A 58,907-nucleotide genomic window follows, 5' to 3' on the forward strand; every position below is an offset into this window, starting at 1 on the left:
ATTTGAAAAGCCCTAACTTGTAGAAATCTGCTGTACGAGTTCCTTGAAAGCAAGAACCTCTATGTATGGATATGTCTTCATGCCTTAGGTTGTGCCTCGAATATAGTGTACACATCAACCCAGGAAAGGAAAGAATTGACTCGCCAAATATACAAAGAGATCAAAAGGGCCGAGCCAAGTGACCCCTTGAGGCTTCCAAGAGCTTTTCTGTCGTTCACACACTAAGTAAATACTGAGCACCTACGATGAGCTAGGAGGCATGTAATAAGTTTCAGGAAATAGAAGGCGGAGAGAAGAAGACACAGAGTTCCTGCTTTCACTGAGACGACTCTAATGATACATCACAGGCAGATCCTTTGAGAACCTATAGAGGGGCCTCTTCCCTCACCACAAAACCTGGGTGTCAGGGAAGGCTTTGCAGAGGCCCCATTTCGTGGAGGTCCATAGGTTGAACCTAGGTAAACCAGGGTTGAGTTGCAGGAAGAATTTCAGGCAGGGAAAATAGCATCTTGGAAGGCTATGTGACCAGGGAAACTTAGGACATTCAAGAAACGAAAAATGCCCTATGGGATGGAAGCCAAAGAGTGCAGAGGGCATTCCAGGCAAAAGACATCAGAGAAGAACGTGAGGAGCAAGCCTGAAGGGAAGTGGTCGTATCTTCAATAGGCTGGGAAAATACGAGAGCCGTTGGAGCAGGGAGGTGACAGCATTGCATCTGCATTTCCAAAAGGTCGTCTTGCTCCACATCACTAATGATTGGAGAGGCTCAACTCCAAACTCCAAGGAGGGACCACTTCACATGAGCCCGATTGGGCCTCACTGCGATGTCTGTCAATAACCAATGCTGGAGAAGATGTGGAGCAAAGGGAACTCTCCTCCACGGTGAGTAGGAATGGGCGTGGGTAGAGCCGGTATGGAAAAGAATATGGAGGTTCCCGAAGGAACTAAAAGTGGAAGTAGCGTATGGTTCAGCAGTCCGACTCCCAGGCATAGATCCACCCAAGGTATAAGTGAACAAGATAGATGCCCCGTTTGGGCACATCTATCTGTGCCTGCGCGCGCACATGCGCATGCGCGATGGCCTGCGAGGCAGGGGGTGGGGCGGGGGCTGGGGCTCTGGCTGGAGTCGGTGCAAGCCCAGGGATTGCCTGAGGCAAGCCAAAGGAGCCCCAGATGGAGACGGGACTGCCGGTCGTCGGGTGTCCTGGAAGCCGAATGCGAATGCGGAGGGGCTCGCGGGCCGCGCGGAGGCAACCCAGGTCTGCAGCGGGAGTCGGGGCCCCGGCCACTCGCTCCCCGCGGCCCGGGAGGGGCTGGGGCTGCGGGGGGGATCCAAGAATCGGGACGCGCGGCGGGGGCTGAAGGACCTCTTCTGGTAGGCAAAAAGCCTCGAGCACCCGGGATTCCCAGGTGGTCTCCCATCCAAGATACTAACCAGGCCCGACCCTGCTTAGCTTCCGAGATCAGACGAGATCGGGCGCCTTCAGGCTGATAGGGCCTGAGACGGTGGCGGTTGGCTCGGGGCGCCCTAAGAGCCTTGCGCTTCGCGTCCCTTTCGCTCTGCCCTGCAGGTAGGGCCAACGGGCCGCACCTCTCGTCGGGGGGCGTGCTGTACTTGAGCCGCACGACCCGCGACCGGACTCCAGCCTGCTGACGCCGGCCCGCCCCCCCGAACACCGGCAACACCAGATCAGCAAGCGCCTGGCCGGGCCCGGGGGCCCGAGGGGCTTCCAGGACCCCCCATTGACCGGGAGGGCGTGCGTGCGTGCGTGCGTGCGCGCGGGGCCTGGGGGCTGGGCTGAGGGGTGCGGAGGTCTCGGCGCCCTCCCACCCGCGGCCACTCCAGACCCGGCCGCGCTCGCTGAGCGGGGCCTCCCCCCCGATCCCATTCGCTGCTCCGGCCCGCGCGGCCCCGGAGGTGTCGGTCTTCGGCGCCCGCCGCCTCCCATCCCCCGCGGCCCAGGGGCCTCTGAACCTCCTGCGGGCCTAGGCGCAGCGAAACTTGAGCGCCCAACTTGCCCGGCACCTGTCCGGTGCCCAAACCCACCAGAAGCCAGGGAGGCGCGGTCGACCGGAGCGCCTCAGCCCCTCCCCTTCGCACTACCGAGGCCCCCCCCCTTTGCCCCCACGCCAAGCCCTCGACCTTCCTGAGAGAGCAGACGAGCCACAGGCAGGCACACAGACAGACACACAGACACTCGCACACACCGACGCCAAGGGAAACAGCTGGCCTACGCAAGCTCCTCAGCCAGAGCCAGAGCGCCTGGGAGAGGCGGGGGCCAGACGAACGGGCCGGCAGCTGGCTGTCAGGAGATACAGAGGCAGAAATACATGAAGATTCCGAGACAGACCCCAAGACGGCAAGAGGAGATACACACACACACACACACACACACACACACACACACACACACACTTGAGTGTGGTCTTTGGAAATACTTGTGTTCGTAGTTGCTGGGTTGAGCCCAACTTGAATACAACCCATGGACTGCGGCCCATCAGGCTCCTCTGTCCGTAGCATTTCCCAGGCGAGGATACTGGGAGTGGGTTGCCATTTCCTTCTCCGGCGGGATCTTCCCGACCCAGGGATCAAACCCCAGTCTCCTGCGCGCAGATGCCTTGCCATCTGAACCAGGACATTGCTAATTCCCTAGGCAAAATACAAAGAATAGAGCTCGTGTTCTACTAAATGGAAAGATGATTTCCAAAACAGAAGCTGTCCTTTGTTGGTATCTTTGAATCTTTATGTAGTTTTCGTTGATTTTTACTGTTAAGGCTAACTGAACAAGGCAAGAGAGAAACCCCAGAATTGAAAAGCAATTGACGGTTTTGGAAGAAACATGTGCAGGTGAAGCTCTCTTCCTTTTTGAGAGATGGTTAAATGCAAAATCTTGATTCAACACATATGACTTTTGTGCACTTTCTTTCAAATCTCCATGACAAAACCCTAAGGCGTCCAGGAAGAAAGGAGTAGAGGGGCAGACAAAAAGAGCAACCTTTCCCCTTGGTGCCATCTCAACCAGCTGCTTAGTTCCTTCATCTCAAGGACTATCATCTGGGCTTCTCTGGTTTGTCTGATTCTTGTTTCGGGGACCGTTTCTAGTCACAAGGCTGTCAACAGTGGGGGTGGGGTGTGTGTGTGTGTGGGGGGGGGAGCCCTTCTTTCCATTCCACATGAGACCCAGTGGACAATCCAGGCCCTGCCCACTGCATTGAGTGTGCAGCAACAATATCAACGGTAATGTCGGTGAACAATGCGTATTCCTGGAATCCACTCCGTTGGCTACTGACTGTGTGTGGTGGTGGTCTGGAACCTAGACCTGGAAGCTTTCTGGATGACTGCAAATGACACCAAAGTCTGAGGACGATGGAAGATCTTCACATTTCTGCAAGAGCCACACACCTCCAGAAGGAACCACAAGACTTGCCTGAAATGGTCAAGGTATAAGTATTGGCCTCAACGTTGGAAGGTCTCCACCTTTGCTATGGAAGTCAAACCATCTTTCTCTGAAATGAAAATGGAGCATACTGAACGTTCACATGCTTCTAGAGCATTTGAAAAGCCCTAACTTGTAGAAATCTGCTGTACGAGTTCCTTGAAAGCAAGAACCTCTATGTATGGATATGTCTTCATGCCTTAGGTTGTGCCTCGAATATAGTGTACACATCAACCCAGGAAAGGAAAGAATTGACTCGCCAAATATACAAAGAGATCAAAAGGGCCGAGCCAAGTGACCCCTTGAGGCTTCCAAGAGCTTTTCTGTCGTTCACACACTAAGTAAATACTGAGCACCTACGATGAGCTAGGAGGCATGTAATAAGTTTCAGGAAATAGAAGGCGGAGAGAAGAAGACACAGAGTTCCTGCTTTCACTGAGACGACTCTAATGATACATCACAGGCAGATCCTTTGAGAACCTATAGAGGGGCCTCTTCCCTCACCACAAAACCTGGGTGTCAGGGAAGGCTTTGCAGAGGCCCCATTTCGTGGAGGTCCATAGGTTGAACCTAGGTAAACCAGGGTTGAGTTGCAGGAAGAATTTCAGGCAGGGAAAATAGCATCTTGGAAGGCTATGTGACCAGGGAAACTTAGGACATTCAAGAAACGAAAAATGCCCTATGGGATGGAAGCCAAAGAGTGCAGAGGGCATTCCAGGCAAAAGACATCAGAGAAGAACGTGAGGAGCAAGCCTGAAGGGAAGTGGTCGTATCTTCAATAGGCTGGGAAAATACGAGAGCCGTTGGAGCAGGGAGGTGACAGCATTGCATCTGCATTTCCAAAAGGTCGTCTTGCTCCACATCACTAATGATTGGAGAGGCTCAACTCCAAACTCCAAGGAGGGACCACTTCACATGAGCCCGATTGGGCCTCACTGCGATGTCTGTCAATAACCAATGCTGGAGAAGATGTGGAGCAAAGGGAACTCTCCTCCACGGTGAGTAGGAATGGGCGTGGGTAGAGCCGGTATGGAAAAGAATATGGAGGTTCCCGAAGGAACTAAAAGTGGAAGTAGCGTATGGTTCAGCAGTCCGACTCCCAGGCATAGATCCACCCAAGGTATAAGTGAACAAGATAGATGCCCCGTTTGGGCACATCTATCTGTGCCTGCGCGCGCACATGCGCATGCGCGATGGCCTGCGAGGCAGGGGGTGGGGCGGGGGCTGGGGCTCTGGCTGGAGTCGGTGCAAGCCCAGGGATTGCCTGAGGCAAGCCAAAGGAGCCCCAGATGGAGACGGGACTGCCGGTCGTCGGGTGTCCTGGAAGCCGAATGCGAATGCGGAGGGGCTCGCGGGCCGCGCGGAGGCAACCCAGGTCTGCAGCGGGAGTCGGGGCCCCGGCCACTCGCTCCCCGCGGCCCGGGAGGGGCTGGGGCTGCGGGGGGGATCCAAGAATCGGGACGCGCGGCGGGGGCTGAAGGACCTCTTCTGGTAGGCAAAAAGCCTCGAGCACCCGGGATTCCCAGGTGGTCTCCCATCCAAGATACTAACCAGGCCCGACCCTGCTTAGCTTCCGAGATCAGACGAGATCGGGCGCCTTCAGGCTGATAGGGCCTGAGACGGTGGCGGTTGGCTCGGGGCGCCCTAAGAGCCTTGCGCTTCGCGTCCCTTTCGCTCTGCCCTGCAGGTAGGGCCAACGGGCCGCACCTCTCGTCGGGGGGCGTGCTGTACTTGAGCCGCACGACCCGCGACCGGACTCCAGCCTGCTGACGCCGGCCCGCCCCCCCGAACACCGGCAACACCAGATCAGCAAGCGCCTGGCCGGGCCCGGGGGCCCGAGGGGCTTCCAGGACCCCCCATTGACCGGGAGGGCGTGCGTGCGTGCGTGCGTGCGCGCGGGGCCTGGGGGCTGGGCTGAGGGGTGCGGAGGTCTCGGCGCCCTCCCACCCGCGGCCACTCCAGACCCGGCCGCGCTCGCTGAGCGGGGCCTCCCCCCCCGATCCCATTCGCTGCTCCGGCCCGCGCGGCCCCGGAGGTGTCGGTCTTCGGCGCCCGCCGCCTCCCATCCCCCGCGGCCCAGGGGCCTCTGAACCTCCTGCGGGCCTAGGCGCAGCGAAACTTGAGCGCCCAACTTGCCCGGCACCTGTCCGGTGCCCAAACCCACCAGAAGCCAGGGAGGCGCGGTCGACCGGAGCGCCTCAGCCCCTCCCCTTCGCACTACCGAGGCCCCCCCCCTTTGCCCCCACGCCAAGCCCTCGACCTTCCTGAGAGAGCAGACGAGCCACAGGCAGGCACACAGACAGACACACAGACACTCGCACACACCGACGCCAAGGGAAACAGCTGGCCTACGCAAGCTCCTCAGCCAGAGCCAGAGCGCCTGGGAGAGGCGGGGGCCAGACGAACGGGCCGGCAGCTGGCTGTCAGGAGATACAGAGGCAGAAATACATGAAGATTCCGAGACAGACCCCAAGACGGCAAGAGGAGATACACACACACACACACACACACACACACACACACACACACACACACACACTTGAGTGTGGTCTTTGGAAATACTTGTGTTCGTAGTTGCTGGGTTGAGCCCAACTTGAATACAACCCATGGACTGCGGCCCATCAGGCTCCTCTGTCCGTAGCATTTCCCAGGCGAGGATACTGGGAGTGGGTTGCCATTTCCTTCTCCGGCGGGATCTTCCCGACCCAGGGATCAAACCCCAGTCTCCTGCGCGCAGATGCCTTGCCATCTGAACCAGGACATTGCTAATTCCCTAGGCAAAATACAAAGAATAGAGCTCGTGTTCTACTAAATGGAAAGATGATTTCCAAAACAGAAGCTGTCCTTTGTTGGTATCTTTGAATCTTTATGTAGTTTTCGTTGATTTTTACTGTTAAGGCTAACTGAACAAGGCAAGAGAGAAACCCCAGAATTGAAAAGCAATTGACGGTTTTGGAAGAAACATGTGCAGGTGAAGCTCTCTTCCTTTTTGAGAGATGGTTAAATGCAAAATCTTGATTCAACACATATGACTTTTGTGCACTTTCTTTCAAATCTCCATGACAAAACCCTAAGGCGTCCAGGAAGAAAGGAGTAGAGGGGCAGACAAAAAGAGCAACCTTTCCCCTTGGTGCCATCTCAACCAGCTGCTTAGTTCCTTCATCTCAAGGACTATCATCTGGGCTTCTCTGGTTTGTCTGATTCTTGTTTCGGGGACCGTTTCTAGTCACAAGGCTGTCAACAGTGGGGGTGGGGTGTGTGTGTGTGTGTGGGGGGGAGCCCTTCTTTCCATTCCACATGAGACCCAGTGGACAATCCAGGCCCTGCCCACTGCATTGAGTGTGCAGCAACAATATCAACGGTAATGTCGGTGAACAATGCGTATTCCTGGAATCCACTCCGTTGGCTACTGACTGTGTGTGGTGGTGGTCTGGAACCTAGACCTGGAAGCTTTCTGGATGACTGCAAATGACACCAAAGTCTGAGGACGATGGAAGATCTTCACATTTCTGCAAGAGCCACACACCTCCAGAAGGAACCACAAGACTTGCCTGAAATGGTCAAGGTATAAGTATTGGCCTCAACGTTGGAAGGTCTCCACCTTTGCTATGGAAGTCAAACCATCTTTCTCTGAAATGAAAATGGAGCATACTGAACGTTCACATGCTTCTAGAGCATTTGAAAAGCCCTAACTTGTAGAAATCTGCTGTACGAGTTCCTTGAAAGCAAGAACCTCTATGTATGGATATGTCTTCATGCCTTAGGTTGTGCCTCGAATATAGTGTACACATCAACCCAGGAAAGGAAAGAATTGACTCGCCAAATATACAAAGAGATCAAAAGGGCCGAGCCAAGTGACCCCTTGAGGCTTCCAAGAGCTTTTCTGTCGTTCACACACTAAGTAAATACTGAGCACCTACGATGAGCTAGGAGGCATGTAATAAGTTTCAGGAAATAGAAGGCGGAGAGAAGAAGACACAGAGTTCCTGCTTTCACTGAGACGACTCTAATGATACATCACAGGCAGATCCTTTGAGAACCTATAGAGGGGCCTCTTCCCTCACCACAAAACCTGGGTGTCAGGGAAGGCTTTGCAGAGGCCCCATTTCGTGGAGGTCCATAGGTTGAACCTAGGTAAACCAGGGTTGAGTTGCAGGAAGAATTTCAGGCAGGGAAAATAGCATCTTGGAAGGCTATGTGACCAGGGAAACTTAGGACATTCAAGAAACGAAAAATGCCCTATGGGATGGAAGCCAAAGAGTGCAGAGGGCATTCCAGGCAAAAGACATCAGAGAAGAACGTGAGGAGCAAGCCTGAAGGGAAGTGGTCGTATCTTCAATAGGCTGGGAAAATACGAGAGCCGTTGGAGCAGGGAGGTGACAGCATTGCATCTGCATTTCCAAAAGGTCGTCTTGCTCCACATCACTAATGATTGGAGAGGCTCAACTCCAAACTCCAAGGAGGGACCACTTCACATGAGCCCGATTGGGCCTCACTGCGATGTCTGTCAATAACCAATGCTGGAGAAGATGTGGAGCAAAGGGAACTCTCCTCCACGGTGAGTAGGAATGGGCGTGGGTAGAGCCGGTATGGAAAAGAATATGGAGGTTCCCGAAGGAACTAAAAGTGGAAGTAGCGTATGGTTCAGCAGTCCGACTCCCAGGCATAGATCCACCCAAGGTATAAGTGAACAAGATAGATGCCCCGTTTGGGCACATCTATCTGTGCCTGCGCGCGCACATGCGCATGCGCGATGGCCTGCGAGGCAGGGGGTGGGGCGGGGGCTGGGGCTCTGGCTGGAGTCGGTGCAAGCCCAGGGATTGCCTGAGGCAAGCCAAAGGAGCCCCAGATGGAGACGGGACTGCCGGTCGTCGGGTGTCCTGGAAGCCGAATGCGAATGCGGAGGGGCTCGCGGGCCGCGCGGAGGCAACCCAGGTCTGCAGCGGGAGTCGGGGCCCCGGCCACTCGCTCCCCGCGGCCCGGGAGGGGCTGGGGCTGCGGGGGGGATCCAAGAATCGGGACGCGCGGCGGGGGCTGAAGGACCTCTTCTGGTAGGCAAAAAGCCTCGAGCACCCGGGATTCCCAGGTGGTCTCCCATCCAAGATACTAACCAGGCCCGACCCTGCTTAGCTTCCGAGATCAGACGAGATCGGGCGCCTTCAGGCTGATAGGGCCTGAGACGGTGGCGGTTGGCTCGGGGCGCCCTAAGAGCCTTGCGCTTCGCGTCCCTTTCGCTCTGCCCTGCAGGTAGGGCCAACGGGCCGCACCTCTCGTCGGGGGGCGTGCTGTACTTGAGCCGCACGACCCGCGACCGGACTCCAGCCTGCTGACGCCGGCCCGCCCCCCCGAACACCGGCAACACCAGATCAGCAAGCGCCTGGCCGGGCCCGGGGGCCCGAGGGGCTTCCAGGACCCCCCATTGACCGGGAGGGCGTGCGTGCGTGCGTGCGTGCGCGCGGGGCCTGGGGGCTGGGCTGAGGGGTGCGGAGGTCTCGGCGCCCTCCCACCCGCGGCCACTCCAGACCCGGCCGCGCTCGCTGAGCGGGGCCTCCCCCCCGATCCCATTCGCTGCTCCGGCCCGCGCGGCCCCGGAGGTGTCGGTCTTCGGCGCCCGCCGCCTCCCATCCCCCGCGGCCCAGGGGCCTCTGAACCTCCTGCGGGCCTAGGCGCAGCGAAACTTGAGCGCCCAACTTGCCCGGCACCTGTCCGGTGCCCAAACCCACCAGAAGCCAGGGAGGCGCGGTCGACCGGAGCGCCTCAGCCCCTCCCCTTCGCACTACCGAGGCCCCCCCCCTTTGCCCCCACGCCAAGCCCTCGACCTTCCTGAGAGAGCAGACGAGCCACAGGCAGGCACACAGACAGACACACAGACACTCGCACACACCGACGCCAAGGGAAACAGCTGGCCTACGCAAGCTCCTCAGCCAGAGCCAGAGCGCCTGGGAGAGGCGGGGGCCAGACGAACGGGCCGGCAGCTGGCTGTCAGGAGATACAGAGGCAGAAATACATGAAGATTCCGAGACAGACCCCAAGACGGCAAGAGGAGATACACACACACACACACACACACACACACACACACACACACACACACTTGAGTGTGGTCTTTGGAAATACTTGTGTTCGTAGTTGCTGGGTTGAGCCCAACTTGAATACAACCCATGGACTGCGGCCCATCAGGCTCCTCTGTCCGTAGCATTTCCCAGGCGAGGATACTGGGAGTGGGTTGCCATTTCCTTCTCCGGCGGGATCTTCCCGACCCAGGGATCAAACCCCAGTCTCCTGCGCGCAGATGCCTTGCCATCTGAACCAGGACATTGCTAATTCCCTAGGCAAAATACAAAGAATAGAGCTCGTGTTCTACTAAATGGAAAGATGATTTCCAAAACAGAAGCTGTCCTTTGTTGGTATCTTTGAATCTTTATGTAGTTTTCGTTGATTTTTACTGTTAAGGCTAACTGAACAAGGCAAGAGAGAAACCCCAGAATTGAAAAGCAATTGACGGTTTTGGAAGAAACATGTGCAGGTGAAGCTCTCTTCCTTTTTGAGAGATGGTTAAATGCAAAATCTTGATTCAACACATATGACTTTTGTGCACTTTCTTTCAAATCTCCATGACAAAACCCTAAGGCGTCCAGGAAGAAAGGAGTAGAGGGGCAGACAAAAAGAGCAACCTTTCCCCTTGGTGCCATCTCAACCAGCTGCTTAGTTCCTTCATCTCAAGGACTATCATCTGGGCTTCTCTGGTTTGTCTGATTCTTGTTTCGGGGACCGTTTCTAGTCACAAGGCTGTCAACAGTGGGGGTGGGGTGTGTGTGTGTGTGTGGGGGGGAGCCCTTCTTTCCATTCCACATGAGACCCAGTGGACAATCCAGGCCCTGCCCACTGCATTGAGTGTGCAGCAACAATATCAACGGTAATGTCGGTGAACAATGCGTATTCCTGGAATCCACTCCGTTGGCTACTGACTGTGTGTGGTGGTGGTCTGGAACCTAGACCTGGAAGCTTTCTGGATGACTGCAAATGACACCAAAGTCTGAGGACGATGGAAGATCTTCACATTTCTGCAAGAGCCACACACCTCCAGAAGGAACCACAAGACTTGCCTGAAATGGTCAAGGTATAAGTATTGTCCTCAACGTTGGAAGGTCTCCACCTTTGCTATGGAAGTCAAACCATCTTTCTCTGAAATGAAAATGGAGCATACTGAACGTTCACATGCTTCTAGAGCATTTGAAAAGCCCTAACTTGTAGAAATCTGCTGTACGAGTTCCTTGAAAGCAAGAACCTCTATGTATGGATATGTCTTCATGCCTTAGGTTGTGCCTCGAATATAGTGTACACATCAACCCAGGAAAGGAAAGAATTGACTCGCCAAATATACAAAGAGATCAAAAGGGCCGAGCCAAGTGACCCCTTGAGGCTTCCAAGAGCTTTTCTGTCGTTCACACACTAAGTAAATACTGAGCACCTACGATGAGCTAGGAGGCATGTAATAAGTTTCAGGAAATAGAAGGCGGAGAGAAGAAGACACAGAGTTCCTGCTTTCACTGAGACGACTCTAATGATACATCACAGGCAGATCCTTTGAGAACCTATAGAGGGGCCTCTTCCCTCACCACAAAACCTGGGTGTCAGGGAAGGCTTTGCAGAGGCCCCATTTCGTGGAGGTCCATAGGTTGAACCTAGGTAAACCAGGGTTGAGTTGCAGGAAGAATTTCAGGCAGGGAAAATAGCATCTTGGAAGGCTATGTGACCAGGGAAACTTAGGACATTCAAGAAACGAAAAATGCCCTATGGGATGGAAGCCAAAGAGTGCAGAGGGCATTCCAGGCAAAAGACATCAGAGAAGAACGTGAGGAGCAAGCCTGAAGGGAAGTGGTCGTATCTTCAATAGGCTGGGAAAATACGAGAGCCGTTGGAGCAGGGAGGTGACAGCATTGCATCTGCATTTCCAAAAGGTCGTCTTGCTCCACATCACTAATGATTGGAGAGGCTCAACTCCAAACTCCAAGGAGGGACCACTTCACATGAGCCCGATTGGGCCTCACTGCGATGTCTGTCAATAACCAATGCTGGAGAAGATGTGGAGCAAAGGGAACTCTCCTCCACGGTGAGTAGGAATGGGCGTGGGTAGAGCCGGTATGGAAAAGAATATGGAGGTTCCCGAAGGAACTAAAAGTGGAAGTAGCGTATGGTTCAGCAGTCCGACTCCCAGGCATAGATCCACCCAAGGTATAAGTGAACAAGATAGATGCCCCGTTTGGGCACATCTATCTGTGCCTGCGCGCGCACATGCGCATGCGCGATGGCCTGCGAGGCAGGGGGTGGGGCGGGGGCTGGGGCTCTGGCTGGAGTCGGTGCAAGCCCAGGGATTGCCTGAGGCAAGCCAAAGGAGCCCCAGATGGAGACGGGACTGCCGGTCGTCGGGTGTCCTGGAAGCCGAATGCGAATGCGGAGGGGCTCGCGGGCCGCGCGGAGGCAACCCAGGTCTGCAGCGGGAGTCGGGGCCCCGGCCACTCGCTCCCCGCGGCCCGGGAGGGGCTGGGGCTGCGGGGGGGATCCAAGAATCGGGACGCGCGGCGGGGGCTGAAGGACCTCTTCTGGTAGGCAAAAAGCCTCGAGCACCCGGGATTCCCAGGTGGTCTCCCATCCAAGATACTAACCAGGCCCGACCCTGCTTAGCTTCCGAGATCAGACGAGATCGGGCGCCTTCAGGCTGATAGGGCCTGAGACGGTGGCGGTTGGCTCGGGGCGCCCTAAGAGCCTTGCGCTTCGCGTCCCTTTCGCTCTGCCCTGCAGGTAGGGCCAACGGGCCGCACCTCTCGTCGGGGGGCGTGCTGTACTTGAGCCGCACGACCCGCGACCGGACTCCAGCCTGCTGACGCCGGCCCGCCCCCCCGAACACCGGCAACACCAGATCAGCAAGCGCCTGGCCGGGCCCGGGGGCCCGAGGGGCTTCCAGGACCCCCCATTGACCGGGAGGGCGTGCGTGCGTGCGTGCGTGCGCGCGGGGCCTGGGGGCTGGGCTGAGGGGTGCGGAGGTCTCGGCGCCCTCCCACCCGCGGCCACTCCAGACCCGGCCGCGCTCGCTGAGCGGGGCCTCCCCCCCGATCCCATTCGCTGCTCCGGCCCGCGCGGCCCCGGAGGTGTCGGTCTTCGGCGCCCGCCGCCTCCCATCCCCCGCGGCCCAGGGGCCTCTGAACCTCCTGCGGGCCTAGGCGCAGCGAAACTTGAGCGCCCAACTTGCCCGGCACCTGTCCGGTGCCCAAACCCACCAGAAGCCAGGGAGGCGCGGTCGACCGGAGCGCCTCAGCCCCTCCCCTTCGCACTACCGAGGCCCCCCCCCTTTGCCCCCACGCCAAGCCCTCGACCTTCCTGAGAGAGCAGACGAGCCACAGGCAGGCACACAGACAGACACACAGACACTCGCACACACCGACGCCAAGGGAAACAGCTGGCCTACGCAAGCTCCTCAGCCAGAGCCAGAGCGCCTGGGAGAGGCGGGGGCCAGACGAACGGGCCGGCAGCTGGCTGTCAGGAGATACAGAGGCAGAAATACATGAAGATTCCGAGACAGACCCCAAGACGGCAAGAGGAGATACACACACACACACACACACACACACTTGAGTGTGGTCTTTGGAAATACTTGTGTTCGTAGTTGCTGGGTTGAGCCCAACTTGAATACAACCCATGGACTGCGGCCCATCAGGCTCCTCTGTCCGTAGCATTTCCCAGGCGAGGATACTGGGAGTGGGTTGCCATTTCCTTCTCCGGCGGGATCTTCCCGACCCAGGGATCAAACCCCAGTCTCCTGCGCGCAGATGCCTTGCCATCTGAACCAGGACATTGCTAATTCCCTAGGCAAAATACAAAGAATAGAGCTCGTGTTCTACTAAATGGAAAGATGATTTCCAAAACAGAAGCTGTCCTTTGTTGGTATCTTTGAATCTTTATGTAGTTTTCGTTGATTTTTACTGTTAAGGCTAACTGAACAAGGCAAGAGAGAAACCCCAGAATTGAAAAGCAATTGACGGTTTTGGAAGAAACATGTGCAGGTGAAGCTCTCTTCCTTTTTGAGAGATGGTTAAATGCAAAATCTTGATTCAACACATATGACTTTTGTGCACTTTCTTTCAAATCTCCATGACAAAACCCTAAGGCGTCCAGGAAGAAAGGAGTAGAGGGGCAGACAAAAAGAGCAACCTTTCCCCTTGGTGCCATCTCAACCAGCTGCTTAGTTCCTTCATCTCAAGGACTATCATCTGGGCTTCTCTGGTTTGTCTGATTCTTGTTTCGGGGACCGTTTCTAGTCACAAGGCTGTCAACAGTGGGGGTGGGGTGTGTGTGTGTGTGGGGGGGGGAGCCCTTCTTTCCATTCCACATGAGACCCAGTGGACAATCCAGGCCCTGCCCACTGCATTGAGTGTGCAGCAACAATATCAACGGTAATGTCGGTGAACAATGCGTATTCCTGGAATCCACTCCGTTGGCTACTGACTGTGTGTGGTGGTGGTCTGGAACCTAGACCTGGAAGCTTTCTGGATGACTGCAAATGACACCAAAGTCTGAGGACGATGGAAGATCTTCACATTTCTGCAAGAGCCACACACCTCCAGAAGGAACCACAAGACTTGCCTGAAATGGTCAAGGTATAAGTATTGGCCTCAACGTTGGAAGGTCTCCACCTTTGCTATGGAAGTCAAACCATCTTTCTCTGAAATGAAAATGGAGCATACTGAACGTTCACATGCTTCTAGAGCATTTGAAAAGCCCTAACTTGTAGAAATCTGCTGTACGAGTTCCTTGAAAGCAAGAACCTCTATGTATGGATATGTCTTCATGCCTTAGGTTGTGCCTCGAATATAGTGTACACATCAACCCAGGAAAGGAAAGAATTGACTCGCCAAATATACAAAGAGATCAAAAGGGCCGAGCCAAGTGACCCCTTGAGGCTTCCAAGAGCTTTTCTGTCGTTCACACACTAAGTAAATACTGAGCACCTACGATGAGCTAGGAGGCATGTAATAAGTTTCAGGAAATAGAAGGCGGAGAGAAGAAGACACAGAGTTCCTGCTTTCACTGAGACGACTCTAATGATACATCACAGGCAGATCCTTTGAGAACCTATAGAGGGGCCTCTTCCCTCACCACAAAACCTGGGTGTCAGGGAAGGCTTTGCAGAGGCCCCATTTCGTGGAGGTCCATAGGTTGAACCTAGGTAAACCAGGGTTGAGTTGCAGGAAGAATTTCAGGCAGGGAAAATAGCATCTTGGAAGGCTATGTGACCAGGGAAACTTAGGACATTCAAGAAACGAAAAATGCCCTATGGGATGGAAGCCAAAGAGTGCAGAGGGCATTCCAGGCAAAAGACATCAGAGAAGAACGTGAGGAGCAAGCCTGAAGGGAAGTGGTCGTATCTTCAATAGGCTGGGAAAATACGAGAGCCGTTGGAGCAGGGAGGTGACAGCATTGCATCTGCATTTCCAAAAGGTCGTCTTGCTCCACATCACTAATGATTGGAGAGGCTCAACTCCAAACTCCAAGGAGGGACCACTTCACATGAGCCCGATTGGGCCTCACTGCGATGTCTGTCAATAACCAATGCTGGAGAAGATGTGGAGCAAAGGGAACTCTCCTCCACGGTGAGTAGGAATGGGCGTGGGTAGAGCCGGTATGGAAAAGAATATGGAGGTTCCCGAAGGAACTAAAAGTGGAAGTAGCGTATGGTTCAGCAGTCCGACTCCCAGGCATAGATCCACCCAAGGTATAAGTGAACAAGATAGATGCCCCGTTTGGGCACATCTATCTGTGCCTGCGCGCGCACATGCGCATGCGCGATGGCCTGCGAGGCAGGGGGTGGGGCGGGGGCTGGGGCTCTGGCTGGAGTCGGTGCAAGCCCAGGGATTGCCTGAGGCAAGCCAAAGGAGCCCCAGATGGAGACGGGACTGCCGGTCGTCGGGTGTCCTGGAAGCCGAATGCGAATGCGGAGGGGCTCGCGGGCCGCGCGGAGGCAACCCAGGTCTGCAGCGGGAGTCGGGGCCCCGGCCACTCGCTCCCCGCGGCCCGGGAGGGGCTGGGGCTGCGGGGGGGATCCAAGAATCGGGACGCGCGGCGGGGGCTGAAGGACCTCTTCTGGTAGGCAAAAAGCCTCGAGCACCCGGGATTCCCAGGTGGTCTCCCATCCAAGATACTAACCAGGCCCGACCCTGCTTAGCTTCCGAGATCAGACGAGATCGGGCGCCTTCAGGCTGATAGGGCCTGAGACGGTGGCGGTTGGCTCGGGGCGCCCTAAGAGCCTTGCGCTTCGCGTCCCTTTCGCTCTGCCCTGCAGGTAGGGCCAACGGGCCGCACCTCTCGTCGGGGGGCGTGCTGTACTTGAGCCGCACGACCCGCGACCGGACTCCAGCCTGCTGACGCCGGCCCGCCCCCCCGAACACCGGCAACACCAGATCAGCAAGCGCCTGGCCGGGCCCGGGGGCCCGAGGGGCTTCCAGGACCCCCCATTGACCGGGAGGGCGTGCGTGCGTGCGTGCGTGCGCGCGGGGCCTGGGGGCTGGGCTGAGGGGTGCGGAGGTCTCGGCGCCCTCCCACCCGCGGCCACTCCAGACCCGGCCGCGCTCGCTGAGCGGGGCCTCCCCCCGGATCCCATTCGCTGCTCCGGCCCGCGCGGCCCCGGAGGTGTCGGTCTTCGGCGCCCGCCGCCTCCCATCCCCCGCGGCCCAGGGGCCTCTGAACCTCCTGCGGGCCTAGGCGCAGCGAAACTTGAGCGCCCAACTTGCCCGGCACCTGTCCGGTGCCCAAACCCACCAGAAGCCAGGGAGGCGCGGTCGACCGGAGCGCCTCAGCCCCTCCCCTTCGCACTACCGAGGCCCCCCCCCCTTTGCCCCCACGCCAAGCCCTCGACCTTCCTGAGAGAGCAGACGAGCCACAGGCAGGCACACAGACAGACACACAGACACTCGCACACACCGACGCCAAGGGAAACAGCTGGCCTACGCAAGCTCCTCAGCCAGAGCCAGAGCGCCTGGGAGAGGCGGGGGCCAGACGAACGGGCCGGCAGCTGGCTGTCAGGAGATACAGAGGCAGAAATACATGAAGATTCCGAGACAGACCCCAAGACGGCAAGAGGAGATACACACACACACACACACACACACACTTGAGTGTGGTCTTTGGAAATACTTGTGTTCGTAGTTGCTGGGTTGAGCCCAACTTGAATACAACCCATGGACTGCGGCCCATCGGGCTCCTCTGTCCGTAGCATTTCCCAGGCGAGGATACTGGGAGTGGGTTGCCATTTCCTTCTCCGGCGGGATCTTCCCGACCCAGGGATCAAACCCCAGTCTCCTGCGCGCAGATGCCTTGCCATCTGAACCAGGACATTGCTAATTCCCTAGGCAAAATACAAAGAATAGAGCTCGTGTTCTACTAAATGGAAAGATGATTTCCAAAACAGAAGCTGTCCTTTGTTGGTATCTTTGAATCTTTATGTAGTTTTCGTTGATTTTTACTGTTAAGGCTAACTGAACAAGGCAAGAGAGAAACCCCAGAATTGAAAAGCAATTGACGGTTTTGGAAGAAACATGTGCAGGTGAAGCTCTCTTCCTTTTTGAGAGATGGTTAAATGCAAAATCTTGATTCAACACATATGACTTTTGTGCACTTTCTTTCAAATCTCCATGACAAAACCCTAAGGCGTCCAGGAAGAAAGGAGTAGAGGGGCAGACAAAAAGAGCAACCTTTCCCCTTGGTGCCATCTCAACCAGCTGCTTAGTTCCTTCATCTCAAGGACTATCATCTGGGCTTCTCTGGTTTGTCTGATTCTTGTTTCGGGGACCGTTTCTAGTCACAAGGCTGTCAACAGTGGGGGTGGGGTGTGTGTGTGTGGGGGGGGGGGAGCCCTTCTTTCCATTCCACATGAGACCCAGTGGACAATCCAGGCCCTGCCCACTGCATTGAGTGTGCAGCAACAATATCAACGGTAATGTCGGTGAACAATGCGTATTCCTGGAATCCACTCCGTTGGCTACTGACTGTGTGTGGTGGTGGTCTGGAACCTAGACCTGGAAGCTTTCTGGATGACTGCAAATGACACCAAAGTCTGAGGACGATGGAAGATCTTCACATTTCTGCAAGAGCCACACACCTCCAGAAGGAACCACAAGACTTGCCTGAAATGGTCAAGGTATAAGTATTGGCCTCAACGTTGGAAGGTCTCCACCTTTGCTATGGAAGTCAAACCATCTTTCTCTGAAATGAAAATGGAGCATACTGAACGTTCACATGCTTCTAGAGCATTTGAAAAGCCCTAACTTGTAGAAATCTGCTGTACGAGTTCCTTGAAAGCAAGAACCTCTATGTATGGATATGTCTTCATGCCTTAGGTTGTGCCTCGAATATAGTGTACACATCAACCCAGGAAAGGAAAGAATTGACTCGCCAAATATACAAAGAGATCAAAAGGGCCGAGCCAAGTGACCCCTTGAGGCTTCCAAGAGCTTTTCTGTCGTTCACACACTAAGTAAATACTGAGCACCTACGATGAGCTAGGAGGCATGTAATAAGTTTCAGGAAATAGAAGGCGGAGAGAAGAAGACACAGAGTTCCTGCTTTCACTGAGACGACTCTAATGATACATCACAGGCAGATCCTTTGAGAACCTATAGAGGGGCCTCTTCCCTCACCACAAAACCTGGGTGTCAGGGAAGGCTTTGCAGAGGCCCCATTTCGTGGAGGTCCATAGGTTGAACCTAGGTAAACCAGGGTTGAGTTGCAGGAAGAACTTCAGGCAGGGAAAATAGCATCTTGGAAGGCTATGTGACCAGGGAAACTTAGGACATTCAAGAAACGAAAAATGCCCTATGGGATGGAAGCCAAAGAGTGCAGAGGGCATTCCAGGCAAAAGACATCAGAGAAGAACGTGAGGAGCAAGCCTGAAGGGAAGTGGTCGTATCTTCAATAGGCTGGGACAATACGAGAGCCGTTGGAGCAGGGAGGTGACAGCATTGCATCTGCATTTCCAAAAGGTCGTCTTGCTCCACATCACTAATGATTGGAGAGGCTCAACTCCAAACTCCAAGGAGGGACCACTTCACATGAGCCCGATTGGGCCTCACTGCGATGTCTGTCAATAACCAATGCTGGAGAAGATGTGGAGCAAAGGGAACTCTCCTCCACGGTGAGTAGGAATGGGCGTGGGTAGAGCCGGTATGGAAAAGAATATGGAGGTTCCCGAAGGAACTAAAAGTGGAAGTAGCGTATGGTTCAGCAGTCCGACTCCCAGGCATAGATCCACCCAAGGTATAAGTGAACAAGATAGATGCCCCGTTTGGGCACATCTATCTGTGCCTGCGCGCGCACATGCGCATGCGCGATGGCCTGCGAGGCAGGGGGTGGGGCGGGGGCTGGGGCTCTGGCTGGAGTCGGTGCAAGCCCAGGGATTGCCTGAGGCAAGCCAAAGGAGCCCCAGATGGAGACGGGACTGCCGGTCGTCGGGTGTCCTGGAAGCCGAATGCGAATGCGGAGGGGCTCGCGGGCCGCGCGGAGGCAACCCAGGTCTGCAGCGGGAGTCGGGGCCCCGGCCACTCGCTCCCCGCGGCCCGGGAGGGGCTGGGGCTGCGGGGGGGATCCAAGAATCGGGACGCGCGGCGGGGGCTGAAGGACCTCTTCTGGTAGGCAAAAAGCCTCGAGCACCCGGGATTCCCAGGTGGTCTCCCATCCAAGATACTAACCAGGCCCGACCCTGCTTAGCTTCCGAGATCAGACGAGATCGGGCGCCTTCAGGCTGATAGGGCCTGAGACGGTGGCGGTTGGCTCGGGGCGCCCTAAGAGCCTTGCGCTTCGCGTTCCTTTCGCTCTGCCCTGCAGGTAGGGCCAACGGGCCGCACCTCTCGTCGGGGGGCGTGCTGTACTTGAGCCGCACGACCCGCGACCGGACTCCAGCCTGCTGACGCCGGCCCGCCCCCCCGAACACCGGCAACACCAGATCAGCAAGCGCCTGGCCGGGCCCGGGGGCCCGAGGGGCTTCCAGGACCCCCCATTGACCGGGAGGGCGTGCGTGCGTGCGTGCGTGCGCGCGGGGCCTGGGGGCTGGGCTGAGGGGTGCGGAGGTCTCGGCGCCCTCCCACCCGCGGCCACTCCAGACCCGGCCGCGCTCGCTGAGCGGGGCCTCCCCCCCCGATCCCATTCGCTGCTCCGGCCCGCGCGGCCCCGGAGGTGTCGGTCTTCGGCGCCCGCCGCCTCCCATCCCCCGCGGCCCAGGGGCCTCTGAACCTCCTGCGGGCCTAGGCGCAGCGAAACTTGAGCGCCCAACTTGCCCGGCACCTGTCCGGTGCCCAAACCCACCAGAAGCCAGGGAGGCGCGGTCGACCGGAGCGCCTCAGCCCCTCCCCTTCGCACTACCGAGGCCCCCCCCCTTTGCCCCCACGCCAAGCCCTCGACCTTCCTGAGAGAGCAGACGAGCCACAGGCAGGCACACAGACAGACACACAGACACTCGCACACACCGACGCCAAGGGAAACAGCTGGCCTACGCAAGCTCCTCAGCCAGAGCCAGAGCGCCTGGGAGAGGCGGGGGCCAGACGAACGGGCCGGCAGCTGGCTGTCAGGAGATACAGAGGCAGAAATACATGAAGATTCCGAGACAGACCCCAAGACGGCAAGAGGAGATACACACACACACACACACACACACACACACACACACACACACACATACACTTGAGTGTGGCCTTTGGAAATACTTGTGTTCGTAGTTGCTGGGTTGAGCCCAACTTGAATACAACCCATGGACTGCGGCCCATCGGGCTCCTCTGTCCGTAGCATTTCCCAGGCGAGGATACTGGGAGTGGGTTGCCATTTCCTTCTCCGGCGGGATCTTCCCGACCCAGGGATCAAACCCCAGTCTCCTGCGCGCAGATGCCTTGCCATCTGAACCAGGACATTGCTAATTCCCTAGGCAAAATACAAAGAATAGAGCTCGTGTTCTACTAAATGGAAAGATGATTTCCAAAACAGAAGCTGTCCTTTGTTGGTATCTTTGAATCTTTATGTAGTTTTCGTTGATTTTTACTGTTAAGGCTAACTGAACAAGGCAAGAGAGAAACCCCAGAATTGAAAAGCAATTGACGGTTTTGGAAGAAACATGTGCAGGTGAAGCTCTCTTCCTTTTTGAGAGATGGTTAAATGCAAAATCTTGATTCAACACATATGACTTTTGTGCACTTTCTTTCAAATCTCCATGACAAAACCCTAAGGCGTCCAGGAAGAAAGGAGTAGAGGGGCAGACAAAAAGAGCAACCTTTCCCCTTGGTGCCATCTCAACCAGCTGCTTAGTTCCTTCATCTCAAGGACTATCATCTGGGCTTCTCTGGTTTGTCTGATTCTTGTTTCGGGGACCGTTTCTAGTCACAAGGCTGTCAACAGTGGGGGTGGGGTGTGTGTGTGTGTGTGGGGGGGAGCCCTTCTTTCCATTCCACATGAGACCCAGTGGACAATCCAGGCCCTGCCCACTGCATTGAGTGTGCAGCAACAATATCAACGGTAATGTCGGTGAACAATGCGTATTCCTGGAATCCACTCCGTTGGCTACTGACTGTGTGTGGTGGTGGTCTGGAACCTAGACCTGGAAGCTTTCTGGATGACTGCAAATGACACCAAAGTCTGAGGACGATGGAAGATCTTCACATTTCTGCAAGAGCCACACACCTCCAGAAGGAACCACAAGACTTGCCTGAAATGGTCAAGGTATAAGTATTGGCCTCAACGTTGGAAGGTCTCCACCTTTGCTATGGAAGTCAAACCATCTTTCTCTGAAATGAAAATGGAGCATAATGAACGTTCACATGCTTCTAGAGCATTTGAAAAGCCCTAACTTGTAGAAATCTGCTGTACGAGTTCCTTGAAAGCAAGAACCTCTATGTATGGATATGTCTTCATGCCTTAGGTTGTGCCTCGAATATAGTGTACACATCAACCCAGGAAAGGAAAGAATTGACTCGCCAAATATACAAAGAGATCAAAAGGGCCGAGCCAAGTGACCCCTTGAGGCTTCCAAGAGCTTTTCTGTCGTTCACACACTAAGTAAATACTGAGCACCTACGATGAGCTAGGAGGCATGTAATAAGTTTCAGGAAATAGAAGGCGGAGAGAAGAAGACACAGAGTTCCTGCTTTCACTGAGACGACTCTAATGATACATCACAGGCAGATCCTTTGAGAACCTATAGAGGGGCCTCTTCCCTCACCACAAAACCTGGGTGTCAGGGAAGGCTTTGCAGAGGCCCCATTTCGTGGAGGTCCATAGGTTGAACCTAGGTAAACCAGGGTTGAGTTGCAGGAAGAACTTCAGGCAGGGAAAATAGCATCTTGGAAGGCTATGTGACCAGGGAAACTTAGGACATTCAAGAAACGAAAAATGCCCTATGGGATGGAAGCCAAAGAGTGCAGAGGGCATTCCAGGCAAAAGACATCAGAGAAGAACGTGAGGAGCAAGCCTGAAGGGAAGTGGTCGTATCTTCAATAGGCTGGGACAATACGAGAGCCGTTGGAGCAGGGAGGTGACAGCATTGCATCTGCATTTCCAAAAGGTCGTCTTGCTCCACATCACTAATGATTGGAGAGGCTCAACTCCAAACTCCAAGGAGGGACCACTTCACATGAGCCCGATTGGGCCTCACTGCGATGTCTGTCAATAACCAATGCTGGAGAAGATGTGGAGCAAAGGGAACTCTCCTCCACGGTGAGTAGGAATGGGCGTGGGTAGAGCCGGTATGGAAAAGAATATGGAGGTTCCCGAAGGAACTAAAAGTGGAAGTAGCGTATGGTTCAGCAGTCCGACTCCCAGGCATAGATCCACCCAAGGTATAAGTGAACAAGATAGATGCCCCGTTTGGGCACATCTATCTGTGCCTGCGCGCGCACATGCGCATGCGCGATGGCCTGCGAGGCAGGGGGTGGGGCGGGGGCTGGGGCTCTGGCTGGAGTCGGTGCAAGCCCAGGGATTGCCTGAGGCAAGCCAAAGGAGCCCCAGATGGAGACGGGACTGCCGGTCGTCGGGTGTCCTGGAAGCCGAATGCGAATGCGGAGGGGCTCGCGGGCCGCGCGGAGGCAACCCAGGTCTGCAGCGGGAGTCGGGGCCCCGGCCACTCGCTCCCCGCGGCCCGGGAGGGGCTGGGGCTGCGGGGGGGATCCAAGAATCGGGACGCGCGGCGGGGGCTGAAGGACCTCTTCTGGTAGGCAAAAAGCCTCGAGCACCCGGGATTCCCAGGTGGTCTCCCATCCAAGATACTAACCAGGCCCGACCCTGCTTAGCTTCCGAGATCAGACGAGATCGGGCGCCTTCAGGCTGATAGGGCCTGAGACGGTGGCGGTTGGCTCGGGGCGCCCTAAGAGCCTTGCGCTTCGCGTTCCTTTCGCTCTGCCCTGCAGGTAGGGCCAACGGGCCGCACCTCTCGTCGGGGGGCGTGCTGTACTTGAGCCGCACGACCCGCGACCGGACTCCAGCCTGCTGACGCCGGCCCGCCCCCCCGAACACCGGCAACACCAGATCAGCAAGCGCCTGGCCGGGCCCGGGGGCCCGAGGGGCTTCCAGGACCCCCCATTGACCGGGAGGGCGTGCGTGCGTGCGTGCGTGCGCGCGGGGCCTGGGGGCTGGGCTGAGGGGTGCGGAGGTCTCGGCGCCCTCCCACCCGCGGCCACTCCAGACCCGGCCGCGCTCGCTGAGCGGGGCCTCCCCCCCGATCCCATTCGCTGCTCCGGCCCGCGCGGCCCCGGAGGTGTCGGTCTTCGGCGCCCGCCGCCTCCCATCCCCCGCGGCCCAGGGGCCTCTGAACCTCCTGCGGGCCTAGGCGCAGCGAAACTTGAGCGCCCAACTTGCCCGGCACCTGTCCGGTGCCCAAACCCACCAGAAGCCAGGGAGGCGCGGTCGACCGGAGCGCCTCAGCCCCTCCCCTTCGCACTACCGAGGCCCCCCCCCTTTGCCCCCACGCCAAGCCCTCGACCTTCCTGAGAGAGCAGACGAGCCACAGGCAGGCACACAGACAGACACACAGACACTCGCACACACCGACGCCAAGGGAAACAGCTGGCCTACGCAAGCTCCTCAGCCAGAGCCAGAGCGCCTGGGAGAGGCGGGGGCCAGACGAACGGGCCGGCAGCTGGCTGTCAGGAGATACAGAGGCAGAAATACATGAAGATTCCGAGACAGACCCCAAGACGGCAAGAGGAGATACACACACACACACACACACACACACACACACACACACACACACACACATACACTTGAGTGTGGCCTTTGGAAATACTTGTGTTCGTAGTTGCTGGGTTGAGCCCAACTTGAATACAACCCATGGACTGCGGCCCATCGGGCTCCTCTGTCCGTAGCATTTCCCAGGCGAGGATACTGGGAGTGGGTTGCCATTTCCTTCTCCGGCGGGATCTTCCCGACCCAGGGATCAAACCCCAGTCTCCTGCGCGCAGATGCCTTGCCATCTGAACCAGGACATTGCTAATTCCCTAGGCAAAATACAAAGAATAGAGCTCGTGTTCTACTAAATGGAAAGATGATTTCCAAAACAGAAGCTGTCCTTTGTTGGTATCTTTGAATCTTTAGGTAGTTTTCGTTGATTTTTACTGTTAAGGCTAACTGAACAAGGCAAGAGAGAAACCCCAGAATTGAAAAGCAATTGACGGTTTTGGAAGAAACATGTGCAGGTGAAGCTCTCTTCCTTTTTGAGAGATGGTTAAATGCAAAATCTTGATTCAACACATATGACTTTTGTGCACTTTCTTTCAAATCTCCATGACAAAACCCTAAGGCGTCCAGGAAGAAAGGAGTAGAGGGGCAGACAAAAAGAGCAACCTTTCCCCTTGGTGCCATCTCAACCAGCTGCTTAGTTCCTTCATCTCAAGGACTATCATCTGGGCTTCTCTGGTTTGTCTGATTCTTGTTTCGGGGACCGTTTCTAGTCACAAGGCTGTCAACAGTGGGGGTGGGGTGTGTGTGTGTGGGGGGGGGGGAGCCCTTCTTTCCATTCCACATGAGACCCAGTGGACAATCCAGGCCCTGCCCACTGCATTGAGTGTGCAGCAACAATATCAACGGTAATGTCGGTGAACAATGCGTATTCCTGGAATCCACTCCGTTGGCTACTGACTGTGTGTGGTGGTGGTCTGGAACCTAGACCTGGAAGCTTTCTGGATGACTGCAAATGACACCAAAGTCTGAGGACGATGGAAGATCTTCACATTTCTGCAAGAGCCACACACCTCCAGAAGGAACCACAAGACTTGCCTGAAATGGTCAAGGTATAAGTATTGGCCTCAACGTTGGAAGGTCTCCACCTTTGCTATGGAAGTCAAACCATCTTTCTCTGAAATGAAAATGGAGCATACTGAACGTTCACATGCTTCTAGAGCATTTGAAAAGCCCTAACTTGTAGAAATCTGCTGTACGAGTTCCTTGAAAGCAAGAACCTCTATGTATGGATATGTCTTCATGCCTTAGGTTGTGCCTCGAATATAGTGTACACATCAACCCAGGAAAGGAAAGAATTGACTCGCCAAATATACAAAGAGATCAAAAGGGCCGAGCCAAGTGACCCCTTGAGGCTTCCAAGAGCTTTTCTGTCGTTCACACACTAAGTAAATACTGAGCACCTACGATGAGCTAGGAGGCATGTAATAAGTTTCAGGAAATAGAAGGCGGAGAGAAGAAGACACAGAGTTCCTGCTTTCACTGAGACGACTCTAATGATACATCACAGGCAGATCCTTTGAGAACCTATAGAGGGGCCTCTTCCCTCACCACAAAACCTGGGTGTCAGGGAAGGCTTTGCAGAGGCCCCATTTCGTGGAGGTCCATAGGTTGAACCTAGGTAAACCAGGGTTGAGTTGCAGGAAGAACTTCAGGCAGGGAAAATAGCATCTTGGAAGGCTATGTGACCAGGGAAACTTAGGACATTCAAGAAACGAAAAATGCCCTATGGGATGGAAGCCAAAGAGTGCAGAGGGCATTCCAGGCAAAAGACATCAGAGAAGAACGTGAGGAGCAAGCCTGAAGGGAAGTGGTCGTATCTTCAATAGGCTGGGACAATACGAGAGCCGTTGGAGCAGGGAGGTGACAGCATTGCATCTGCATTTCCAAAAGGTCGTCTTGCTCCACATCACTAATGATTGGAGAGGCTCAACTCCAAACTCCAAGGAGGGACCACTTCACATGAGCCCGATTGGGCCTCACTGCGATGTCTGTCAATAACCAATGCTGGAGAAGATGTGGAGCAAAGGGAACTCTCCTCCACGGTGAGTAGGAATGGGCGTGGGTAGAGCCGGTATGGAAAAGAATATGGAGGTTCCCGAAGGAACTAAAAGTGGAAGTAGCGTATGGTTCAGCAGTCCGACTCCCAGGCATAGATCCACCCAAGGTATAAGTGAACAAGATAGATGCCCCGTTTGGGCACATCTATCTGTGCCTGCGCGCGCACATGCGCATGCGCGATGGCCTGCGAGGCAGGGGGTGGGGCGGGGGCTGGGGCTCTGGCTGGAGTCGGTGCAAGCCCAGGGATTGCCTGAGGCAAGCCAAAGGAGCCCCAGATGGAGACGGGACTGCCGGTCGTCGGGTGTCCTGGAAGCCGAATGCGAATGCGGAGGGGCTCGCGGGCCGCGCGGAGGCAACCCAGGTCTGCAGCGGGAGTCGGGGCCCCGGCCACTCGCTCCCCGCGGCCCGGGAGGGGCTGGGGCTGCGGGGGGGATCCAAGAATCGGGACGCGCGGCGGGGGCTGAAGGACCTCTTCTGGTAGGCAAAAAGCCTCGAGCACCCGGGATTCCCAGGTGGTCTCCCATCCAAGATACTAACCAGGCCCGACCCTGCTTAGCTTCCGAGATCAGACGAGATCGGGCGCCTTCAGGCTGATAGGGCCTGAGACGGTGGCGGTTGGCTCGGGGCGCCCTAAGAGCCTTGCGCTTCGCGTCCCTTTCGCTCTGCCCTGCAGGTAGGGCCAACGGGCCGCACCTCTCGTCGGGGGGCGTGCTGTACTTGAGCCGCACGACCCGCGACCGGACTCCAGCCTGCTGACGCCGGCCCGCCCCCCCGAACACCGGCAACACCAGATCAGCAAGCGCCTGGCCGGGCCCGGGGGCCCGAGGGGCTTCCAGGACCCCCCATTGACCGGGAGGGCGTGCGTGCGTGCGTGCGTGCGCGCGGGGCCTGGGGGCTGGGCTGAGGGGTGCGGAGGTCTCGGCGCCCTCCCACCCGCGGCCACTCCAGACCCGGCCGCGCTCGCTGAGCGGGGCCTCCCCCCCAATCCCATTCGCTGCTCCGGCCCGCGCGGCCCCGGAGGTGTCGGTCTTCGGCGCCCGCCGCCTCCCATCCCCCGCGGCCCAGGGGCCTCTGAACCTCCTGCGGGCCTAGGCGCAGCGAAACTTGAGCGCCCAACTTGCCCGGCACCTGTCCGGTGCCCAAACCCACCAGAAGCCAGGGAGGCGCGGTCGACCGGAGCGCCTCAGCCCCTCCCCTTCGCACTACCGAGGCCCCCCGTTTGCCCCCACGCCAAGCCCTCGACCTTCCTGAGAGAGCAGACGAGCCACAGGCAGGCACACACAGACCCACAGACACTCGCACGCACCCACGCCAAGGGAGACAGCTGGCCTGCGCAAGCTCCTCAGCCAGAGCCAGAGCGCCTGGGAGAGGCGGGGGCCAGACGAACGGGCCGGCAGCTGGCTGTCAGGAGATACAGAGGCAGAAATACATGAAGATTCCGAGACAGACTCCAAGACGGCAAGAGGAGATACACACACACACACACACACACACACACACACACACACACACACACACTTGAGTGTGGTCTTTGGAAATACTTGTGTTCGTAGTTGCTGGGTTGAGCCCAACTTGAATACAACCCATGGACTGCGGCCCATCAGGCTCCTCTGTCCGTGGCATTTCCCAGGCGAGGATACTGGGAGTGGGTTGCCATTTCCTTCTCCGGCGGGATCTTCCCGACCCAGGGATCAAACCCCAGTCTCCTGCGCGCGGATGCCTTGCCATCTGAACCAGGACATTGCTAATTCCCTAGGCAAAATACAAAGAATAGAGCTCGTGTTCTACTAAATGGAAAGATGATTTCAGAAACAGAAGCTGTCCTTTGTTGGTATCTTTGAATCTTTATGTAGTTTTCGTTGATTTTTCCTGTTAAGGCTAACTGAACAAGGCAAGAGAGAAACCCCAGAATTGAAAAGCAATTGACGGTTTTGGAAGAAACATGTGCAGGTGAAGCTCTCTTCCTTTTTGAGAGATGGTTAAATGCAAAATCTTGATTCAACACATATGACTTTTGTGCACTTTATTTCAGATCTCCATGACAAAAGCCTAAGGCGTCCAGGAAGAAAGGAGTAGAGGGGCAGACAAAAAGAGCAACCTTTCCCCTTGGTGCCATCGCAACCAGCTGCTTAGTTCCTTCATCTCAAGGACTATCATCTGGGCTTCTCTGGTTTGTCTGATTCTTGTTTCGGGGACCGTTTCTCGTCACAAGGCTGTCAACAGTGGGGGTGGGGGTGTGTGTGTGTGTGGAGGGGGAGCCCTTCTTTCCATTCCACATGAGACCCAGTGGACAATCCAGGCCCTGCCCACTGCATTGAGTGTGCAGCAACAATATCAACGGTAATGCCGGTGAACGATGCGTATTCCTGGAATCCACTCCGTTGGCTACTGACTGTGTGTGGTGGTGGTCTGGAACCTAGACCTGGAAGCTTTCTGGATGATTGCAAATGACACCAAAGTCTGAGGACGATGGAAGATCTTCACATTTCTGCAAGAGCCACACACCTCCAGAAGGAACCACAAGACTTGCCTGAAATGGTCAAGGTATAAGTATTGGCCTCAACGTTGGAAGGTCTCCACCTTTGCTAGGGAAGTCAAACGATCTTTCTTTGAAATGAAAATGGAGCATACTGAACGTTCACATGCTTCTAGAGCATTTGAAAAGCCCTAACTTGTAGAAATCTGCTGTACGAGTTCCTTGAAAGCAAGAACCTCTATGTATGGATATGTCTTCATGCCTTAGATTGTGCCTCGAATATAGTGTACACATCAACCCAGGAAAGGAAAGAATTGAATCGCCAAATATACAAAGAGATCAAAAGTGCCGAGCCAAGTGACCCCTTGAGGCTTCCAAGAGCTTTTCTGTCTTTCACACACTAAGTAAATACTGAGCACCTACGATGAGCTAGGAGGCATGTAATAAGTTTCAGGGAATAGAAGGCGGAGAGAAGAAGACACAGAGTTCCTGCTTTCACTGAGACGACTCTAATGATACATCACAGGCAGATCCTTTGAGAACCTATAGAGGGGCCTCTTCCCTCACCACAAAACCTGGGTGTCAGGGAAGGCTTTGCAGAGGCACCATTTCGTGGAGGTCCATAGGTTGAACCTAGGTAAACCAGGGTTGAGTTGCAGGAAGAATTTCAGGCAGGGAAAATAGCATCTTGGAAGGCTATGTGACCAGGGAAACTTAGGACATTCAAGAAACGAAAAATGCCCTATGGGATGGAAGCCAAAGAGTGCAGAGGGCATTCCAGGCAAAAGACATCAGAGAAGAACGTGAGGAGCAAGCCTGAAGGGAAGTGGTCGTATCTTCAATAGGCTGGGAAAATACGAGAGCCGTTGGAGCAGGGAGGTGACAGCATTGCATCTGCATTTCCAAAAGGTCGTCTTGCTCCACGTCACTAATGATTGGAGAGGCTCAACTCCAAACTCCAAGGAGGGACCACTTCACATGAGCCCGATTGGGCCTCACTGCGATGTCTGTCAATAACCAATGCTGGAGAAGATGTGGAGCAAAGGGAACTCTCCTCCACGGTGAGTAGGAATGGGCGTGGGTAGAGCCGGTATGGAAAAGAATATGGAGGTTCCCGAAGGAACTAAAAGTGGAAGTAGCGTATGGTTCAGCAGTCCGACTCCCAGGCATAGATCCACCCAAGGTATAAGTGAACAAGATAGATGCCCCGTTTGGGCACATCTATCTGTGCCTGTGCGCGCTCACGCGCATGCGCGATGGCCTGCGAGGCAGGGGGTGGGGCGGGGGCTGGGGCTCTGGCTGGAGTCGGTGCAAGCCCAGGGATTGCCTGAGGCAAGCCAAAGGAGCCCCAGATGGAGACGGGACTGCCGGTCGTCGGGTGTCCTGGAAGCCGAATGCGAATGCGGAGGGGCTCGCGGGCCGCGCGGAGGCAACCCAGGTCTGCAGCGGGAGTCGGGGCCCCGGCCACTCGCTCCCCGCGGCCCGGGAGGGGCTGGGGCTGCGGGGGGGATCCAAGAATCGGGACGCGCGGCGGGGGCTGAAGGACCTCTTCTGGTAGGCAAAAAGCCTCGAGCACCCGGGATTCCCAGGTGGTCTCCCATCCAAGATACTAACCAGGCCCGACCCTGCTTAGCTTCCGAGATCAGACGAGATCGGGCGCCTTCAGGCTGATAGGGCCTGAGACGGTGGCGGTTGGCTCGGGGCGCCCTAAGAGCCTTGCGCTTCGCGTCCCTTTCGCTCTGCCCTGCAGGTAGGGCCAACGGGCCGCACCTCTCGTCGGGGGGCGTGCTGTACTTGAGCCGCACGACCCGCGACCGGACTCCAGCCTGCTGACGCCGGCCCGCCCCCCCGAACACCGGCAACACCAGATCAGCAAGCGCCTGGCCGGGCCCGGGGGCCCGAGGGGCTTCCAGGACCCCCCATTGACCGGGAGGGCGTGCGTGCGTGCGTGCGTGCGCGCGGGGCCTGGGGGCTGGGCTGAGGGGTGCGGAGGTCTCGGCGCCCTCCCACCCGCGGCCACTCCAGACCCGGCCGCGCTCGCTGAGCGGGGCCTCCCCCCCGATCCCATTCGCTGCTCCGGCCCGCGCGGCCCCGGAGGTGTCGGTCTTCGGCGCCCGCCGCCTCCCATCCCCCGCGGCCCAGGGGCCTCTGAACCTCCTGCGGGCCTAGGCGCAGCGAAACTTGAGCGCCCAACTTGCCCGGCACCTGTCCGGTGCCCAAACCCACCAGAAGCCAGGGAGGCGCGGTCGACCGGAGCGCCTCAGCCCCTCCCCTTCGCACTACCGAGGCCCCCCCCCTTTGCCCCCACGCCAAGCCCTCGACCTTCCTGAGAGAGCAGACGAGCCACAGGCAGGCACACAGACAGACACACAGACACTCGCACACACCGACGCCAAGGGAAACAGCTGGCCTACGCAAGCTCCTCAGCCAGAGCCAGAGCGCCTGGGAGAGGCGGGGGCCAGACGAACGGGCCGGCAGCTGGCTGTCAGGAGATACAGAGGCAGAAATACATGAAGATTCCGAGACAGACCCCAAGACGGCAAGAGGAGATACACACACACACACACACACACACACTTGAGTGTGGTCTTTGGAAATACTTGTGTTCGTAGTTGCTGGGTTGAGCCCAACTTGAATACAACCCATGGACTGCGGCCCATCAGGCTCCTCTGTCCGTAGCATTTCCCAGGCGAGGATACTGGGAGTGGGTTGCCATTTCCTTCTCCGGCGGGATCTTCCCGACCCAGGGATCAAACCCCAGTCTCCTGCGCGCAGATGCCTTGCCATCTGAACCAGGACATTGCTAATTCCCTAGGCAAAATACAAAGAATAGAGCTCGTGTTCTACTAAATGGAAAGATGATATCCAAAACAGAAGCTGTCCTTTGTTGGTATCTTTGAATCTTTATGTAGTTTTCGTTGATTTTTCCTGTTAAGGCTAACTGAACAAGGCAAGAGAGAAACCCCAGAATTGAAAAGCAATTGACGGTTTTGGAAGAAACATGTGCAGGTGAAGCTCTCTTCCTTTTTGAGAGATGGTTAAATGCAAAGTCTTGATTCAACACATATGACTTTTGTGCACTTTCTTTCAAATCTCCATGACAAAACCCTAAGGCGTCCAGGAAGAAAGGAGTAGAGGGGCAGACAAAAAGAGCAACCTTTCCCCTTGGTGCCATCTCAACCAGCTGCTTAGTTCCTTCATCTCAAGGACTATCATCTGGGCTTCTCTGGTTTGTCTGATTCTTGTTTCGGGGACCGTTTCTAGTCACAAGGCTGTCAACAGTGGGGGTGGGGTGTGTGTGTGTGTGGGGGGGGGAGCCCTTCTTTCCATTCCACATGAGACCCAGTGGACAATCCAGGCCCTGCCCACTGCATTGAGTGTGCAGCAACAATATCAACGGTAATGTCGGTGAACAATGCGTATTCCTGGAATCCACTCCGTTGGCTACTGACTGTGTGTGGTGGTGGTCTGGAACCTAGACCTGGAAGCTTTCTGGATGACTGCAAATGACACCAAAGTCTGAGGACGATGGAAGATCTTCACATTTCTGCAAGAGCCACACACCTCCAGAAGGAACCACAAGACTTGCCTGAAATGGTCAAGGTATAAGTATTGGCCTCAACGTTGGAAGGTCTCCACCTTTGCTATGGAAGTCAAACCATCTTTCTTTGAAATGAAAATGGAGCATACTGAACGTTCACATGCTTCTAGAGCATTTGAAAAGCCCTAACTTGTAGAAATCTGCTGTACGAGTTCCTTGAAAGCAAGAACCTCTATGTATGGATATGTCTTCATGCCTTAGGTTGTGCCTCGAATATAGTGTACACATCAACCCAGGAAAGGAAAGAATTGAATCGCCAAATATACAAAGAGATCAAAAGGGCCGAGCCAAGTGACCCCTTGAGGCTTCCAAGAGCTTTTCTGTCGTTCACACACTAAGTAAATACTGAGCACCTACGATGAGCTAGGAGGCATGTAATAAGTTTCAGGAAATAGAAGGCGGAGAGAAGAAGACACAGAGTTCCTGCTTTCACTGAGACGACTCTAATGATACATCACAGGCAGATCCTTTGAGAACCTATAGAGGGGCCTCTTCCCTCACCACAAAACCTGGGTGTCAGGGAAGGCTTTGCAGAGGCACCATTTCGTGGAGGTCCATAGGTTGAACCTAGGTAAACCAGGGTTGAGTTGCAGGAAGAATTTCAGGCAGGGAAAATAGCATCTTGGAAGGCTATGTGACCAGGGAAACTTAGGACATTCAAGAAACGAAAAATGCCCTATGGGATGGAAGCCAAAGAGTGCAGAGGGCATTCCAGGCAAAAGACATCAGAGAAGAACGTGAGGAGCAAGCCTGAAGGGAAGTGGTCGTATCTTCAATAGGCTGGGAAAATACGAGAGCCGTTGGAGCAGGGAGGTGACAGCATTGCATCTGCATTTCCAAAAGGTCGTCTTGCTCCACGTCACTAATGATTGGAGAGGCTCAACTCCAAACTCCAAGGAGGGACCACTTCACATGAGCCCGATTGGGCCTCACTGCGATGTCTGTCAATAACCAATGCTGGAGAAGATGTGGAGCAAAGGGAACTCTCCTCCACGGTGAGTAGGAATGGGCGTGGGTAGAGCCGGTATGGAGAAGAATATGGAGGTTCCCGAAGGAACGAAAAGTGGAAGTAGCGTATGGTTCAGCAGTCCGACTCCCAGGCATAGATCCACCCAAGGTATAAGTGAACAAGATAGATGCCCCGTTTGGGCACATCTATCTGTGCCTGCGCGCGCTCACGCGCATGCGCGATGGCCTGCGAGGCAGGGGGTGGGGCGGGGGCTGGGGCTCTGGCTGGAGTCGGTGCAAGCCCTGGGATTGCCTGAGGCAAGCCAAAGGAGCCCCAGATGGAGACGGGACTGCCGGTCGTCGGGTGTCCTGGAAGCCGAATGCGAATGCGGAGGGGCTCGCGGGCCGCGCGGAGGCAACCCAGGTCTGCAGCGGGAGTCGGGGCCCCGGCCACTCGCTCCCCGCGGCCCGGGAGGGGCTGGGGCTGCGGGGGGGATCCAAGAATCGGGACGCGCGGCGGGGGCTGAAGGACCTCTTCTGGTAGGCAAAAAGCCTCGAGCACCCGGGATTCCCAGGTGGTCTCCCATCCAAGATACTAACCAGGCCCGACCCTGCTTAGCTTCCGAGATCAGAGGAGATCGGGCGCCTTCAGGCTGACAGAGCCGGAGACGGAGGCGGTTGGCGCGGGGCGCCCTAAGAGCCTTGCGCTTCGCCTCCCTTTCGCTCTGCCCTGCAGGTAGGGCCAACGGGCCGCACCTCTCGTCGGGGGGCGTGCTGTACTTGAGCCGCACGACCCGCGACCGGACTCCAGGCTGCTGACGCCGGCCCGCCCCCCCGAACACCGCCAACACCAGACCAGCAAGCGCCTGGCCGGGCCCGGGGGCCCGAGGGGCTTCCAGGACCCCCCATTGACCGGGAGGGCGTGCGTGCGTGCGTGCGCGCGGGGCCTGGGGGCTGGGCTGAGGGGTGTGGAGGTCTCGGCGCCCTCCCACCCGCGGCCACTCCAGACCGGGCCGCGCTCGCTGAGCGGGGCCTCCCCCCGATCCCATTCGCTGCTCAGGCCCGCGCGGCCCCGGAGGTGTCGGTCTTCGGCGCCCGCCGCCTCCCAACCCCCGCGGCCCAGGGGCCTCTGAACCTCCTGCGGGCCTAGGCGCAGCGAAACTTGAGCGCCCAACTTGCCCGGCACCTGTCCGGTGCCCAAACCCACCAGAAGCCAGGGAGGCGCGGTCGACCGGAGCGCCTCAGCCCCTCCCCTTCGCACTACCGAGGCCCCCCGTTTGCCCCCACGCCAAGCCCTCGACCTTCCTGAGAGAGCAGACGAGCCACAGGCAGGCACACACAGACCCACAGACACTCGCACGCACCCACGCCAAGGGAGACAGCTGGCCTGCGCAAGCTCCTCAGCCAGAGCCAGAGCGCCTGGGAGAGGCGGGGGCCAGACGAACGGGCCGGCAGCTGGCTGTCAGGAGATACAGAGGCAGAAATACATGAAGATTCCGAGACAGACTCCAAGACGGCAAGAGGAGATACACACACACACACACACACACACACACACACACACACACACACACACTTGAGTGTGGTCTTTGGAAATACTTGTGTTCGTAGTTGCTGGGTTGAGCCCAACTTGAATACAACCCATGGACTGCGGCCCATCAGGCTCCTCTGTCCGTGGCATTTCCCAGGCGAGGATACTGGGAGTGGGTTGCCATTTCCTTCTCCGGCGGGATCTTCCCGACCCAGGGATCAAACCCCAGTCTCCTGCGCGCGGATGCCTTGCCATCTGAACCAGGACATTGCTAATTCCCTAGGCAAAATACAAAGAATAGAGCTCGTGTTCTACTAAATGGAAAGATGATTTCAGAAACAGAAGCTGTCCTTTGTTGGTATCTTTGAATCTTTATGTAGTTTTCGTTGATTTTTCCTGTTAAGGCTAACTGAACAAGGCAAGAGAGAAACCCCAGAATTGAAAAGCAATTGACGGTTTTGGAAGAAACATGTGCAGGTGAAGCTCTCTTCCTTTTTGAGAGATGGTTAAATGCAAAATCTTGATTCAACACATATGACTTTTGTGCACTTTATTTCAGATCTCCATGACAAAACCCTAAGGCGTCCAGGAAGAAAGGAGTAGAGGGGCAGACAAAAAGAGCAACCTTTCCCCTTGGTGCCATCGCAACCAGCTGCTTAGTTCCTTCATCTCAAGGACTATCATCTGGGCTTCTCTGGTTTGTCTGATTCTTGTTTCGGGGACCGTTTCTCGTCACAAGGCTGTCAACAGTGGGGGTGGGGGGGTGTGTGTGTGGGGGGGGAGCCCTTCTTTCCATTCCACATGAGACCCAGTGGACAATCCAGGCCCTGCCCACTGCATTGAGTGTGCAGCAACAATATCAACGGTAATGCCGGTAAACGATGCGTATTCCTGGAATCCACTCCGTTGGCTACTGACTGTGTGTGGTGGTGGTCTGGAACCTAGACCTGGAAGCTTTCTGGATGATTGCAAATGACACCAAAGTCTGAGGACGATGGAAGATCTTCACATTTCTGCAAGAGCCACACACCTCCAGAAGGAACCACAAGACTTGCCTGAAATGGTCAAGGTATAATATTGGCCTCAACGTTGGAAGGTCTCTACCTTTGCTAGGGAAGTCAAACGATCTTTCTTTGAAATGAAAATGGAGCATACTGAACGTTCACATGCTTCTAGAGCATTTGAAAAGCCCTAACTTGTAGAAATCTGCTGTACGAGTTCCTTGAAAGCAAGAACCTCTATGTATGGATATGTCTTCATGCCTTAGATTGTGCCTCGAATATAGTGTACACATCAACCCAGGAAAGGAAAGAATTGAATCGCCAAATATACAAAGAGATCAAAAGTGCCGAGCCAAGTGACCCCTTGAGGCTTCCAAGAGCTTTTCTGTCTTTCACACACTAAGTAAATACTGAGCACCTACGATGAGCTAGGAGGCATGTAATAAGTTTCAGGGAATAGAAGGCGGAGAGAAGAAGACACAGAGTTCCTGCTTTCACTGAGACGACTCTAATGATACATCACAGGCAGATCCTTTGAGAACCTATAGAGGGGCCTCTTCCCTCACCACAAGACCTGGGTGTCAGGGAAGGCTTTCCAGAGGCACCATTTCGTTGAGGTCCATAGGTTGAACCTAGGTAAACCAGGGTTGAGATGCAGGAAGAATTTCAGGCAGAGAATATAGCATCTTGGAAGGCTATGTGACCAGGGAAACTTAGGACATTCAAGAAACGAAAAATGCCCTATGGGATGGAAGCCAAAGAGTGCAGAGGGCATTCCAGGCAAAAGACATCAGAGAAGAACGTGAGGAGCAAGCCTGAAGGGAAGTGGCCGTATCTTCACTAGGCTGGGAAAATACGAGAGCCGTTGGAGCAGGGAGGTGACAGCATTGCATCTGCATTTCCAAAAGGTCATCTTGCTCCACGTCACTAATGATTGGAGAGGCTCAACTCCAAACTCCAAGGAGGGACCACTTCACATGAGTCCGATTGGGCCTCACTGCGATGTCTGTCAATAACCAATGCTGGAGAAGATGTGGAGCAAAGGGAACTCTCCTCCACGGTGAGTAGGAATGGGCGTGGGTAGAGCCGGTATGGAAAAGAATATGGAGGTTCCCGAAGGAACTAAAAGTGGAAGTAGCGTATGGTTCAGCAGTCCGACTCCCAGGCATAGATCCACCCAAGGTATAAGTGAACAAGATAGATGCCCCGTTTGGGCACATCTATCTGTGCCTGCGCGCGCTCACGCGCATGCGCGATGGCCTGCGAGGCAGGGGGTGGGGCGGGGGCTGGGGCTCTGGCTGGAGTCGGTGCAAGCCCTGGGATTGCCTGAGGCAAGCCAAAGGAGCCCCAGATGGAGACGGGACTGCCGGTCGTCGGGTGTCCTGGAAGCCGAATGCGAATGCGGAGGGGCTCGCGGGCCGCGCGGAGGCAACCCAGGTCTGCAGCGGGAGTCGGGGCCCCGGCCACTCGCTCCCCGCGGCCCGGGAGGGGCTGGGGCTGCGGGGGGGATCCAAGAATCGGGACGCGCGGCGGGGGCTAAAGGACCTCTTCTGGTAGGCAAAAAGCCTCGAGCACCCGGGATTCCCAGGTGGTCTCCCATCCAAGATACTAACCAGGCCCGACCCTGCTTAGCTTCCGAGATCAGACGAGATCTGGCGCCTTCAGACTGATAGAGCCGGAGACGGAGGCAGTTGGCGCGGGGCGCCCTAAGAGCCTTGCGCTTCGCCTCCCTTTCGCTCTGCCCTGCAGGTAGGGCCAACGGGCCGCACCTCTCGTCGGGGGGCGTGCTGTACTTGAGCCGCACGACCCGCGACCGGACTCCAGCCTGCTGACGCCGGCCCGCCCCCCGAACACCGCCAACACCAGACCAGCAAGCGCCTGGCCGGCCCGGGGGCCCGAGGGGCTTCCAGGACCCCCCATTGACCGGGAGGGCGTGCGTGCATGCGTGCGCGCGGGGCCTGGGGGCTGGGCTGAGGGGTGCGGAGGTCTCGGCGCCCTCCCACCCGCGGCCACTCCAGACCCAGCCGCGCTCGCTGAGCGGGGCCTCCCCCCGATCCCATTCGCTGCTCAGGCCCGCGCGGCCCCGGAGGTGTCGGTCTTCGGCGCCCGCCGCCTCCCAACCCCCGCGGCCCAGGGGCCTCTGAACCTCCTGCGGGCCTAGGCGCAGCCAAACTTGAGCGCCCAACTTGCCCGGCACCTGTCCGGTGCCCAAACCCACCAGAAGCCAGGGAGGCGCGGTCGACCGGAGCGCCTCAGCCCCTCCCCTTCGCACTACCGAGGCCCCCCCTTTGCCCCCACGCCAAGCCCTCGACCTTCCTGAGAGAGCAGACGAGCCACAGGCAGGCACACAGACAGACACACAGACACTGGCACACACCGACGCCAAGGGAAACAGCTGGCCTGCGCAAGCTCCTCAGCCAGAGCCAGAGCGCCTGGGAGAGGCGGGGGCCAGACGAACGGGCCGGCGGCTGGCTGTCAGGAGATACAGAGGCAGAAATACATGAAGATTCCGAGACAGACCCCAAGACGGCAAGAGGAGATACACACACACACACACACACACACACACACTTGAGTGTGGTCTTTGGAAATACTTGTGTTCGTAGTTGCTGGGTTGAGCCCAACTTGAATACAACCCATGGACTGCGGCCCATCAGGCTCCTCTGTCCGTAGCATTTCCCAGGCGAGGATACTGGGAGTGGGTTGCCATTTCCTTCTCCGGCAGGATCTTCCCGACCCAGAGATCAAACCCCAGTCTCCTGCGCGCAGATGCCTTGCCATCTGAACCAGGACATTGCTAATTCCCTAGGCAAAATACAAAGAATAGAGCTCGTGTTCTACTAAATGGAAAGATGGTTTCAAAAACAGAAGCTGTCCTTTGTTGGTATCTTTGAATCTTTATGTAGTTTTCGTTGATTTTTACTGTTAAGGCTAACTGAACAAGGCAAGAGAGAAACCCCAGAATTGAAAAGCAATTGACGGTTTTGGAAGAAACATGTGCAGGTGAAGCTCTCTTCCTTTTTGAGAGATGGTTAAATGCAAAATCTTGATTCAACACATATGACTTTTGTGCACTTTCTTTCAAATCTCCATGACAAAACCCTAAGGCGTCCAGGAAGAAAGGAGTAGAGGGGCAGACAAAAAGAGCAACCTTTCCCCTTGGTGCCATCTCAACCAGCTGCTTAGTTCCTTCATCTCAAGGACTATCATCTGGGCTTCTCTGGTTTGTCTGATTCTTGTTTCGGGGACCGTTTCTAGTCACAAGTCTGTCAACAGTGGGGGTGGGGTGTGTGTGTGTGGGGGGGGGAGCCCTTCTTTCCATTCCACATGAGACCCAGTGGACAATCCAGGCCCTGCCCACTGCATTGAGTGTGCAGCAACAATATCAACGGTAATGTCGGTGAATGATGCGTATTCCTGGAATCCACTCCGTTGGCTACTGACTGTGTGTGGTGGTGGTCTGGAACCTAGACCTGGAAGCTTTCTGGATGATTGCAAATGACACCAAAGTCTGAGGACGATGGAAGATCTTCACATTTCTGCAAGAGCCACACACCTCCAGAAGGAACCACAAGACTTGCCTGAAATGGTCAAGGTATAAGTATTGGCCTCAACGTTGGAAGGTCTCCACCTTTGCTATGGAAGTCAAATGATCTTTCTTTGAAATGAAAATGGAGCATACTGAACGTTCACATGCTTCTAGAGCATTTGAAAAGCCCTAACTTGTAGAAATCTGCTGTACGAGTTCCTTGAAAGCAAGAACCTCTATGTATGGACATGTCTTCATGCCTTAGGTTGTGCCTCGAATATAGTGTACACATCAACCCAGGAAAGGAAAGAATTGAATCGCCAAATATACAAAGAGATCAAAAGTGCCGAGCCAAGTGACCCCTTGAGGCTTCCAAGAGCTTTTCTGTCGTTCACACACTAAGTAAATACTGAGCACCTACGATGAGCTAGGAGGCATGTAATAAGTTTCAGGAAATAGAAGGCGGAGAGAAGAAGACACAGAGTTCCTGCTTTCACTGAGACGACTCTAATGATACATCACAGGCAGATCCTTTGAGAACCTATAGAGGGGCCTCTTCCCTCACCACAAAACCTGGGTGTCAGGGAAGGCTTTCCAGAGGCACCATTTCGTTGAGGTCCATAGGTTGAACCTAGGTAAACCAGGGTTGAGTTGCAGGAAGAATTTCAGGCAGGGAAAATAGCATCTTGGAAGGCTATGTGACCAGGGAAACTTAGGACATTCAAGAAACGAAAAATGCCCTATGGGATGGAAGCCAAAGAGTGCAGAGGGCATTCCAGGCAAAAGACATCAGAGAAGAACGTGAGGAGCAAGCCTGAAGGGAAGTGGTCGTATCTTCAATAGGCTGGGAGAATACGAGAGCCATTGGAGCAGGGAGGTGACAGCATTGCATCTGCATTTCCAAAAGGTCGTCTTGCTCCACATCACTAATGATTGGAGAGGCTCAACTCCAAACTCCAAGGAGGGACCACTTCACATGAGCCCGATTGGGCCTCACTGCGATGTCTGTCAATAACCAATGCTGGAGAAGATGTGGAGCAAAGGGAACTCTCCTCCACGGTGAGTAGGAATGGGCGTGGGTAGAGCCGGTATGGAAAAGAATATGGAGGTTCCCGAAGGAACGAAAAGTGGAAGTAGCGTATGGTTCAGCAGTCCGACTCCCAGGCATAGATCCACCCAAGGTATAAGTGAACAAGATAGATGCCCCGTTTGGGCACATCTATCTGTGCCTGTGCGCGCTCACGCGCATGCGCGATGGCCTGCGAGGCAGGGGGTGGGGCGGGGGCTGGGGCTCTGGCTGGAGTCGGTGCAAGCCCTGGGATTGCCTGAGGCAAGCCAAAGGAGCCCCAGATGGAGACGGGACTGCCGGTCGTCGGGTGTCCTGGAAGCCGAATGCGAATGCGGAGGGGCTCGCGGGCCGCGCGGAGGCAACCCAGGTCTGCAGCGGGAGTCGGGGCCCCGGCCACTCGCTCCCCGCGGCCCGGGAGGGGCTGGGGCTGCGCGGGGGATCCAAGAATCGGGACGCGCGGCGGGGGCTAAAGGACCTCTTCTGGTAGGCAAAAAGCCTCGAGCACCCGGGATTCCCAGGTGGTCTCCCATCCAAGATACTAACCAGGCCCGACCCTGCTTAGCTTCCGAGATCAGACGAGATCGGGCGCCTTCAGGCTGATAGAGCCGGAGACGGAGGCAGTTGGCGCGGGGCGCCCTAAGAGCCTTGCGCTTCGCCTCCCTTTCGCTCTGCCCTGCAGGTAGGGCCAACGGGCCGCACCTCTCGTCGGGGGGCGTGCTGTACTTGAGCCGCACGACCCGCGACCGGACTCCAGCCTGCTGACGCCGGCCCGCCCCCCGAACACCGCCAACACCAGACCAGCAAGCGCCTGGCCGGGCCCGGGGGCCCGAGGGGCTTCCAGGACCCCCCATAGACCGGGAGGGCGTGCGTGCGTGCGTGCGCGCGGGGCCTGGGGGCTGGGCTGAGGGGTGCGGAGGTCTCGGCGCCCTCCCACCCGCGGCCACTCCAGACCCAGCCGCGCTCGCTGAGCGGGGCCTCCCCCCGATCCCATTCGCTGCTCAGGCCCGCGCGGCCCCGGAGGTGTCGGTCTTCGGCGCCCGCCGCCTCCCAACCCCCGCGGCCCAGGGGCCTCTGAACCTCCTGCGGGCCTAGGCGCAGCCAAACTTGAGCGCCCAACTTGCCCGGCACCTGTCCGGTGCCCAAACCCACCAGAAGCCAGGGAGGCGCGGTCGACCGGAGCGCCTCAGCCCCTCCCCTTCGCACTACCGAGGCCCCCCGTTTGCCCCCACGCCAAGCCCTCGACCTTCCTGAGAGAGCAGACGAGCCACAGGCAGGCACACACAGACCCACAGACACTCGCACGCACCCACGCCAAGGGAGACAGCTGGCCTGCGCAAGCTCCTCAGCCAGAGCCAGAGCGCCTGGGAGAGGCGGGTGCCAGACGAACGGGCCGGCGGCTGGCTGTCAGGAGATACAGAGGCAGAAATACATGAAGATTCCGAGACAGACTCCAAGACGGCAAGAGGAGATACACACACACACACACACACACACACACACACACACACACTTGAGTGTGGTCTTTGGAAATACTTGTGTTCGTAGTTGCTGGGTTGAGCCCAACTTGAATACAACACATGGACTGCGGCCCATCAGGCTCCTCTGTCCGTGGCATTTCCCAGGCGAGGATACTGGGAGTGGGTTGCCATTTCCTTCTCCGGCGGGATCTTCCCGACCCAGGGATCAAACCCCAGTCTCCTGCGCGCGGATGCCTTGCCATCTGAACCAGGACATTGCTAATTCCCTAGGCAAAATACAAAGAATAGAGCTCGTGTTCTACTAAATGGAAAGATGATTTCAGAAACAGAAGCTGTCCTTTGTTGGTATCTTTGAATCTTTATGTAGTTTTCGTTGATTTTTCCTGTTAAGGCTAACTGAACAAGGCAAGAGAGAAACCCCAGAATTGAAAAGCAATTGACGGTTTTGGAAGAAACATGTGCAGGTGAAGCTCTCTTCCTTTTTGAGAGATGGTTAAATGCAAAATCTTGATTCAACACATATGACTTTTGTGCACTTTATTTCAGATCTCCATGACAAAACCCTAAGGAGTCCAGGAAGAAAGGAGTAGAGGGGCAGACAAAAAGAGCAACCTTTCCCCTTGGTGCCATCGCAACCAGCTGCTTAGTTCCTTCATCTCAAGGACTATCATCTGGGCTTCTCTGGTTTGTCTGATTCTTGTTTCGGGGACCGTTTCTCGTCACAAGGCTGTCAACAGTGGGGGTGGGGGGGTGTGTGTGTGTGGGGGGGGAGCCCTTCTTTCCATTCCACATGAGACCCAGTGGACAATCCAGGCCCTGCCCACTGCATTGAGTGTGCAGCAACAATATCAACGGTAATGTCGGTGAATGATGCGTATTCCTGGAATCCACTCCGTTGGCTACTGACTGTGTGTGGTGGTGGTCTGGAACCTAGACCTGGAAGCTTTCTGGATGATTGCAAATGACACCAAAGTCTGAGGACGATGGAAGATCTTCACATTTCTGCAAGAGCCACACACCTCCAGAAGGAACCACAAGACTTGCCTGAAATGGTCAAGGTATAAGTATTGGCCTCAACGTTGGAAGGTCTCCACCTTTGCTATGGAAGTCAAATGATCTTTCTTTGAAATGAAAATGGAGCATACTGAACGTTCACATGCTTCTAGAGCATTTGAAAAGCCCTAACTTGTAGAAATCTGCTGTACGAGTTCCTTGAAAGCAAGAACCTCTATGTATGGACATGTCTTCATGCCTTAGGTTGTGCCTCGAATATAGTGTACACATCAACCCAGGAAAGGAAAGAATTGAATCGCCAAATATACAAAGAGATCAAAAGTGCCGAGCCAAGTGACCCCTTGAGGCTTCCAAGAGCTTTTCTGTCTTTCACACACTAAGTAAATACTGAGCACCTACGATGAGCTAGGAGGCATGTAATAAGTTTCAGGGAATAGAAGGCGGAGAGAAGAAGACACAGAGTTCCTGCTTTCACTGAGACGACTCTAATGATACATCACAGGCAGATCCTTTGAGAACCTATAGAGGGGCCTCTTCCCTCACCACAAAACCTGGGTGTCAGGGAAGGCTTTCCAGAGGCACCATTTCGTGGAGGTCCATAGGTTGAACCTAGGTAAACCAGGGTTGAGATGCAGGAAGAATTTCAGGCAGGGAAAATAGCATCTTGGAAGGCTATGTGACCAGGGAAACTTAGGACATTCAAGAAACGAAAAATGCCCTATGGGATGGAAGCCAAAGAGTGCAGAGGGCATTCCAGGCAAAAGACATCAGAGAAGAACGTGAGGAGCAAGCCTGAAGGGAAGTGGCCGTATCTTCACTAGGCTGGGAAAATACGAGAGCCGTTGGAGCAGGGAGGTGACAGCATTGCATCTGCATTTCCAAAAGGTCGTCTTGCTCCACGTCACTAATGATTGGAGAGGCTCAACTCCAAACTCCAAGGAGGGACCACTTCACATGAGTCCGATTGGGCCTCACTGCGATGTCTGTCAATAACCAATGCTGGAGAAGATGTGGAGCAAAGGGAACTCTCCTCCACGGTGAGTAGGAATGGGCGTGGGTAGAGCCGGTATGGAAAAGAATATGGAGGTTCCCGAAGGAACGAAAAGTGGAAGTAGCGTATGGTTCAGCAGTCCGACTCCCAGGCATAGATCCACCCAAGGTATAAGTGAACAAGATAGATGCCCCGTTTGGGCACATCTATCTGTGCCTGCGCGCGCTCACGCGCATGCGCGATGGCCTGCGAGGCAGGGGGTGGGGCGGGTGCTGGGGCTCTGGCTGGAGTCGGTGCAAGCCCTGGGATTGCCTGAGGCAAGCCAAAGGAGCCCCAGATGGAGACGGGACTGCCGGTCGTCGGGTGTCCTGGAAGCCGAATGCGAATGCGGAGGGGCTCGCGGGCCGCGCGGAGGCAACCCAGGTCTGCAGCGGGAGTCGGGGCCCCGGCCACTCGCTCCCCGCGGCCCGGGAGGGGCTGGGGCTGCGGGGGGGATCCAAGAATCGGGACGCGCGGCGGGGGCTGAAGGACCTCTTCTGGTAGGCAAAAAGCCTCGAGCACCCGGGATTCCCAGGTGGTCTCCCATCCAAGATACTAACCAGGCCCGACCCTGCTTAGCTTCCGAGATCAGAGGAGATCGGGCGCCTTCAGGCTGATAGGGCCTGAGACGGTGGCGGTTGGCTCGGGGCGCCCTAAGGGCCTTGCGCTTCGCCTCCCTTTCGCTCTGCCCTGCAGGTCGGGCCAACGGGCCGCACCTCTCGTCGCGGGGCGTGCTGTACTTGAGCCGCACGACCCGCGACCGGACTCCAGCCTCCTGACGCCGGCCCGCCCCCCCGAACACCGCCAACACCAGACCAGCAAGCGCCTGGCCGGGCCCGGGGGCCCGAGGGGCTTCCAGGACCCCCCATTGACCGGGAGGGCGTGCGTGCGTGCGTGCGCGCGGGGCCTGGGGGCTGGGCTGAGGGGTGCGGAGGTCTCGGCGCCCTCCCACCCGCGGCCACTCCAGACCCGGCCGCGCTCGCTGAGCGGGGCCTCCCCCCGATCCCATTCGCTGCTCAGGCCCGCGCGGCCCCGGAGGTGTCGGTCTTCGGCGCCCGCCGCCTCCCAACCCCCGCGGCCCAGGGGCCTCTGAACCTCCTGCGGTCCTAGGCGCAGCGAAACTTGAGCGCCCAACTTGCCCGGCACCTGTCCGGTGCCCAAACCCACCAGAAGCCAGGGAGGCGCGGTCGACCGGAGAGCCTCAGCCCCTCCCCTTCGCACTACCGAGGCCCCCCGTTTGCCCCCACGCCAAGCCCTCGACCTTCCTGAGAGAGCAGACGAGCCACAGGCAGGCACACACAGACCCACAGACACTCGAACGCACCCACGCCAAGGGAGACAGCTGGCCTGCGCAAGCTCCTCAGCCAGAGCCAGAGCGCCTGGGAGAGACGGGGGCCAGAAGAACGGGCCGGCGGCTGGCTGTCAGGAGATACAGAGGCAGAAATACATGAAGATTCCGAGACAGACTCCAAGACGGCAAGAGGAGATACACACACACACACACACACACACACACACACACTTGAGTGTGGTCTTTGGAAATACTTGTGTTCGTAGTTGCTTGGTTGAGCCCAACTTGAATACAACCCATGGACTGCGGCCCATCAGGCTCCTCTGTCGGTGGCATTTCCCAGGCGAGGATACTGGAGTGGGTTGCCATTTCCTTCTCCGGCGGGATCTTCCCGACCCAGGGATCAAACCCCAGTCTCCTGCGTACGGATGCCTTGCCATCTGAACCAGGACATTGCTAATTCCCTAGGCAAAATGCAAAGAATAGAGCTCGTGTTCTACTAAATGGAAAGATGATTTCAGAAACAGAAGCTGTCCTTTGTTGGTATCTTTGAATCTTTATGTAGTTTTCGTTATTTTTACTGTTAAGGCTAAGTGAACAAGGCAAGAGAGAAACCCCAGAATTGAAAAGCAATTGACGGTTTTGAAAGAAACATGTGCAGGTGAAGCTCTCTTCCTTTTTGAGAGACGGTTAAATGCAAAATCTTGATTCAACACATATGACTTTTGCACTTTATTTCAAATCTCCATGACGAACCGCTAAGGCGTCCAGGAAGAAAGGAGTAGAAGGGCAGACAAAAAGAGCAACCTTTCCCCTTGGTGCCATCTCAACCAGCTGCTTAGTTCCTTCATCTCAAGGACTATCATCTGGGCTTCTCTGGTTTGTCTGATTCTTGTTTTGGGGACCGTTTCTAGTCACAAGGCTGTGAACAGCGTGTGGGAGTGGGGGGCTGTGTGGGGTTGGGGGAAGCCCTTCTTTCCTTTCCACATGAGACCCAGTGGACAATCCAGGCCCTGCCCACTTCATTGTGTGTGCAGCAACAGTATCAACGGTGATGCTTGTTAACAACGCATATTTTTGGAATCCACTCCGTTGGCTACTGACTGTGTGTGGTGGTCGTCTGGAACCTAGACCTGGAAGCTTTCTGGATGATTGCAAATGACACCAAAGTCTGTGGACCTTCGAAAATCTTCACATTTCTGCAAGAGCCACACACCTCCAGAAGGAACCACAAGACTTGCCTGAAATGGTCAAGGTATAAGTATTGGACTCAACGGTGGAAGGTCTCCACCTTTTCTATGGAAGTCAAACGATTATTCTTTGAAGTGAAAATGGATCATACTGAACGTTCACGTACTTCTAGAGCATTTGAAAAGCCCTAACTTGTAGAAATCTGCTGTACGAGTTCCTTGAAAGCAAGAACCTCTATTTATGGATCTGTATTAATGCCTTATATTTTGCCTGGATTATAGTGTACACATCAACCCACAAAAGAAAGAATTCAATCGCCAAATATACAAGGAGATCAAAAGTGCCGAGCCAAGTGACAACTTGAGGCCTCCAAGATCTTTTCTGTCTTTCACACACTAAGTAAATACTGAGCACCTACGATGAGCTAGGAGGCGTGTAATAAATTTCTGGAAATAGAATGTGGAGAGAAGAAGACACAGAGTTCCTGCTTTCACTGAGAGGAATTTAATGATACATCACAGCCAGATCTTTTGAAAATTTATAGTGGGACCTCTTCCCTCACCAAAACCTGGGTGTCAGCAAAGGCTTTACAGAGTAACAGTTGATTTGAGATCCGTAGGTTGAACCTACGTAAACCAGGGTTAAAATGCAGGAAGAATTTCACGCAGGGAAAATAGCATCTTGGAAGGCTATGTGACCAGGGAAACTTAGGACATTCTAGAAATGAAAAATGCCCTATGGGTCGGAATCCAAAAAGTGCAGAGGGCATTCCAGTGAAAAGACATCAGAGACAAACTTCGGGAACAAGCAATGAAGGGATGTGATCATATATTCAATATGATGAGAAAATCCAAGAGTAGTTGTGGCAGAGAGGTGATAGAATTGCATCTGCATTTCCAAAAGTTCATCTTTCTCCATAACACTGATGATTGAAGCGACTCAACTGCAAATTACAAGGAGGGACCACTTCCTCGAATCTGAATGGTCCTCATTGCAAAGTCTATCAATAACAAATGCTAGCGAAGATGTGGACCAAAGGGAACTCTACTCCACATGCAGATTGTGTGGGTGAATTCTCTAAGAAATTACGGGAAGAAGTGCTCCATCTTGTTTATTGCATTGTGTTTAGGGGAACTAATTTGGAATTAGTGGAGCCCATTTCTCAGTATATTATTTCCAAACTAGGCAACTATAATTACAGTCTGATAAGATATAACTCAAATAACTTCTGAATGTTAATGTATTTTGAAAGAGGAAATAATCTTGCAAGAGAAATATAGACAAACAGGAAAAGCATAGTTGTCAATATATTAACCTAGAGATGCTTCAAATATTGTTTAAGAAATATGAAAGTTTCATGGAGTATTTCACATGAAGGAATTATTTCCTCTTAAAAGTCAAAAGGGCTTCCCTGGTGGCTCAGGGGTTAAAGCATCTGCCTGCAGTGCAGAAGACCTGGGTTTGATCCCTGAGTCAGAAAGATCCCCTGGAGAAGGAAATGGCAACCCACTCCAGTATTCTTGCCCGGAAAATCCCATGGATGGAGGAGCCTGGTGGTCTACAGTCCACGGGGTCGCAAAGAATCAGATACTACTGAGCAACTTAACTAACTTAAAAGTCAAAAAGGATTATGAGTCCACTCATAAAAATGATTTGTTCTTCAGTTTTATCATGAATTACCTGACTAAAGGATGATTATTTATTGTATTATTCCTTCAAAATTATAGCACATTGTTCACTTTCCAGATTTTTATTTAATTGATATTTATTTAACATTGACTCTGTGCCAGCACTGCAAAACCCACCCACACATCCTACACCAATTTTGTGATTTCATTAGAAACCACTTAATCAAGCAAATTCTATAGTTACCTCTATTTTACATCCTAAATTGGCACATTATATGTCACCCTACTTAACACCATTAAGATCATCTCTTTTTTAAAAATTCTTGATAAATATAATTCCTTGCTTCCTCACAAAATAATTTAAATTATATAAAAACTGGAACTTTGTCTAATTTATCACTGTATTCTTAGCTCATAGAAGAATATTAGTACTAGATAGTCAAAGACTCGTATTAAATGAAAATGATTTCAGTGGGTCTCAAAATAACTTGTCTTTATAAGGTATTGGTGCCATTTAAAGTAGATATTAGGTTTCCATTTTCTCATCAATGATGCGTTTCATTGGTTTTGTCATTTCAGATAACTTTCTTGAACATCAGATCATGGAAGATAGAAATAATGTTACTGAATTTATCCTCTTAGAACTTTCTATGGACAAGAAAGTCCAGATCCTCTGCTTTTTATTTTTCTTATTCTGTTACCTGGCTATTTGGTTGGGGAATTTGATCATTGTGATTTCTATTACATGCAGTCAGCTAATCACCCAGCCCATGTACTGCTTCCTTAACTGCCTTGCACTCTCAGACCTCTTCTACACCTCCACTGTGACACCCAAACTCCTGACTGACTTACTGATGGAGAAAAAGGCCATTTCCTATAAAAACTGCATGACACAGCTTTTCACCACCCACTTCTTTGAGGGGGGATTGAGGTCTTCACCCTCACAGGGATGGCCTGTGACTGCTATGTGGCCGTCAGCAAACCTCTCCACGACGCCATCACCATGAACAGGCAAAAACGTCACTCAATTCTCATAGCGTCGTGTGCAGGGGGACTTCTTCATTCTCTTGGTCTCTTTCTTCTTGCGATTGTTTGACCTTTCTGTGGCCTCAGTGAAATAGATCACTATTTCCGTGATGCATATCTTTTGTTGAAACTAGCCTGCACTGATACTCACAAAATTGGCTTTTTTGTCATTGCCAATTCTGGCTTGATGGGACTGGTGCTCTTTGTGGTTTTGATGGCCTCCTACACTTTGATTCTGTATAATGTGTGCACATATTCTGCAGAAAGCCACCATAAAGCACTTTCCACCTGTAGTTCCCACATCACAGTCCGTGATCCTCTTTTTCACACCTGTCATCTTTGTTTACATTAGACCTGCCACAACATTACCAGAAGATAAAGTGTTTACGCTCTTCTACACAATTATTGTCCCCATGCTCAACCCGCTTATCTACACACTTAGAAACATGGAGATGAAAAATTCCATAAGAAGAGTTTGGTGCAATAAAAGGTTCTGGGAAGGGAGCTTAATGATCTGAAGGTCATTCGTCTGACTCCAGTGACTGTCTTCTCATCACTCCCTCTGTTGCTGATTCTCTCCTGCTAATGGGAAAATCAGTCAGAATGTGTAAAAGCCAAGCCTCCAACAACAGCTTGCCTTCAGTGGTTCCTTCTTTATTTTCCTCTCAATGTGTTTTCCTTGATTTCACTTTTCACTAATAATCCCCTTTGTTTAAAAAAAAAAAAAGAAAAGAAAACTTTTTACAGAGTAAAAACACAGTGAAAAGTCTGGAGGGAGAGTGATCCTGCCTGTATTGAAGGCTAAACCTGGGGGAGACTTCGCTCTCAAAATACTTGGCCTCAAGGTATAAAATGTAATAATATGTTAAAAGGTAAAAGACAGTTGAAGAATCCACCTGCTAATGCAGGAGACACAGGTTCAATCCTTGGGCCAGGAAGATCCTCTGGAGAAGGAAATGGCTACCCACTCCAGTGTTTTTGCCTGGGAAATCCCATAGAGAGAGGAATCTGGTGGGCTACAGCCCATGGGGATGCAAAACAGCTGGACATGATTCAGCGACTAAACAAAACAAAAAAAAAGGCAGTTATAGGAAAATAAGAACAATCACATACTGCAAACTCCTTTCAGAACTATATACCTAGCCTCGTATCCTACAACTCTAGATTTCTTTTAGTCAAGTACCTAGAGATTTTTTTGTGTGTATTTGTGAACTGCGATTATTTTACTTAAGTGAAAAGAATATATAGATCTAAATACAACATAGTGTAAAGTCCAGCCTTATAGTCTACATGGCAAGTCTTACAGTCTGAAAAGCAAGTCACTGTGTGATCTGTTTGTGAAGTAACATTGTAAGTATTGGGGAAAATATATATGTGTGTGTATATATATATATATATATATATATATATATATATATATATATACACATATACAAACTCATGCTATTTTAACTGGGTTAGACATTAAGTATACATGATCAAGGAATAAATAAACTACAACTGACTTTGCTACAAAAAAGAAGAAAATATAAATCCTTTATTTCCTCAAAATAGATGATTTATCTCAAAGTAAAAGACTTTCACTTACTATCTAAATCCAAGTGTAGAATAATCCTAAAATAATATTTGACAAAATATAGATCAGACTCAGTGATGGGAATATATATATATTCTGCTGCTGTGCTTAGGTGTTTCTGACTCTGTGGCCACATGGACTGTAGCCCACCAGGCTTCTCTGTCCATGGGGATTCTCCAGGCACAAATATCGGAGTGGGTTGCCATGTTCTCCTCCAGGGGAATCTTCCCAAGCCAGGGACTGAACCCAGGTCTCCCATACTGCAGGCAGACTCTTTACCAACTGAGCCATCAGGGAAGCCCAAGTATACTGGAGTGGGTAGCCTATCTCTTCTCCAGGGGATTTTCCTGACCCAGGAATCAACCAGGGGTCTCCTGCATTGCAGGTGGATTCCTTACCAGTTGAGCTACCAGGGAAGTCTAATGTGTATACGTCCATACCTATAGGATTTTCATGATTTTCTAGTGCAAAGTATACATTTTGTTTGAAATACATTTTTAAGATTGCTGCATTTTCTTATGAAAATGTGCATAGTTTTGGATATAAAATGTAACTATTGATAGTATAGATTTGTATTCTATATAATAAGTTAAACTATACTTAATATTATAGATTTATTTTAGGTAATAGGATATTTTCTAATGTTTCTCTCTCTAATAATGTAATATTTTTTAGAATTAATAGGACAGATAATGAATTTTAAAGAATCATATTATTAATATGTCATAAAAATGTTTTTAACTGTTCTCCACACAAAGATAGGCCATATTAATATTTGGCTATATTATGTGCGTGTCTCCTTCAGAATTTTCCACAGTTTATTGTGATCCACACAGTCAAGGCTATGGCATAGTCAATAAAGCAGAAATAGAAGTTTTTCTGGAACTCTCTTGCTTTTTTGATGATCCAGCAGATGTTGGCAATTTGATCTCTGGTTCCTCTGCCTTTTCTAAAACCAGCTTGAACATCTGGAAGTTCATGGTGCACGTATTGCTGAAGCCTGGCTTGGAGAATTTTGAGCATTACTTTACTAGCAACAAAGATCTGTCTAGTCAAAGCTATAGTTTTTCCAGCAGTCATGTATGGATGTGAAAGTTGGACTCTAAAGAAAGCTGAGGGCCAAAGAATTGATGCTTTTGAACTGTGGTGTTGGAGAAGACTCTCGAGAGTCCCTTGGACTGCAAGGAGATCCAACCAGTCCATCCTAAAGGAGATCAGTCCTGGGTGTTCATTGGAAGGACTGATGTTGAAGCTAAAACTCCAACACTTTGGCCACCTGATGAGAAGAGCTGACGCATTTGAAAAGACCCTGATGCTTGGAAAGGTTGAGGGGAGGAGGAGAAGGGGACAACAGAGGATGAGATGGCTGGATGGCATCACTGACTCAATGGACATGGGTTTGGGTGGACTCCGGGAGTTGGTGATGGACGGGGAGGCCTGGTGTGCTGCAGTACATGGGGTCTCAGAGAGTCAGACACGACTGAGGGACTGAACTGAACTGAACTGAATATGTATGTGTCTTATTTTTGTACTTGCAAGATATTTTGAAAATATTATTTTGCATATTTGGCTTAATATTTAAATGTCAAAAAAGAATGGTGTTTCAGAATTGTAAATAATAATCTTAAGGAGGCAAAAGTTATCAAAGTAACTGAATGAATATGTAGTAAATAATGTAAATTAACCAAATCTTACTTATTTTCCCAATTGAATTATCTCCTCAAGTGGATCAGTTGTTTGGAGTTACATTTTCATAAAGATCATCCATTCATCTTCCCAGATAGTTGCGAATATCTGGTAATATCTGATATTTTTCAATATCCCCATCTCTGTGTTTGGCTTACAGTGTTTAATAGCCTTCCATAGAGACCTCAGCTCTGCCTTCATGTGTAAATTAAGCATAAACCATAATCCATGACGTTCAGCCACGAACTACAGAGTTTAATACCAGATATTTTGGGTGAGGAATTTTTAAAAAAGATGCTTACAATATATGCCATTCTTATCTCTCTTGTTAATAAGTACAAGTACTAGGAAATAAAGAGGCCAGAATATATTGCTTCATTTCACAGAGACATCATTCATACAAATCTCTCTCTCTCGGAATGAGGCTTAAAATAAGACATTATTCTGCCTGCCTCATTCAGTCTGGATTCATGAGCAGTTCAGGTTGTGGGGTGGTGGTTGCTTTTCGCTAGTAAATCACATTGTATGAGAAAACTCATATACTGATTTTAATTCCTATTACGTGGGGATTTCTTATGTTATGTCGGTTCGGTTCAGTTCAGTTGCTCAGTCGTGTCCAACTCTTCGTGACCCCATGAATTGCAGCACGCCAGGCCTCCCTCTCCATCACCAACTCCTGGACTTCATTCAGACTCACGTCCATCGAGTCAGTGATGTCATCCAGCCATCTCATCCTCTGTCGTCCCCTTCTCCTCTTGCCCTCAATCCCTCCCAGCATCAGAGTCTTTTCCAAAGAGTCAACTCTTTGCATGAGGTGGCCAAAGTACTGGAGTTTCAGCTTTAGCATCATTCCTTCCAAAGAAATCCCAGGGCTGATCTCCTTCAGAATGGACTGGTTGGATCTCCTTGCAGTCCAAGGGACTCTCAGGAGTCTTCTCCAACACCACAGTTCAAAAGCATCAATTCTTCGGTGCTCAGCCTTCTTCATGGTCCAACTCTTACATCCATACATGACTACAGAAAAAGCCATAGCCTTGACTAGACGGACCTTTGTTGGCAAAGTAATGTCTCTGCTTTTGAATATGCTATCTAGGTTGTTCATAATTTTTCTTCCAAGGAGTAAGCGTCTTTTAATTTCATGGCTGCAGTCACCATCTGCAGTGATTTTGGAGCCCCCAAAAATAAAGTCTGATACTGTTTCCACTATTTCCCCATCTATTTCCCATGAAGTGATGGGAGCAGATGCCGTGATCTTCATTTTCTGTGTGTCGAGCTTTAAGCCAACTTTTTCACTCTCCACTTTCACTTTCATCAAGAGGCTTTTTAGTTCCTCTTCACTTTCTGCCATAAGGGTGGTGTCGTCTGCATATCTGAGGTTATTGATATTATCCCGGCAATCTTGATTCCAGCTTGTGTTTCTTCCAGTCCAGCATTTCTCATGATGTACTCTGCATAGAAATTAAATAAGCAGGGTGACAATATACAGCCTTGACGTACTCCTTTTCCTATTTGGAACCAGTCTGTTTTTCCATGTCCAGTTCTAACTGTTGCTTCCTGACCTGCATACAGATTTCTCAAGAGGCAGGTCAGGTGTTCTGGTATTCCCATCTCTTTCAGAATTTTATACAGTTCATTGTGATCCATGCAGTCAAAGGCTTTGGCATAGTCAATAAAGCAGAAATAGATGTTTTTCTGGAACTCTCTTGCTTTTTCCATGATCCAGCAGATGTTGGCAATTTGATCTCTGGTTCCTCTGCCTTTTCTAAAACCAGCTTGAACATCTGGAAGTTCACAGTTCGTGTATTGCTGAAGCCTGGCTTGGAGAATTTTGAGCATTACTTTACTAGCATGTGAGATGAGTGCAATTGTGTGGTAGTTTGAGCATTCTTTGGCATTGCTTTCTTTGGGATTGGAATGAAAACTGACCTTTTCCAGTCCTGTGGCCACTGCTGAGTTTTCCAAATTTGGTGGCATATTGAGTGCAGCACTTTCACAGCATCGTCTTTCAGGAGTTGAAATAGCTCCTCTGGAATTCCATCACCTCCACTAGCTTTGTTCGTAGTGATGCTTTCTAAGGCCCACTTGACTTCACATTCCAGGATGTCTGGCTCTAGGTCAGTGATCACACCGTCGTGATTATCTGGGTCGTGAAGATCTTTTCTGTATAGTTCTTCTGTGTATTCTTGCCACCTCTTCTTAATATCTGCTGCTTCTGTTAGGTCCATACCATTTCTGTCCTTTATCGAGCCCATCTTTGCATGAAATGTCCCCTTGGTATCTCTCATTTTCTTGAAGAGATCTCTAGTCTTTCCCATTCTGTTGTTTTCCTCTATTTCTTTGCATTGATCGCTGAGGAAGGCTTGCTTATCTCTCCTTGCTGTTCTTTGGAACTCTGCATTCAGATGCTTATATCTTTCCTTATCTCCTTTGCTTTTCACTTCTCTTCTTTTTACAGCTAAGTCATACGGTGACTCACTTAGTGGCTCAGTCACACACTTGAGAATGTAAGGAACAACACTTCTTGAAACAGGCAATATGGAAAACAATAGCAGTAATAGTAGAATTATAAGTAAGAAGTTAAGTCAAGAACTTCTATTAGGTGTAGCCCACTGACATCTCCATGTCATCTGACTTAGTTTGCTAAATGACTATAGCTTGCTGTTGATATCCTGCTTGTAGATCCTGAGCATCTGATCTTTATTCAAAGACTGGTTATTGAGATAAGCTTTAGAAACAAACTCAGAATGTCCTTTTTAACAACTTAATTAAACCTCTAAGCCATGTAACATAACCACAAGGAACTATCTAAGGAGTGAGTCTTAGTAAATACAGACCTTAATTAAAAAAACTGGAACTTAATATTCAGTGAAACATAATAGATGCCATAGGCCTGACATCAGTTAGGTGGATTTTTCTTTTAGAGCTCCCCGGTATATGTTGATATTTCTGTATATGTCAGGAGACCGTCTTTTTATTTACCTGATAAGGCTGTTCAGAACCCAAGTGTCTCCAGTTTCTGGAGGGATGAGGCAGAGAGAAAAAAGGTATAATTTTACCCATAGGAGTAAATCACTAGATTGTTTTAAACGATCAGTAACTCGAGGAGAAGTGCTTCTTTATGTCTGAAAACACAGAGTAAAAGTCAACAATATGTCAGACAAAAAGTCGTGAAAATTGTGGTCATATTTAGCAGTCTACTCCATCCCATGCAATTGATCCCTTTGTTCTGCTGTCCTTGCCCAATGACCAAGGACATCAGTGAAAGCAATAGTCTCAAAGAAACTCATGAAGTTTTTGTGAATGTCTGTATGGCCTGTCCAGCAAAGTGGGTGCCCTGATCACTGGAGATTGTGGAAAGCACCTTTTAACCATTTTTTTCTATTCTGAGATATTAATCCTGAAGCCAGGAAAGGCATTATCAAATAAAAATGAGGTTTGTCAGGGAGCCAGGAAAAGCCAAGTGGCCATCTTGGACCTCTCATAGCCCCAACTCTTTGGTTTATGGCCATTTTTAATCCATTTTAAATTCCCTGAAGACGTGTTAACTTTTGTAGAAGCAGAATGAGCTTTGTTCATATGTGCTGTAGTCTGTTCTCAAAAGCCACATTCCAAGAAAACTTTGTTCTTTTAATCAGTGAGAGAAAACCAAATTCCAGTTTGGTAACAGCTTATATTCACTGTGACACAATAGTTATTCATTTAGTCATAGTAACAATAAGACTTCAAAGGCATTTTAATGTCTTAACAAACTTGTAGCATGCACAAAACTCTTCTTTCACTTGCAACACACCTGGTTACACTTTCTGTATTCATCACTTCATTTGTCCATTTAGAGGACAGCCACCTGTACGTTTAGACTTACTTTGCTTTTCCTTAATAGAATGGAATTCCATTCCTTATTACTTTTTATTGAAAACACACATCTTACTTTTCTTCAGAAACCATGACTTGTACTTTACATCATCATTCTGTAGATTGGTAAGGATAAATCACCCAAAGTTATATCATTTATAAAAGTATCTTCACAATGCCTCTGTTAATTAGATCAATAAACAAACATCAATATCATGTATCAGTTCAGTAATGATTATTTCCCAGATCACACAAGCCTCAAATTCATTTACTTTAATTTTCTTGAATTTAGAATTGTTTGATTTGTAAGCACTGACTTCTCTTTAGGCCAATTAATTAGAGCTCATTGAACCACTTAGCCTTTAGCAATTTTTTCCAAGGATGGAGACATACACCGAGACACACACAAATCTGGACAGACAGAAACCTCACAGTTTTCCACCTGAAACTTAAAATGTCTCTTTGTCCCTTTTAATTTCTTGGCTTGAGTTCCAGCTCATGGCTGGAGTCCCAGATAGAGTGGGCTGTGTATCTCAAGGACATGATAAGAGTTAACTCAGGTTTTTCCCCAGGCATGTTTCTGTTTCTCAGGCAGGATCAGAGCTCCCCAAAAGAGTATTTTCACAAGTCAAACTTTTAGTAATTACATGTGCAAAAAGAACCAGTTTTGCAATTTCAAAAAGATTCCATTTTACCTAGTTTTCTCTGGAGTCTAAAGAATACACATGGCCATTCAGGGTTCAAAATGTCATTTCTCCTTCATGTAGTCATAGCTTCATAGCTAAGCTTTAAACCAGAGAGTGCTCAAATTGGCTCTGATGACAGGGGTAGACTGATCGATAAGATGTCCCAGCAGGGATTCTCTCTCTGGGCAGGTGAGGTCTTCTCTTAAAGCAAAGAAACCCCATATATAAGGGATTTTTAGGCCTTGAGGATCAAAATTATCCCAGGTTTTCAAGATATTATTCAAGGGGGGTGGTTCTGGACTGTTAGGCCCCATCTGTAAGAGGGAAAAAAGCAGTGCCCAGTGCCATGGCTTTTTTCTACCAGAGGTGTCTGCCCCTGCTCTAGACGGGGTTGGAGACTGATTTTCCACCTAAGCTTCCTTCCCTGGCCAGAGCTAACCTGTCTCTTACAGGTGAAGGTGTCCTACTCCCAACCCCCCTCATTCTACCACCCAGGCATGGTGGAGATGCACCAGGGTTAGACCTGATGGCATCCCAGATTGATGTCTAGGTCCTCACCATTAAAACCTTGGTTTGATTTCCCTTTTATTCCGGCACCACCTGGGGGTGGAACAGAGTAGTTTTCCAGATGCTTGCTGAGCCAAGACCACTAGGGGAAACACCCAACTTCTGTGTACCTGCGCACATTCCTCATAACAGTATAAGTGGCAAGTCATAAGGGATGAACAGAAAACCCAAGACATCCTCCTGAGAGTGGCCACATGAGTCTATTTAATAACAAAGGAGGCGATGGAGGGCCCGCCTGCGAGGAAAAGCTAATCCTTCATATTCATGGAGTGCCAGCATCATCCTTTTTATTCCTGTCCAGCAGACTGTACAAAAAGAATACCTAAGGAGTTGAGACAAGAGCCACTGGAGGGCTTCGTCTGCTCTGCTAAGAGCTAGCGTTACTAAGGGAAGAAGCCCAATGCACTTTCAATCTGCCCAAATCTGGGGTGTGCCAATCTGTGTCCTCAGGAATCTCATGCTCACCAGCAATGCCTCAATCCATATAGTCCAGAGGCATAGCCATGACAAGAACTTGCCTGTGTGTCTGTGGGGTCAGGATGGTGATTTCCAGTCTGAGAGATGTCCCTGGAGCTAGAGCTCCAGCTAGCTCCCTAAAGTGCTCCTGTCTGCAGTGTCCTGTAAAACTTGGAGTGGGGGCCTTGCTAGAAAAGCACAATAACAGCATGGATTGCAAGTCCCTTGAAAGTCTACAATCCAGCACACAAGGTTAATAACTTTAATTCCCCAAGCAGATATGAAATGGTCAGAGGGACCAGGAAAAGCTGACTGGGGAAAAGAAATTCAGTCCACATGCTTCTGATTTAGTAAAGCAGCAGCTGCTGCTGCTGCTGCTAAGTTGCTTCAGTCGTGTCCAACCCTGTGAGACCCCAGAGTTGGCAGCCCACCAGGCTCCCCTGCCCCTGGGATTCTCCAAGCAAGAGTACTGTAGTGGATTGCCCTTTCCTTCTCCAATGCAGGAAAGTGAAAAGGGAAAGTGAAGTCACTCAGTCGTGTCCAACTCTTAGCGACCCCATGGACTGCAGCCTACCAGGCTCCTCTGCCCATGGGATTTTCCAGGCAAGAGTACTGGAGTGGGGTGCCATTGCCTTCTCCGTAATAAAGTAGAGACCACAGTAAAAGAGCAAAAGAATCTCAACTCTGAGTGTTCTTACCTTGTCTTGAAGATCTTGGACAAGCCCCCAAGATGGTAACCTAGCAGTCAACGGTGACCGATGCCACTGGATTCATGGTGTCTAAGAAGAAGATATTACTCTGGGGCCAAAGACAGTCTCAGTCACTCAGAGCTTTGTGTATATTTTATTTAAAGTGAAGGTGACAGAAAAAGCTTCTGACACAGACATCAGAAGGGGCTCACTAATTTAAGTGGGGCCATATATACTTCTCAACTAGCCTCTGAGAATAGACAAAAAACATCTCAAGGATGTGAGCGTTTTGCCCAGACCCTTTCCTATAACATACATCCAAAGCTCAAAAAGAGGAATGTCCTTGAACCTGAGATACTGCTCCCTACAATGCCTACTTGTCTTAGGCAAAAGAATGTGAAAAAGAAAGCAAGCTTGCCTCCTCCTTAAAGGGGCTTTAGGCTTGGACTCTTTATCAACCTGCTGGGACAGGTAAGTGTACAGTTAAACTCAGAAAACTCTAATGTTGTAATGGTGGTGAGTAAAGCATTTGTATAACATACCACTGATAATTCATATAAGTATATCACTTATAAATTCAGTATGAAGGTCAAAAGATAAAATATCAAAATAATGATAACTACAAAATGAAATAATGGAACCATGTTTGAAGAATTAGATGACAGTATGATACGAAGTCAACAAACAGAGAGACTCAATGAAGAGCTACAAATTATTTTTTTTTAAAGGAAACTAGCATAAATTCTGGATTTGAAAACTAAAATAATTGAAATGAAAAATTGATAGGTTCAACAGCACATTTGAGATGCTAGCAGAAATAAT

At 52.5% G+C, this 58,907-nt stretch overlaps 1 protein-coding gene and 14 pseudogenes across 2 annotated transcripts; 2 read left to right on the forward strand and 13 right to left on the reverse strand.

The window, feature by feature from the left end:
• Positions 1–1,385: 1,385 nt before the first annotated feature.
• LOC147343350 (5S ribosomal RNA) lies at positions 1,386–1,505 on the reverse strand (annotated as a pseudogene).
• Positions 1,506–4,938: 3,433 nt separating this feature from the next.
• On the reverse strand, positions 4,939–5,058 carry LOC147343351 (5S ribosomal RNA; annotated as a pseudogene).
• Positions 5,059–8,498: 3,440 nt separating this feature from the next.
• On the reverse strand, positions 8,499–8,618 carry LOC147343352 (5S ribosomal RNA; annotated as a pseudogene).
• A 3,435-nt stretch (positions 8,619–12,053) lies between these two features.
• Positions 12,054–12,173, reverse strand: LOC147343353 (5S ribosomal RNA; annotated as a pseudogene).
• Positions 12,174–15,588: 3,415 nt separating this feature from the next.
• On the reverse strand, positions 15,589–15,708 carry LOC147343354 (5S ribosomal RNA; annotated as a pseudogene).
• Positions 15,709–19,124: 3,416 nt separating this feature from the next.
• On the reverse strand, positions 19,125–19,244 carry LOC147343355 (5S ribosomal RNA; annotated as a pseudogene).
• A 3,440-nt stretch (positions 19,245–22,684) lies between these two features.
• On the reverse strand, positions 22,685–22,804 carry LOC147343356 (5S ribosomal RNA; annotated as a pseudogene).
• A 3,443-nt stretch (positions 22,805–26,247) lies between these two features.
• LOC147343357 (5S ribosomal RNA) lies at positions 26,248–26,367 on the reverse strand (annotated as a pseudogene).
• Positions 26,368–29,800: 3,433 nt separating this feature from the next.
• Positions 29,801–29,920, reverse strand: LOC147343358 (5S ribosomal RNA; annotated as a pseudogene).
• A 3,415-nt stretch (positions 29,921–33,335) lies between these two features.
• LOC147343359 (5S ribosomal RNA) lies at positions 33,336–33,455 on the reverse strand (annotated as a pseudogene).
• A 3,425-nt stretch (positions 33,456–36,880) lies between these two features.
• On the reverse strand, positions 36,881–37,000 carry LOC147343360 (5S ribosomal RNA; annotated as a pseudogene).
• A 3,408-nt stretch (positions 37,001–40,408) lies between these two features.
• Positions 40,409–40,528, reverse strand: LOC147343361 (5S ribosomal RNA; annotated as a pseudogene).
• Positions 40,529–42,663: 2,135 nt separating this feature from the next.
• On the forward strand, positions 42,664–44,696 carry LOC147343362 (uncharacterized). The gene is made up of 2 exons (XM_086379846.1): positions 42,664–43,821; positions 44,134–44,696. Exons 1-2 carry the CDS (start codon positions 43,736–43,738, stop codon positions 44,528–44,530), a joined length of 483 nt encoding a protein of 160 aa, XP_086235972.1. The 5' UTR covers positions 42,664–43,735; the 3' UTR covers positions 44,531–44,696.
• On the reverse strand, positions 43,948–44,067 carry LOC147343363 (5S ribosomal RNA; annotated as a pseudogene).
• Positions 44,697–48,095: 3,399 nt separating the features above from the next.
• On the forward strand, positions 48,096–49,319 carry LOC147343364 (olfactory receptor 4P4-like; annotated as a pseudogene). Its single transcript, XR_015156054.1, has one exon. The product of XR_015156054.1 is annotated as an olfactory receptor 4P4-like (transcript).
• Positions 49,320–58,907: the final 9,588 nt, after the last annotated feature.

This window comes from Bos grunniens, chromosome 27 (genome assembly GCF_055505025.1).
Source record: "Bos grunniens cultivar Pamir isolate PY7600 chromosome 27, Bosgru_T2T1.0, whole genome shotgun sequence".
NCBI classification, from domain to species: Eukaryota; Metazoa; Chordata; class Mammalia; order Artiodactyla; family Bovidae; genus Bos; species Bos grunniens.

Bases quoted from the DNA above. Each gene is read 5' to 3' on its own strand.
- LOC147343362 (XM_086379846.1), top strand. From the start codon at position 43,736: ATGGAGACGGGACTGCCGGTCGTCGGGTGTCCTGGAAGCCGAATGCGA. The intron at 43,822-44,133 runs GTCTGCAGCGGG...TCTGCCCTGCAG, and splicing joins GCCGCGCGGAGGCAACCCAG to GTCGGGCCAACGGGCCGCAC.